At 37.8% G+C, this 59822-nt stretch overlaps 1 protein-coding gene across 1 annotated transcript; it reads left to right on the plus strand.

Annotated features, from left to right (window-relative positions):
• The first annotated feature begins 13815 nt into the window (after window positions 1–13815).
• On the plus strand, window positions 13816–50717 carry cdon (cell adhesion associated, oncogene regulated). The gene is given in 20 exon segments (XM_046864265.1): window positions 13816–14318; window positions 30924–31072; window positions 31395–31673; window positions 34141–34230; window positions 34233–34286; window positions 34399–34542; window positions 34668–34958; window positions 35103–35372; window positions 39111–39382; window positions 40000–40174; window positions 41647–41760; window positions 42280–42483; window positions 43333–43514; window positions 44471–44576; window positions 45535–45657; window positions 46305–46496; window positions 46742–47037; window positions 47425–47504; window positions 48134–48387; window positions 50035–50717. Coding segments are annotated over 19 exon segments (3357 nt in total). The 5' UTR covers window positions 13816–14318; window positions 30924–30990; the 3' UTR covers window positions 50184–50717.
• Window positions 50718–59822: the final 9105 nt, after the last annotated feature.

The raw sequence follows: 59822 nt of genomic DNA on the forward strand, positions 1-59822 counted from the left end.
CATAAATAAAATAAAGTATAAAAGTATATTAAAATATAGTCTGAATATAGAGGATTAAAGGTTAAAGGAGAGAGGGTATTTTAAAGTCCCATTAGGCATCAGATGGTAGAGACGCTGCCAGGCCTTCTTCACCTGGGTGTTGATATGACAGGACCAAGACAGGTCCTGTGTGATGTGAACACCTAGGTACCAGAAACTGTCTCTCCACTCTCTCCACTGGGGTCCTGTTGATGTTTAGCGGTTGGTATAACCGCTCCTGTTTCTTGTTGAAGTCCACTATCAACTCCTTAGCAGTGTTGGGGGTAACACGTTACAAGTAACGTGCGTTACGTAATAATATTACTTTTCTGGAGTAACGAGTAAAGTAGCGCGTTACTTTATAAATGTACACATTAATATCTGAGTTACTTTTTTAAAAAAGTAATGCGAGTTACTTTTCTGTTAAATTATTTTGCATAAAAAAATTAATACTGAATTAAAATGAACGAGTCACGTAGAATTGCGCACTCATACGTGCGAGCCGCGGGAACAGAAGCTGGTCAGAAGCGGAGATGGCAAACCAGAGCATTACATTACTGTGATGGAAGTATTCTTATTATTTTGAAATAGTCGAGGAAAAGGAGAAAGGAATAATGGTTAAGTGTAGATTATGTGTTGGTGAAAAGCTCTTGTCAACTGCAAAAAATACCACTTAAAAAAAAAAAAAAACATCTGCATGCAAAGCACAGCACTACCGTGTGTGTGTGTGTGTGTGTGTGTGTGTGTGTGTGTGTATAATGTTGCATATATGGAAATGGAGACAGAAATATAGAAAACTTTTGCCGACTTTCCACCACTGCAAATCTATTGACTGCTCAGAATAAAAGTTTTCCGTGGGAGACACATGTACGATGCCATCGCAGCGGAAAAAGAGAGCAAATTCACAGCTCATTTGCTCTTTGTGGGAAGATAAACTGCCACGGTCACTGATAATAGCGCGAACTTTGTAAAAGCGTTCAGAATGTTTCAAGCTGATGATGAAGCAGAGAATGATGTAGACGAGGACGAGGTCATATTTACGGAATTGCACGAAGTTTTATGAGATGAAAGCGAAAGGTATGTTCTCCCTCCACATCACCGGTGTGCAGCCCACACATGTCTTTTGCCCTAATATAACTTATTTCTTAATGGCAATTATCTATATTACACCTGTTACACCTGTAAGGCGTGAAAGAGATACAAGTAACGCAAAAGTAACGCAAAAGTAATATAACGCGTTACTTTCCAATAAAAGTAACTAAGTAACGTAATTAGTTATTTTTTGGGGAGTGACTCAATATTGTAATGCGTTACTTTTAAAAGTAACGTTACCCAACACTGCTCCTTAGTCTGGCTGATGTTCAGGAGAAGATTGCTCTCCTGGCACCATCTTTCCAGGTTTTTTATCTCCTGTAAGTAAGCTCACCACAACAGTGTTGTCAGCAAACTTGATGATGGTGGAGTTGAAAGTGGCCACACGGCCATGTGTGTACAGTACAGTACAGCAGGGGGCTCAGAACACCACCCTGATGTTCTAAATAACCTTCAGGACCTCGGCTTGCTGAGAAATCGGCAACAAAGACCAGACCCCTAGTGCCCAGCAATGCTTGATATCGGTGGCCAGGAGAGGGGACATCGGAAGCGGTGCTCGAAGAAGCAGAAGCTGGGCAACTTCGCGGGTGTTCATGCTAGGCTAAAGACTAACCCTAGCTGACCGGCTTCCCATCCATTCTACTTTCAAACGTCTGCTTCCTGGACAATAAATAGAACTACATCTGACTCCAGCCGACCACGCGGCAAGGATTACGAGACTGCTGCGTCTTCTTTTTTACGGAGACGCAGAGTTTTAGATGCCGCCATCCAGCAATACATGTCTAGCTGAGTTTCGTGCCGACAGAAATGCAGCTCTGTGTGGTAAGACTTGCAATGGTGGCGTGTGTGTTTATATCAACACAAGAACTTTGTGCTTGCCCCCGGCTACTACTCATCACAAGTGGAGTTTGTGATTGTAAGATGCAGGCAATTTTATTTACTACGGGAATTCACTACTGCTTTAATTGTCAGAGTGTACATTCCCCCCAGCACAAATGCTAAGAAGAGAGGCGAAGTATGCACACGCCAAGAGAACCCACTTTCAGGACAGTGGAGACACCTGGTGCATGCGGCAGGGAATCTAGGCGATCAGGAACTACAAGACAACTTCACCTGCTGTTTACAGTTATGCCTCCCTCCCAGATGAGCTAATCAACTTTTATAGCAGTTTGAGGTGACCTGGTGGCAAGAAAGACCACCCCTCCTCTCAACGACAAGGTGCTCTGTCTAAAGACTCTATGCAGAGTTAACCCACGGAATTCAGCTGGACCACACAACATACCTGACAGAGTGCAGAACAGTTAGCGGTTGTCTTCACTGATATCTTCAACATCTCTCTAAACTACACCACTGTTCCTACATGCCTCAAGACAACGACCATGTGACAAAAAAGTCTTCAGTCTCCTGCCTCAATAACTATCGTCCCTTTACTCTCACACACATTGTTATGAAGTTCTTCGAGACACATCAAAACCCAGCTACCACCCTTACTGGACCCTATGCAGTTTGTGTTTCGTCCGACACGATTCACAGACGATGCCATCATCATGACACTACATCTGGCCCTGGCCCTGGTGCTGGTCCTCACCCACGTGAAACATAAGGACACATATGTACAAAGCTGAGTTTACTTGGCCTGAACATCTTACTCTGCAACTGAATCCTGGACTTCCTGACTGGGAGACCTCATTCAGTCTGCAACAGCATCTTCAGCACTACCACACTGAGCACTGGAGCCAATGACACGACGGTGGTTGGTTTCATCAGCAAGAACGATGAGTCAGCATACAGAGAGGAGGTGCAACAGCTAACAGCCTGGTGTAGAGCCAACAACCTGTCCCTGAATGTCGAGAAGAGAACAGAGCAGCCATTCTCCACTGAACATTGATGGATCCTTAGTGAAGATAGTCAGGAGCACCAAAATCATTGGTGTTTATCTGGCGGAGAACTTCACCTGGTCACTCAACACCTGCACCATCTGCAAGAAAGCCCAGCAACCTCTACTCAAGAAACCTCTACTTTCTGAGAAGGCTAAGAAAAGCCCATCTTCCTCACTAAACTCAAACACACACTCAATACTCATTTCAATTAATAAACATCCCTGTCCTCAGCACCACCCATATATTATAATCATATTATACTGTTTACATGCTGATTTGTACCTCTTAAATGCTCTTGCTGTTTGCAAAACATTGTGTATATGTACGTGGTTTGAAAGAGGAAGATGTAGAGGACAGGAGGGTATGGAGATTTATGATCCGCTGTGGAGATCCCTAATGGAAGAAGCTGAAAGAAGAAGAAGAAAAAGATTTTGTATATGTCTACAAGTACACTTTTGTTTATAGTTCTCTTTTGCACATTTTACTGTATAACATATACAGTAGGTTGACTGGTTAGTGCTATTATGTGTTTTGTGTATCTGTCCCACACTGTCTTGTGTTGTGTCTTTTGTCATGCACTGTTAGCACTAGGTTGCACACGATGCACTTTATGTTGCTAGGACAACTTACTTTAGTCCTTACCTCTGTGTCCTGTATGTAGCTCTATGTTGTGTTATGTATCACAAGCGTTCTGGAGAAAAGTTGTCTCATTTCTCTGTGTTCTGCGTCAGCTATATATGGTTGAAATTACAATAAAAGCTTCTTGACTCTTGACTTGACTCTTGACTGGGTACATTGCACAAAACCTGCAGTTTTAGAGATGCTTTGACCGAGTCGTCTAGCGATCACAATTGGGCCCTTGTCAAACTCACTCAAATCTTATACCTACCAATTTTTCTTGCTTTTAAAACATCATTTTTGAGGACAAAATGCTTACAATGTAGCACATGATGTGTCTGTCTATTAAATCTTAAAAAAACAACATACTCCATCCAAGAGCTGTGGTTTTCTCTGATTTCTCTTGTTGTCTGACAGGAGTGGAACCCTGATTTGGTCTTTTGCTATTGCAGCCCACAATCTTAAAGGTGTGGTGCACTGTGCATTCCGAAACTTCTTACCACATTTGTTAAGAGTTATTATTTGATTTACCATAGACTTCCTTTTCTATCCTACTTCCTATGGATCAAATCTGTGTGCCCATTCTCTTGACAGCTCCCATCAGAACTGCAGAACTGCCCTTCGCTAGATGTTTTTTTTGCTTTTCACATTTTTCTGTGTAAACTCTGTTGTGTGTGAAAATACCATAAGTTAACATTGTCTTGCAACAAAATGCTATAGTTCAAGTCAGCAGTTGTTAGATATAAACACTAAATGAAGCTCCTAGCCTGTATCTTTGTGAATTTTATGCATTATGGGAAATTGGATCATTTTGTCAATTTAATCAACTGTAGATGTATCAAATCTCACTGGTTCTGTGCTGAAAGATAGACATGCAATAGTTAACCAAGCAGAGCTTTCCTTTTTTTCCTTTTACTTTCACCACTCGCGTGGCTCCGCTTTATTGGAGTCTCCGGACTAAAACAGAGCGCATTGATTAGTTTCATCAGCTACAGGTGTAGTCTAACCACTCGTTTAACACCCAACACCCTAATCAGGCTAGGGAACTGTCCGCCTTGAGCTGACTACCCCAACATGAGAACAACATGGGTGGGTGAGAGGGGAATGTCGGTCTTGAAGGAGAGGGGGAACGAGAGGGAGGGGAGAGCTGCCTGTCTCCGGGTACACCGCCATCTGGACTTCCCTGGAAAGTCATGGCAAAGGGTGGAATGCCCTTTCTGCCACTGGTCCCATCTCGACTCCATGGCGAATTCTCCTTGGCAAACTCCGCTCCCTCCATGGCGAAGTCTCCTTGGCCTCATACCTCTCTTCCAGCACGGGGTTTTGGCACCACTGTAACAAATCTCACTGGTTCCGCACTGGAATAAAGGCAAACTAGCAATAGTTCACCAAGCAGAGCTTTTCTTACTTTAGTTGAATTGTTGTCCCTTCGCTTTCCTTTCCAATATTCACGAGAGAGCTCACCCACACTCTTGCGGACACCTTTATTCAGCTTCTGTCCAAACTCACTTGCGGATCGGCCCGTCGTTCCTTGGTGTATGACCGAGATCCTTCTTGGACAGCCTTGTTCAATTCAATTCAATTCATCTTTATTTGTGTAGCGCTTTTAACAATAAACATTGTCTCAAAGCAGCTGTACACAGATAATGTGGTGATTAAAAAATGAAGTTTGTCCCTGATGAGCGAGCCGGTGGCAACTGTGGCAAGAAAAAACTCCCCAAGATGGCACAAGAAAACCTTGAGAGGAACCAGACTCAAGAGGGAACCCATCCTCATCCTGCACCGAATGTCCATTAATAGCAGACATATCTTGACATCCGCCTGAGTACACAAGCAGCTTGCCTTTCTCTTGCCATCCTCCCGTGCTCAGTCAGCGTTTGGAGACCCTTCCACTCTTCTCTGCTTGGTGTCTCTCCCTCCACAGAGGCTGGTTTCTTTTTCTTCTTGTTGCCAGACTGAAAAGAGCACAATGATTAGTCTCATCAGCTAAAAGTATAGTCTTCCCGCTCATTTTGTCCAGCTCTGCCCTCCACTCGTAATCCGCTGCCACAGTAGGCAATTAAAAATGTTTATTTGAGGGCTTACAAATGTCATTATGGGCAATATTATACTGTTACCAACAGTGCAAAAGCAATGGGCTTCATTGTTAGAATACAATGCCATTACATTTTAAAGGAAATAGTCTAGATTTGAAAAAGCATCAGTCAAGTCAAGTCAAGTCAAGTCAGGTTTATTTGTATAGCGCTTTTCACAACAGACATTGTCTCAAAGCAGCTTTACACAAATCAACAGTTAAGGTGAATGGTGTAAATTTGTCCCTGATGAGCAAGCCGTGGCGACTGTGGCAAGGGAAAACTCCCTTAGATGTTATGAGGAAGAAACCTTGAGAGGAACCAGACTCAAAAGGGGAACCCATCCTCATTTTGGGTGACATCAAGAGTTTGATCATAAATCTTTCAACAATACAGAACACTGGAGAGTGAGAACTAACATGATTACTGGAGTATAAGATTATAAGTGATGTTCTTTCTACAGTCTTATACAGTCTATATGGTTAGTAGCTCCTAGTTTTATAAGCTCAACATTTGTGATCATCACAGATCCAGCATCAGCTTCTCCATGCCAAAGCCTTTAAACACTCCAGGAGGTCCAATGTACACACACATGTAGCGGGATCCAAATGGCACTGGTACGTCTCTAGATGGTTCGGGATGTTTGTGAGTTCGGCATCTACTTCTTCAAAGGTCCGTAATCATCAAGATGGTGGGAGGTGAATGGAGCTGGCCAAACCTCAGGGTGTCTCGGGATGGGGAGAGAAAGAGAAGCAGTGGGGAGGAATTAGCGTAGCTGCTGTTCATGATATTAACAGCACAAGTTGATAATGTGCATGTGATCAGATGTTCTGGAGCACAAGGTTATGATGTGATGTGTGTTATGTGTAGGCTTTGCTAAAAAGATATGTTTTTAATCTACACTTAAACTGGGTGAGTGTGTCTGAGCCCCGAACACTGTCAGGAAGACTATTCCAGAGTTTAGGAGCTAAATGTGAAAATGCTCTACCACCTTTAGTGGACTTTGCTATTCTAGGAACTACTAGAAGCCCAGAGTTTTGAGATCTTAGGGGCGTGGCGGATTGTAGCGAGTTAAAAGACTGGATAGATACATGGGAGCCAAACCATTTAGTGCTTTATAAGTGAGTAGTAGTAGTTTGTAGTCTATTCGAAACTTAACAGGAAGCCAATGTAGGGACGATAGGATTGGGGTTATGTGATCATATTTTCTTGACCTTGTAAGAACTCTGGCTGCTGCATTCTGGACTAACTGAAGCTTGTTTATTAATGACGCAGGACATCCACCTAGTAATGCATTACAGTAGTCTATTCTGGAGGTCATAAACGCATGGACAAGCTTCTCTGCATCGGATATAGACAACATATTTCTTAACTTAGAAATATTTCTAAGGTGAAAGAAGGCTGTTTTTGTAACTTGGTTAATATGATATTTGAAAGATAAGTTGCTGTCTAAAATAACTCCCAGGTCTTTTACTGTTGAACTAGTGGTTACAGAACATACGTCTAAATGCAGGTTGAGATGCTGGAGCTTCTGTATACTAGTTTTTGGGCCGATGAGCAAAATCTCAGTCTTATCGGAATTTAAAAGTAGAAAGTTATGGGTCATCCAATCTCTTATTTCTTTAACACACTGAGTTATCCGAGTTAATTGAGCTATATCGCCTGGTTTAGATGAGATCAGTTTAAAAGGTCAAGCTTGATATTGATTCCCTGTGTTGTACCACCAATGCAGAGCGCTGGCAGGGTGAATCTAAGGCCAGAGAACCCAATAGGAATATAACTGCGAGTATAACTGCTGCTTTTATAGAGTGCTGTGTCTAGTGACAGGAAGGTCTTAAAACAGCAGCAGTTACTATTTATTTAGTCTTATTTTTGGAGTAAATACTTGCTCAGCTTCAATTCTTTACCACCAATATACAGCTCCCCACAGCTTAGGAATGTGCTTCATTATGCTGGTGGCTATCTCAAACACTTGTCTCTTGCTTCATGTTTCTATGACATCCCTGATCCAGCATTTAGGTAGGTGCAAGTGGGAGCTGACAGTGTGTGTAAGTGTGTGTAGGGGACAGAGAGTTTTGTAATCCCTCTCAGTCACCTTATTTTCTACATGCATTCAAGCGTTTGAGAGTGACAGCCACCAAATTCATTTAAATTGTTCAGATTTATTGGTTTTGGCCAAGAACCATTCAAGGCTTGCCCTCCATTCAAGACCTAACAGCAGGTAACTAATGACTTTTTCCCAAATCCACCCATCCCATTTAAACTGTAGTGAACTGTCTGTGAGGTACAAGGTACAAGGTACAAGAATATATTTGCAGGATGCATGGTGCTTGGAACATGTATTGCACGTATTTGTGATGAGCAGCATAGTATCATCACACAGAGAAAGATGAGCAGAAACAGAAGCATTTGTTTCCTGTAGTTGGGGTATGAAGAGGGCAGCTGGGGATTACTGGCTTAATTAGAACTAGGAATGCATGACTTACTTGTAGCACTGTGAAATTGAGTATTGCTCTCTCTCTCTCTCTCTCTCTCTCTCTCTCTCTCTCTCACACACACACACACACACACACACACACACACACACACACACACACATATGCTATATGTCCTATATTTATGAGTTTCTTTTACATGTTCAGAAATCTGAAATTATATGTTAATTAGTCCCATGTCTCATTTGATACAAATGAATATTATTCCATTTCCTCATCCAATAATGCAGTAATAAATAATAAGTAGGCAACTTATCATACAGTACAGCTTAAATTACATTAGTTGCAAACATTAATACTTAATAAAGTCAACACTCAAATTACATAAGGCTACCGGAGCTTAAAAACATTTCTTCTTATAAGTACACTGGTATATTAAACCATGTTCCTACATTCTTCAATAAGATGAAACTGGAACATTACCTCATATCTGGTGTATAGAAGCATTTTGGTATGCAGGTAAGTTGCAACAGTAAAGTAGGGAATGGTGGAACAAATCATAACAGTGTATCAGATACACCAGTGCATTCAGATGGCTTTTCCTTCCAGATTCAATCACAGTGGCTTTCTGAAAATTCATAGGGTTAAAAAAACATCTAGGGCTACAGAAAGCTATGACAACATACCTAACTGCAGAACCTTAGGCATGTTACTAAATTAAATCTAAGTCCCAGTTATTGTACTTTAAAATTGTTTTAATTGTATTGTGATGCCACAGTTGCACCCCTAGTGACCATGGTTATATAAAGGGATGCGTATTATCTCTGTGACCGCTGGGCTTTTACATTATAGATCTAAATCTACATCTGGATTTCTGTAAAATTTCTCATGTTTATTGTTTTAATGTTATGCAGGTAAAATCGAACGAAAATTGAAAACACACGTCATGTCAATGCATTGCTTTGCTTTTTTTCCTTTTTTGTACATTTTCTACACACATAAAGCAATTTCAAACCCCTCTCTTTTTCTTTCTATTTTCTTCTTTCGTTCTCTTTTTTACTCACACCATATTTTTAAAGAACTGCTGCAGCATATAATGAATAATTTTAGAAAATAATATAAAAAATATTTATAAACAAAAAGAAAAGTGATAGTTACCACTAACACAGTTGTAGTGTACATATGGCTTTATTAAATTACAGTAACATAGTCAATGCAAACAACCAATTAAGACTTGATTGTATGAGTGTTTGAGAGCGAGCGAGAGAGAGAGAGAGAGAGAGAGAGAGAGAGAGAGAGAGCGCACAGTAGATGTGTGAATAAGTAAGATGTTACATACTGATGAAATTCCCAGTGAGACCAGGATGGATAATGTGATCTAGCCCTAGTGATGCACAAACCAGATGGGGAGGTGATGTCTCAAATCTCTGTCTTGCTCTTACACACACGCATGCATATGCACACATTCCTGTCTGCATGATATATGCTATATTCTTATAACGTATGCTGTAAAAATTTCCACTGTCTGCTAAAACATCACCATGAACCACTTTCCTTACAATTAAATATAATGCAGAATTTTAACATTATTAGTATCAGTATTTTGTGTTTGGTTTATTAAGGGCCTGGGTATCAAAAATCACTGTTGGCATGGTGCATGTTTTCTTGACAAAAAAAAAAAAAAAAAAAGAATTGAAATTTGAAACCATAAACCGTTTATTTACATGAATAAGATAAAGATATATAAATAAGATGCAAAAACATAAAAACAAATCAAGAGCTGGACAAGAATAAGAGAAGGACAAAGAAGATGGTTTTGAGAGAATTTGGTTTGTCAACTAAGTATTTTGTTTTAATTATCCACAGACAATTTTACATTTTCTTTGTCAAAGGACATGATGTTCAAGAGCTATATTCATTATTTTTTTCTCAGGCTGTCATTTGTAATCTGTCCACAGCACACTGCTCAGCCTAGTGATGAAGCAGCTCTGGGCATCTGGACATTCTTATGCCACGTTTGAACATTCCCTCCCTCATGGTTTGATTCACAAAAGAACCCTGAACTCTGACCCATGAGCCTAACCTGCTGCAACCTTTAATACTGATGGCACTCCTGCTATCTGAAATGACCTTCATTTAGTGGAGAAGACTGTGGTATCATTGGACCTGTTGACAGTAGCAGTTCTGCCTTAGCTCACTGTGCAGCTCTTAAAGCCTTAGATGGCACTACTTGTACAATAAACAATTCAGACAGTTTTAGAATGTGACAGGTGGTTTGAGGCTTTATAGATGGAATGTGGATGATCCCTAAATGTTTATTTTTGGAAAAGGTTAGGATGTATTCTATATTGTCTATTGATACAATAATTGTGTTTCACATAACACTGAGGATGTCATGCTATAGTGGCTGTTTTCCTGATAGTCTCACGTGCAAAGAGAGAGAGAGAGAGAGAGAGAGAGAGAGAGAGAGAGAGAGACAGAGACAGAGACAGAGACAGAGACATAGAGACAGAAACAAAGCCAGAAAGCCAGAGACATACAAAGATCTGTGTGAACAAAAAGTGTCAATGCTCCAGTTCTCAGCATGGTTATGGCATCTGGAACCCCAACCACTCTCTCAACTCTGGACATTATTCCCTTCTTTTATGCACAGTGTAGGCCCCTTCTCACTATGGTTGGCTCAGTTTCTGGCCTTTCATATGTGAATGTGTTTAATTGCCCTCATGTCCCCTACCCAAAATTTTGTCATACACAAAAAAGAGGGGTGCTCTTTTTTCATGGGCATGGTGCCACGGCAGGAGCCAATTCTAGTTTGACTCGTATTTCTAATGATTAATAACCAAACCATTTCATAATAGGATGTGGGATTTCACTGATAAATGTCAAATAATAAAAAGACGTAACAGGGAATATTTCTGGCTATGAAAACACACATTACCATTAATAAGTATAATTAAATCAAAATTAAAATTAAGTTTTAGCAGTTAAAGCATATATTAAAGCTGATCCTATGCATTTTTAAGCAAAATTATCTGAAATGTAGGTTGTTGTGCCATCTTTGGAGCAAATGCAAATTAATCGGCCTATTTCCTTCTCAGACCATTGACGCTACTGTTACATGAATTTTCTTCATTTTAGAACCATTCTCTTCAGTCCATCCCTTTCATTCACATTCAGTATTGTCCACATCTCAATTACTATTGTGGTGAAAAAATATCATTTTATTTTAGATGTTGCAGTTGATAGAAAAGGTACATAGGAACACTTCATACAAATGTTCTTCAAACATTTTAGTTTATTTACTCACACCATCAGTTGAATCTCTGTTGGTTAATTTCTGCAGTTAACCAGTTCTGTTTTGAAAAAGGCTTTTGAACGGCATCATTAGACTTTTCAGACAATCTAAGGTGTTTCAATAGGCTGTTCCGAAGTCAACCTTTTAGTGAAGTTTATTTTCAAACAGAAGTAGTTTTACAAACCATGTTGTGTTGCTAAAACTATGTGGACACCATACATGAGGCTTCCCAGACTGTTGCCACAATGTTTTAAACACATTGTTTAGGATCTTTTTTGCTGTAGCATTCTCCTCTATTGGACCTAAAGGGGCCAGGCCTGTTCCAGAATGACAATGCCCCTGAGCACAAAGTGATATCCATAAAGACACTGTTTGTCAGGTTTGGTGTGCCCTGCACACGTGCCCTGCACAGAGCGCTGACCTCAACCCAACTAAAAACAACATTGAAGAACTGGAATGCTGACTCCATGCCAGGCCTCCTCAACCAATGTCAGATGAATAGTCACAATTTCCAGGTTCACAATTGATCCTACATCACACCTACAAAAGTTCAATCAAATAAATCTGAGAGTAGAATTTTGAATCCTGGACAAATGTCAATACTAAGACACACAACCAGTTATTTTTCTTTCTTTCCTTTCTTTCTTTTCCTAGAGTCAGGATTTACTAGGCATAGATTGCTAAAAAGCAGACCTTGGAGAAAGAGAATGATCTATAAAGTCTCAGATATCACTGAGCTCCACAAAGACTTGTAAACATAAACTCAAACCCAGACACACACATACACACAGAGACCACTGCTGTAGAGGAAATGGTTCCAGCCACTGAATAAGTTCAACCAGAATTTCTAAAGCCAAAAGCAACCTGTTGCCATTAGTTGCACAAATACAGCTTTTACTCAGTCATATCAATAAGGTTTTTATATTGCCTTGCTTCAGCCAGTGTTATGATCAAATAAATATACAGTACATTAATTGATGATAATAATAATTATAATAATTAATTACAGAGAATAATTCATGCCTGTCATTTGTGAGTCATACAATGCTTTTACGAGGCTTTCCAAGAGCTCTGTATAAATAGATCATCATCACCATTCATAACTCTCCTCTGCATCTCCGGATTAAAAATGTGCTGAAATGGTGTACCACCTACCATTGACTATATTTTCTCATGCTCACATTAAGAACGGTTGGGGCAGCACTTTAGTCACATTTATAAGTAGTGCATACAGTGAATTTGTTTTGTGCAAATTTATGTGAATAAAGTATTCACCATTTTAGCTAAACATAGCATTGTATACTATTAATCACTGGTCAGAAGATTGTGTGAAAGTAAAAGTTTAAAAAAGATTTAAAAAATGAAAAGACATCTTCCTTGAATCACATACTGATTTTATTCACTGATGGTATACAAGTATCCCCCTGCACCAAGCTAAGAGACTACAAGTAACAGCTTTATTCCTATTTTTTCTAATGTAATCTAGTGTTATAACAACTGACGATAGAAACTATTTAAAATCTAAACAGGATGTCACAATGCAAAGTGCCTCGATCAATACAAAGCGTAGACAGCAACCATTTACGGAGATGAGCATCAGGTCTGCCTATTGCTGTCACATTCAAAGTTGGATTTCTTAGAAATGTAGGTAGATCTGTCATCTTATGACTTACAATTAGCAATAAACTATAAGAATAAAACTGTTGCAATATAGTGAGCAGAAAATACATATTAATCTTTTGGAATTGTATTCTTCAAGTTTCAAGTTTATTCTTATTCAAGTCAAGGCAGTGGTGGCTCAGTAGTTAAGGTTCTAAGTTGAATCAATAGATTCTGGCCAATGGTTCCAGCTCTAAACACCACCAAACTAACACAGCTGGCTCCTTAACCAAGACCCATAAATATGTTTGCTCCAGGTACCAGTTAATGGTTGGCCCTGGTGCCTTGACCCAAACTTCCTAACAAGCGTAGAAGAAAATGATTCCTCTGTATTATAATATATATTTGCCTAGTCCATCTGTTCTTCGTTCCTTCAATCTATTTTTTTTTCAGAAGTATTTGGTGAAAGATAAAAACTCATGTAAACTATAAAGTGTCTATATCAGACATGTCCATCTAACTATCCACCACTGCTAGTACATTTTGGATCTTTGCAATGTTGCACCTTGTAATTGTGTCTTGTCAGCATGCATGCTTGCTTAAAGAAACCGTGCTCAGCTATGCATTTGCTCCTGGACCACGAATGACAACAGGAATATTTAGTAGAGTCCATTAAAAACACATGGTGTTGTGGTATATCTTTGTGTGTGTAGAAGGGGGGCTAAGAGGCCTGCAATATTGCTTTGCTGCTGAAAGTTTGCTAAGCCAGTGGCTGAAGGGCACCCCTCCTTTCTCCACTCAGGCACTGCCCTGTTGTGGGCTTGCGGGGTTGGAACATTCCTGGTTTGACGACCAGCCTGCGCCTTGACTGCCATGATTTGCTGAGCAATTCGATCCTCGCCTCGAGGATGTGTGTGTGCGCGCGTGCGTGTGTGTGTGAGAGAGAGAGAGAGAGAGAGAGTGTGTACGGGGCAGGAATACGCGAATGAGCAACAAACTAAACTGGAGCGCTGCGTGTAGCTCGTGCTGCGTGTAAGCAACTTTGACGTTGAGTTTTGGTTTTCGGCTTCACTTCGCCTTATAGTTGACTTTTGTACTCCATGAGCTACGCTGCTGATCTCTCAACTTCAGCGTGGCTACCTAGGAGGAGAGAGAAAACTTTTCCTTCTGCTGTTTCTTCTGCTTCTTTTTCCTTCACACGTTGCTTTGCATATCGTCTCTAATGGAGGGACCGGTTCGGATTTGCTGCTTTCAGAATGCTTTTTGCTGCTAGTGTGTTTATCTGGCTTGGTTTTCCCTCCATCGGAAGGTAAGAGTTTGTGGGAAAAAAGCGCAGGGGAAAAAAAGGTTGCCCAGGTTGCATGCCTTGAACACACACACACACACACACACACACACACACACAGACAACGCAATACACATTTCGAGCAGGCTCATGGGCCGCGGTGTTTGCAAACGATTTAATGTAAACGCGCTGCACACTACACTTTAGTAAAAAGGATGATTTATGTAAATGGTTGTAATGTACGGAGTTGAACAGACCCTTTCCTTCGGCTGTAAAGGGGGCGCCATGCGCGCGACCGCGACAACACAGTGTAGCGCGTGATGATCTATAACCAATGCACTTATGCTCAATGAAATAACTTGGACACACACATGTACACACACACACACACACACACACACACACATATATATATATATATATATATATATATATATATATATATATATATATATATATATATATATATATATATATATCTAGTACTGCATGACGTGAGGACGACATCAAAGTCAGTTGTAAACAGTTCAGACTGGATATACACATTTTGAGTTTTCTTGACAAACTCAATTCTAAATTTCTAATGAGTAGATCCTAGAAAATTGTATTTAAATTGTCTTTTTCTTTTTGTGCTGCATTAATTGTAGGCAACACTATAAAAAAATGGGAACCCAAATATTTTTGATTAATGCAAACATTATTACAGATCTATAATAATAATAATAATAATAATAATAAAATAATAATAATAATGACAAAAACAACAACAATAATAATAAATGTTAACATTATTTGACCACATCTGATCACTCAGATCACTAGACTACGAGCAGGATGCCTGGTTTTTATGTTATAGAAACAGTAATTTGAATGAAACATAATGATAGGTGATATGGAAAGCTATGGAGATTTCTCTAAAGCTACCTGCAGGAACTGGTGTCAGTATTATGTGTGTGTGGCAACAATAATAAAAGTGTATCTTTACTGTAAGTACTTTAAGTCAGTGATTGTGCCACTATAGATGTGGTACTGTGGAACTGAAAGTAAGGCTGTTAATATAGTGAGAGTATAATGATAATACATAAAAGCCACAGGAATGCTAAGATGTGTAATTAATCATGTACATACACTATGTTTTTAATATAGTCTGCAAAAACTAATCTACAGGAATAAGGTGTATGTCATACATTAACAAGGTATCTATGTGTTTATTTCTTTTTTGATGAAAACAACTTTTCAATTTTGCTCTGTCTTGACAAGAATACACAAAGATGTTGAAGATATTAGTTGCGATACAATTCAGCCGAATATAAACACAGATATTAAGGACAATTTCAAATGTTTTAGTTATGCTTTAAAAGTCTTTTATGGTTCAGGCAAGGAATCGAACTGCGCTGGGAGCCGTTCGAGCTCTCTAACAGGACTGCTTTTGACACAACTCTCCCAAAGAGATGTAAATGGATGCCTACATGTGGCATGTGAGTGGCTTTTGTCTGATCAGAGAGGTTAAGAAAACATCAGTGGCACACAACAAAGCCCCCTGTGCTTCCTTTACAGAGAGAGAAAACGAGATCCTCTTTTGCTCTATTAACAACACAATATGATTTGGTAAATTCGTGGGGTTAAAAGTTAGAAATCTATACGTGGGAAGATATTTAGACAAAATATATGTTTTGGTGGAATCAATTATATGGGGGAATGATTATTATTTATTATTTATTACTTATTATTTAGCTTTTTTTTTCCTTTTTCATATAAGCCATCATGTTTCAGTAAATAGGTGAAAGTAGGAAGTCAGAAACAGATAATTATTTACAAGTTGTAAAAGTTACAGAATTCAGCTTTTTTCTGTGTCACATTAGTCCACCTGCTAGTGTTCTTTTGAAGCTTCTGTCTCTGTTCTGTCTTCTTTCTTTCTCTTTAAAAAGTACAAAAAGTTTGACTACTTAAACAGGCAATACACTTTTGCTAATGGATTCCCTCACAAGTTAAACTGATAGTTTTCGAAAATGTAGCATTCAATTATAAATAAAAATGAAATGATCGTGAGCAATAGCGATATACTGTGTGTGTGTGTATTGGATGAGTCCATGAAGCCCATTAATTATGGCTTTGATATTCTCAAGCACATAAAGTCACAAGGTAATATCATAAACTTTGGTTTTAAATAAACACAGCATTATTGAGAATATACCTACACAAACTAAAATTTGCATAAAAAATACATACATGAAGGTTAAAGATCTTTAAATTCATTTTTTACAACATTGTAGGTTGTCATATAATCATGCAATCCCTGTGTTATCATTTTGGGTATGACCTTTATTTCCATAATTGGCCATTATAAAAAACACAGGTTAATTTTAACTGTGCATACATTTTGTTTGTATTTCTTGCCATTGATTTTTTAACTTCCTGGCTTAGTCTTTAACAAGCTTTTCACAATCCTGTGCTGGAATTTTTGCTCATTCTTCCTAACAAAGCTGATGTAGCTCACCAGGTCTATGGACCTCGTTGCTCAGATATGTTTTTTTTTTTTCAGTTCAGCCCACAAAATTTCTGTAAGATTTATGCTAGAGCTGTGTGACTTTCAATTTGTTGTCTTTAAAGCATTCTGCTTGTAGGTGTGGTTAGAATCAACGTCTTGTCAGGAGACCCTGTGGTGACTAAGTTTTTATTTAAAGCGTTAGGCTGAGGTCTTGAGTTTTTCCTTTGTTCCAGTGGCCATCATTAATATCTGGAATTAACATGCATCCAATTGGTAAGCACAAGCACAGGTGTTGAGAGATGCTAATTTTGAAGTGGTCTGGGATGTGTATGGCCAAATAACATTTATAGTGTGAACACAATTGCATCCCAGTGCATCCCAGACAGCGATGAAGACTTAGCTCCAGTGAATAGAAATTTCAGTTATACAGCATACAGTGATTATTACAAAAATAATTCCAGTTTCTGTGTGGTCCAAGATTTTGTTTTTGTTTTTCTGTACAATAGTTTTTACAAATGCATGTGGAACCTTTAGTTTAGGGTTGCACACACCTTTTCAGCATGCAAGCTCCTTATAAAATGACCAAGTCAAAATGATCTACCTACTATAAAAATAAATATAAATTTTTTTAATGTCATGCAATCTACCCACACTACCTTCGCAATCGACCGGATCGACGTACTGGGCACCCCTGCTTTAGTTGTTTGGAAATTGCTCCTAATGAGAAACTGAACTTGTGCAGGTCCACAATTTTTTTTTTAATTTCTGAAAATGTTTTTTATTGTTTTTTCATGATATCCAGGGCACAAAGATATGAGCTCTTAGAGCCGACTCTTTTAGAGTCACAAGTGTGCTCCCAATTAATGCCTATTAATGACAATTGTCCATTCAGATGCTTCTAAAATGCATTACTTAGATTTCAAGGGACTGTCAAAATGTTTTATGTAAACTTTTGACCCGCTGGAATTCCGATGAAAATTCCTGATGAATTTAGTGAATTGAAACTGAAATAAATTTGACTCAAAATCTGTGAACAAAGTCCTAATGCTTCAATTGAGTTGCCAAAAGAAATAGATGGTAACGTGAATTGGGACAAAATGAATATGTGATATTATTCATATGTACATCAGTAGTTAAATGAATAGACTTTTAGTATGGGGGGTGGGGGGTGTTATGGTTATCTACTTTTTTAATGTCACAGGTCTATAGCCACTTATTAGAAAAAAGTACCTGATTTTATCCATATTTAAATTTTTTCTTTGAAAACTATTTTGCACATAGACAGAACCACAATATAAAGCGTACTGTTTAGATGGCGATAGTTGGAAACTACTGCATGCTAATACTATATTATATTAATTTATTTTTCTTATTTCTTTTTTAGAAACTTGACAAAAATGATATTATCTGTGTTTCTTTTTCTTTGATCATTCTGCAGATATGTAAACAGGTGAAATAGATACTGTTATATCGAACTCGAACATCTCTTCAATGGTCTTTGTTTATTTTGTTTCTGCCACTGTAGACTAATGGCACCCCTATCGCACTAATGTTCCCTAGTGACTTTTCTTTCATAGGGGATGTATTTGGACTGAAATGTTCAGAGGAATGAGGCTGTGATTAACCAAGTGCTTAAAGATGCACGTAGATGGGTGCTTGGGAAGAAGGCAGCAGCGGGTTCAAAATAGTGGTTAGACATTTATTTAAACATTGTATATGATGTGTTGTTCAGTATGCATGGATTGTTTTGATCTTTTCAGATGCACCTAACTCATAAAGAACCTGGTGTGTTTTGATTTTTGTAAAGTAAGGTTACTGAAACCTGGAACCATTAATCAGATAACTGGGCTACATCCTGTGATTTCAAAGGCATCGTCCATCAGTGGCCCCAAGTATAGGCATTAACAAATCATTAGCATACCAGAGCTTATCATACAGCCTGATTCTAAACACTGCTGTGCCATTACAAGGGCTAGAATAATGTTTGGCCGATTAGAGTGTTCTGGCTAATGCTAAACACATGTGGCTGCTGGGGAGGTATGTAATGTGGACAATTTGAATGTGTGCTTGTGTAGTGCGCTCACAGAGGACTTTTTACTCCTAAGAATACCCTTGTTTTGCACATTATTTAATGTAAAGCATTGTCATTTTGTGTGCTAGGGTATGGCAGACAAGAGCAGGACAGGGATGCCAGCATTGCAGTGGATTCAGGGGATGGTTTTGGTTCTATGTTTGGGCTGTAGTCAGGACAAAAAATGCATAGTAAAATTGAATGATAAATATGTTGCGGTGTAATGATGGGAGGCAGACCGGGTGTGTCCGCCAGAGAAAGAGAGAGACGGCGCGGTCTAAGTTTATTTTGGAGCTCCTTGGCTCAAACTTCATTGCAACACGGATGTTATGCAGTTTGTTAATCCTGTATCTGGCCTTGGAGGGATAAAAGCGAGTTTGAACGGCTAAATCAGTTTGTGCTTGTGCTGTTTATCTGAGGCTGTGAAAGTTTTTCCCCTTTTAGTCAAAGAATCAGCTGAAGCATACAGTGACAAATTTACAGAGCAGCGCAATACATGTTCATGTGTGCATTTAGCCAAGCAATAATTTTGCTTCCTTACCTGTGTATTGCAAAATGTTAAGATGATAATAATAATAATAATAATAATAATAATAATGAGAACCTAGGTTTTGGAGTTTTGAGTCCTCTGCTTACCTTATCTGTGATTAACAAAATACATGCACAATATAGTCCATGTTTAAAAAACACTGGAAATGATCATGTGGTATAATTTAGTTTTGTACACTCTTTTAACTAAAAGAAAGTTCCTTTAGCAAAAGCACCTGTCATTCATCCTTTAGTCAGCATGCTGGAAGATTTCAGTTGGGTTAGCCATTTACCTTTCCTTTTGCTAGTGCACAATAACTGTGTCAGTCACAACCATGTGCAAAATAAAGTTATTTACACTTCTGTAACACTGAGCAATCTCGAGTCACTAATACTAGTGTCCTCACTTTTCTAAATTGAATCCAAATTGTGAAGAATACCACAGTACAAATTTCTTAGGTGATTACTAGAATTACATAGTATAGAGCACTCTTTAAGCTTTAATGACAGATACAGGGATTAGCAGATCAATTTAAAACTGCGGCTGTGTGTTTCCGGTTTGCTATAATTAGGAGGCCTAAGGTACATAATGACTTCCATAACCACGCTGTCAGCGCATAGAGACATTTGGGGTTGTTTCCGACTTTTGAAGGCCCATGGCAATATAATGTGTTTTAAAAGGCAGACGTGATATTTCAGAAATTTCTATTTTAATGCTAGTCAAAATTTAGAATTAATGATATTGCTGTAGATCCAAAAAGCTGTATATTAGAGCTTTATGATTTTTAGTTTGCATATAATTTTTTGTGAATTTATTTTCATTTAATTATTAAAATATGGGAGATTACATATGTTAATTGTAATGTCAAAGAAAACCATATATATATATATATATATATATATATATATATATATATATATATATATATATATAATATAAATATTTAAAACAAATTAAATAAAACAATTGAGTTTATAGAACTGCCTGTTATCTATCTTTTTATGTCATTAATCTATTACTTTGTGTTCTTAGATTTGATTAATTTCCATTTTAGGTTTATATCGGTCCTTTTTGGGAAAGTTATACAACACTCAAATACTGTAAATTAGTTTCCATGGTCATTTTTGTAGGTGTGGCAAACATTGTGTAACCTGGTATTTCAGATGGAAATACTGTTCTGGAATTATGGAAACAGTTCTTAACCCTGAGTTGAGCATTTGAATTTATGTCAACATGAATGCTTACACTTTTTACTAATTTGAAATAAGACTACAGTAGTTAGAGTAGCTACAGACACAGTAGCTCTAAAACTGGTCATAGGCTTCACACTTTTAGAAAATCTATAGCACTGTCACATTATAAAGTTCAATAAGTTTAGCTGGCTAGTTATCTATGTTTGTTTCTCAACTTTGTAGGTTAAATTTGCCATGGTAAAGATTTTTGTAACTTCAGCTTTCCCCTTCAGGGTTAAGTTGAATTGCGCTTGGCCTCATTTATCCCTCAGGAAACAGTGGAAGGATGACTAGAGATGACTGGGCACATTGCCGCCAAAACAACCATTTTATTTTCTTCTCAGTGCTAATATTGTTGCATTTTTTTTCTATGGAGAATTGTCGTTTGGATGAAACATTTTTGAAGTTATAGACTGTTATTTTTGCTCTCAGTTCCACAAGTGAATATAAAAATGGATAGACCTATGTAGAATGATGTCTTTGTCTCTAGCAACTTCCTAATTGCAAGATTATTTTCTTTAGCCTTTTCCTGTACACAACCCTACCCACTTTTTTTGAGAATAAACCACTTCTGTGCCACCAACAGTTTTTTCTTCCATTTTAACTAATAATCATATATTACAATTTTCGTCGTCTAAATACCCCCACCTATGAATCCAATAATGAGTGGTTAATTACTCGATCTTAGTCACTCTGCTATTTGGAAACGAGTGAAGAACACTATAAATTAAGTCAGCAGCTGCTTTTGGACCTTGTAGGCTAGCTCAATAATATCCTCTCTTTATTGAACTGTGTTAATGTTAGTAATTAATATTGTGTATGAATCTTCCAAATACTTCCAAATAAATGTCTTGTATATTAATATTTTATCAGGAGGTCAAAGACACTCTTGACTAAGTATGGCAGAACTGTTTGACTAAGGTGTTTGAAAGCTTTGTTCATTATTTTTCATGGTTTTGCTGTTGTCATATAGTGGTGTTGGAGTGAAAGCTATTAAAAATAATGCCAATGTCCATATTTTGCCCACACATCAAGCACTACTCCAGTGAATATACAATAAACTATAGATTTTTGATTTCAGCATGAGTATGGAAAGGCTTATATGTTATTATGATATGATATTTTAGACTTACTGAAATCACACTGACCAATTTGCTTTATAAGACCTTTACACTTCCAGGGAGTCAGAAGTTTAAACAGATAAACATTTTGACAGCCTGAGCAGCTTGAGTGAGGCCCCTCACAGGCATGATTTTTTATTGTGAGCTGAAGAAGAGCAGTTTGTTCTTCTCAACCTCTTTAACTATGTTTGTTTTTATTTCAGACTTTTTTCCTACTGTTGGATGAAGATAAAAAATAATCAGACCTTAAGGCGAGGGTACATTTAATTCTCTCTTTGTAGCATTGTGGTTCTCTTTGCTAATTTTATCTCATGGGCTTCTGTAGTAACAATCTGTAGTTATATGCTCTGCACAAGAAAGCTCAACAGATAATTCACAGTTACCTGTGTGAGTGTGAGCATTTCTAGCTTTTGTTTCTTGGAACTATCTGTTTGGAGACTCACTGTCAACTTGTTGTTGCTTTCCACATGTTTCAAGGCACAGTTTTTAATATATGTCTCTACCCTTGGAGTGCTTTTGGTCTGGGGCCAGGGACCTATCGGCAGGAGACTGAGCAGAGCCTGTTGTGTAGCTGTATGGTCGACTTGGTTACTATAGAGACAAAAGAGGTGATGGAGTCCAGGAAGATTGGGAAGAGCTGGGGCCTGGAGTGAGAGAGAGAGAAGGAGAACTGGGACAGGGAGGTTGAATCTAAAGCCTTGGACTGGATCCAACTTTTAATCATTGTAACTGCCATCCTGTCATAATCAACAATTCATGTCAAATACAGTAATGGAAGAGGATTGGCCTGATAATTGAATTTTGGAATGATGTTTTAAGAGAGGACGACATTAAGAGTAAAAAAAAAAAAAAACATGGTTTCTTTAATGTGAGTTTTTTATTCTTGCTAACTGCTCACATAGCCCATGGAATGTCAGTAATCAGACTCCCCCTGGCAACTCAAACATGCAAACACTCGCACACATTTGTTATTCCATAGCCTATGAACTATGAATCAGATGCGTTTGACATTGCCAACCTTAGACTAGTCCTTTATAGCCCATCTGGGCTTGCACAGCCTCTGATTTTTGCTGTCTTCCACATTCCTGTTCTCTGTCAAAATTACCACCCCTACGAATCCCCAGTTCTCTAAACGATGTGAACTCGGCTAGAGGGCTAGACTGTGGCCCTGTTGATTTTTAGCATTGCTATTAATTTGAGTTGTGGAAACATTTCGGATTCACTTCACTTATCTCTTCACCATCGTCTTCCTTTTTCAGCATTTACCTCAAACACCATAATTTCTGTTTTTATGTCTGTGGTTAAGCAAGATATATCAGGAGTTACTATTACACTATAGTGCATTTTAGATCCATGCACTAGTACTAGAGGATAGAAAGGTGGGGGAGGAAAGGTCTGGGCTGGAAAGCTCTGGGAAGGGAAAGCAGTGTGTTTGTACTTGGTAAACACTGCTTTGTTGAATCTTAACCTCTGCATCTAGGGGCCACTTTTGGCTTTTTTTCCCAGCAATAGTCGTGTCTTCCATCTTCATGCTATGCACACTGGAACTTGGATCACCTGCAACTCAGATATAAGGCTGTGCTTTGTCAGAGAGATAAAAGACCTTAAATACCTTTTTTTAGATTGTTTTTTAGACTTTTTCTTTGGTTCAACTCCATACACTGCTTATGGATTATGATGGAAGGTTATTTCAGTGTGACTGATCCGAGCAACTGAGTGTTCCATTGTGTGTACTTACAGCTATAATTCGCTTGAGAATTAGACTTGTGTTCCCACTAGTGCTTTGGTTTGGACAGAGCTGTGAAGTATGAAAGATGCATCCTGCCCACACTAGAGCATACATATATATATATATATATATATATATATATATATATATATATATATATATATATATATATATATAAAAATATCCAAGACTTTCTGGAGCCAGTGAATTCTCCACCCTAGATGTTTCATGCAGATTTTAAAACATTTCAATAGATCCACCAGTCAGAAACTAGCCATGTTTTTCACACCAATGGCAGGATTTTGCGGTAATGAACACCTGAACAAGGGGTTGGGATTGAAATTTAAACAGAGCAAAATATTTTGGCCACAATTTCAATAAAGGTTTTAATAAGCCTATTAAAATGAGGAGAAATTATCTCAAGTTTGAGGAGGTTTGTCAGGTACTTGGTTTTACACTGTACAAGAACAATCTCATGACAGCACCAGCATGTGCATATTATGATGCAAACCACAGACCGCAAGCCATTATGGTCTTAGTGTAGCATTGGTTGAAGATAATTTTGCAAAAAATTAGCATCTGATAGAAGTTTGGGCATGATAGTTAATTGGCTATATCTAGGATGTGTTAGACTTCAGACTGACTATAAACCCTTAGTGTCTTTGGAAAATAAACCTGACCTTAACTAAGCTTCCCTAAAGTATCAGAAACTGTTCATTTGTTTTTAAAGTTCATTGTGACAGCTCAGTACATCCAAGGCAAAAACCAAAAATCTTTTGCAGTACACAGTAAGTACAAGCTTATATAGAGTCAGTACCTACAAAGTATGAAAGACTCAAAATGACCTATGTGGTAGTTTTAGTAGCTCAGTAAGCCCCCAATTATATTGCCAATTGTTAGATATGGCAAGGTATTTAAAGTAACTGCTTCATGCTTTTAACATTTAGAACAGGTGATGCAGTATAAAACTCACGACACTAGACGCAATTCTGCTACACAATTCTACACTACATGTAGTACTAATAAACTAGTAAAGTGGTATACTTGATCTGATTGTTCATAAAATGATTGCTGTTGTTTAGGGAAGTGCTGCAGTGCTATGATTGTTAGGAGAAACTTTTTTGGTGCTGAAGAGCAGGGAGCCAAAGCAGGTGATTTGCAACAATACTATGATGAGTGATGTACATTTATATTGTGAGCAGCCATGTTGATTTGATGTCCCACATTAGAATTCCGAGTTGAGGGGTTGTGTTCTTCTCTCTCTTTTTTTTTTTTTTTTTTACATAGTCATAGGTAGGAATTACCGAGTGATGACCTTTAGCCAAACACGCATAATGTTAATGAACTAACTAACTATGGACTACAGCTGTCATTTCAGTCTATTTGGTCAAAACACTTTGCATTGGTTTCCTTTTTTATTCCTAAAGATGGGATTTTTATCATTCCTAATTGTGGCTAGACTTACACCTATGCCTTTCTTCAAGCCATGTCAAACTTTTCCCTTCATTTAAAAAAATCTGCCTGCACACTTTAATCAGAGAGGGGTTGCCCAGCAGAGGCCAAGCATTTCCATTCATTAGCATCCCGTGCTTGGCCTAAGGCAGCCTTCATTCCTCAAACTTCAACCAATAGTAGCCAATTATAGGCTTGTTCTGGTGGTGCCTCAACAAGCCTACTGTCTGTCCCCCACTCTGTCTACTTTAGTCTCTCTCTCTCTCTCTCTCTCTCTCTCTCTCTCTCTCTTTACTCTTGATTGCTTATTAAGTCACTAAGTTCTACTATTATATAAATGTACCATCAGTAGACTGAACTTCCAGTTCACACCGCATTAGTTTGTTATTAACAGGGGAAATGAGATGAGGCTTGGCAAGTGTTTACATCCTGATTAATCCTCTCTTTTCTACTGCGCCTTCCTTCCCCATGAGCCATTTCTCTCCCGACTGGTTTTATGTTACACTTTTTTTGTAGTGTTCTTGTGATATCAGCTCTAGTCTAGTGACCTTTTGGTTTTCCATTTTCTTTCTCAGCCTTGTTGCCCTCCTTTGCTTTCTCTTAGGAATGTGTGTAGCAGCTCCTCTGTCAGCAGCTGGGAGGACGAGTGCAGACAGGTTCAGTGTATAGTATGAGAGACATCTTCAGCATGTCAGATCAGACTGTCAAAACTCATAGCTTGTTCTTTCTTTCTTTCTTTCTTTCTTTCTTTCTTTCTTTCTTTCTTTCTTTCTTTCTTTCTTTCTTTCTTTCTTTCTTTCTTTCTTTCTTTCTTTCTTTCTTTCTTTCTTTGCAGCTGATGTCTCTTTTGCACACGTCTGTTTAAATTGCAAAGCTTTTGGACATCTGCAAATTTATTTATATCATACTTTTCCCTAGGAATATTAAGTTAGTATTTCTTTCTGTTTCTCTTTCTTACTCTTTTAATCTCTATTTAATGTTCCCTTTAGAGTCTGATGCTCCCTGTTGTTTTCATTTGTCCATGTTTATCCAGGATGGATCTGTTGTGTTGCTCTTCTTCTTTAGAAGGATGCAGGTGTCTTCAGATGCCACTAACCCACAGGGGCCTTTTCCAATGTTTATCTTTCCTGGTGTCACCCTGGTAGGCGCTTTCACTCAGGCAATAATGCTCATCTTGTTGCAGCAGAGATTTTTGAGGTCGTGGAGTGTGTTATTCTAGCATCATTCGGGATATACGAAGATAGAGGAAGTTTTCATCATTTGCTCTCCAGCAGTTATGTTCTAGAGGAAGCAAATCAGTAGCATGTAGTTAGAGTGCTTCAAATTGTGCTTTTATTACTGTTTTTTCCCAGTATAATTTAGAGTTTTCTTGGCTTACTGAGAAAGTCAAATGCAGTTTTTGTGCTTTATACTAGAGATATAATGTGGTAGATTTGCATAATCTGTTTTAAGGAATTGGTGTGTAGTATTGTATAATACAGGCTGGCAGTAATACAAATAAAATACATATATATTTGTTTTTATCTTGTATTGTGTCTAAAACTTCGTCGCAAAGGCAAAAACTAGCATTTAATTGGATTATGTGCAATAACTGAAACAGATGTTGCTAGATCCAGTTATTGTTAGATCATTGGGAATTGCCTTTAAACTTTGTTTCCAAGACCCATCCTTTTAAAAAGTCATAAATAATAATACACAAAAATATAACTGCTATAAAGTCACAGCTAAATGTAGCAGTGAATGTTTTTTTATCATCATGAATTTCTATAGTTTGATAATGTCAATAATGCACAGCTTATCAATACCTGGCTGTGGCCATCTTTGATTTATTCTAATATTTTCTTTTTTATAGGGGATAAATAAGTTTGATCATAAGATTAAAAAAAGTCATGTTACTGTTATCTAACATTTAAAAAGGATTATATCACAGCTTAGGTATTAAGTCTAAGACCACACATGCTGGGAAAGCATCACCTTTCACCTTAAACAACAGATTGCGCATTGTTCATAGAAGGCCATCCGAGCTGTCTCAGCACACAAGTGCATTTATAAATGATGAGCATTTTATTATAGTGTATTCTTTTTTATTTATTTCCAAATAATGGCTAATTATGACTAAATAATGCATAGTTAATATACATGGAAAACAATGAAAAAAATAGCATAACATTAATATCTGCATTTCTGATTAATCTGTGGCTATGAACAAAGTAGCCTGTAGAAAATTAAATTAATTAAACATAAACATACATTTAATTTGTATATGCTTGTGTAAATGCAGTTGCAAAGAAACTATACTAGCTTCCAAATAGATTAATAAGTAATATAAGAATAGATTAATATATTAATAATAAAACATATATTAGTATAATTAGTAATAAAAGTACCGTTACATACTTATTAAGGGCAATTTAGAATGATCTAATTCATCCAACTGAGCTTTTGAAAGTTTATGAAAGAAAGAAAAAGCAGCTTTGATGTGCTGGGATTGAATTTATAACCTACTTATTAGACCTACAAAATCTTAATCTACTGTTTTATCATGTATTTGGTGCAGAAAATTTTTTGTTTTATTTAAATGTCATTTACCAATGTTTTATTATTTACATAGAAAAGGATCATTTTATTGCCAGCCAGGCTAAACCTTCTTTACTTTACTGTAAAAAAAGATATTTTTGCTATTCAAAAACCTTATAGTGAGGGGCCTGATTATTGACCATGTTTCAGCCATCTACCACCTCCTGTGATAAGCAGTACAGTTTAGGCCTTAAATTTAGGTTGGATTATACATTTACTGGTTGTGGAATGCTATCAACAGTCAGATGTTGGTCTTTTTGTGTCTTAAAGAGCAGGGTTGGCAATACAGGCAATAGTTTAATGGTAGCATAATGGTCTATCCATGTCCAGGTATTGCTACACTTTGCACTTTGCACTTTTGTTACTAATAGGCTTTTTTATTTTTTGATGGATGTAAGATTATCATCAAAACAGAAACACGAGAATGGGCATGTGACAGACCCCTATAATCTATCTTTCTCTGTTTTCTCTCTCTCTCTCTCTCTCTCTCTCTCTCTCTCTCTCTCTCTCTCTTTCCTTATCTTTTCCCCTGACATCCATGTGTTAAGGCTCCAGAAAGCATCTCCTACCAGCATCCAGCTCCCCTTGCTTTCCCTCTCTCTTTTCCTCTTTGCCTATGAAGAATGACACCAGATATCCTGTGCTGCATCAGCCTACCCTGAGCCCACTGCCTACAGGCGGATGTCAGTAGAAAGGCAGGGAGATAAGAGGCAGGAATGATGCCTCTGTGTTTCCTCGTCTCGCCAGATTGCCAGGAGAGATTGCAAGAGCCACTACTTTCTGTACCCACTCCTTACTGTATACAGTGTACACACAGGTGGCATTAGTCCACTGTAAAGTGCATTTGTTTGCATAGCAGTTACATCCATGTGAGATGTCAGAATGCATAATATTGGCTAGGGTTTTAAATAACAGGTTTTTGTTATGATTGAAATTATATATGATTATTCTGGAGGTAAGGAGCAGATTCCACTGATGGGATAGGGGCAATGCTTAAAGCTTGTCAGGACATGCAGCAGAGCAGAAATACTGCCCTTAGATTCATAGGATGGAGGAGATACAGCACAGCTACATGTGCTTCTTACAGGTTTTACACACACATTCTTTTAAAACATTTTGTGTGAGAACTAACACAGGTTGCTCATTTATTCTGATTAATATTTTTGATGCTAGTGTCACCTGTATTCCAAAGTAGTATTCCAAACCAGTTTGCTTTAGCAGGTCTTAGTGGTGAGAACATGATATCGTTTCTTACCCACACTTTCTTCCACACCCATTTTTTCCGGAGCGTGACCTCATAGGGCTGGACCACTCCTAGCAGGCACCCACTGACACTTCATGCTCTGATGACCTTTTGACCCTCTACTTGACAGTGGGCGTGAGCAAGAGGCTAAAATATTTATTTTTTCCTGTGTCTGTTAATTTGTGGTTGATGTGTTTGTCTGTGTGTGCATTTGACTTAAAGAGTGCATTTGGACTTGCACTGTAGTAGACTAACTTCCGCAGGGTTCACTGAAATGATTATTGCTCCAAACAAATTTAATGAAATAATTTATGTAGAAGACAAAGAGGAACAACGTGTAGAGGTTTTGCTGTTACAAGAACGTGTGTGTGTGTGTGTGTGTGTGTGTGTGTGTGTGTGTGTGTGTGTGTGTGTGTATTTCTGATTGTCTGAATTGTATGCAAGTCGGCATGTGTGCTTATTCATCTCTTTCTATGCTTGTATAGCTCTGATGATGATTCCTCCTACAGTCCCTTTAGAAAAGCACTATAGAAAGGGACTGTAGACTTTAGAATACACTGAAGACGTTTGTATTTGAGACCAGAAGATGAATATCAGAAGACAGATAAAAATTCTAGATCAACTTGCTTCTTTCAGTTGTTTGTTTGAGGTAGTTTCTCTTCAGTTTCTTCTTCAGCAGGTGAAATGCACTCCTAAATTTGCCCTCAGTTTCAAAATGACTTGCTTATTATACATATATATAATTCTTTTTTTTTCTGCAACAAGTGCAGTCTTCACAGTTGAAACCCAGGACTTAAAACAGGAATAGATATTTGGAGCTATTAATTATTTTAACAATTAGTCTAACAGGGTGCATGTAGGCACCAAGAAACACCTGCCACATGTTCTAATGTCCGCTTAGAAAAATTGGTGTTTTTAAACAAAAGGGGTCATGTTTTAAGTTGTTTAACCCATCTAGATGTAAATATAAGGAAATGGAAGCCGAAATTATTAAGTCATTTCATGTTCATCGTTTGACAGCAAAACCCAAAGTTCTTCAGTGTATAGCAAAAAAAAAAAGGTATTTGCTTTGCCCTTCCAATACTTTCAGATGAAACTATATGTGTCACTTTTTTAATTTGTCAGAGCTGAGCAACCTGCCCTGTGTATCAAGCTCCATGGCATCCACATTGTGAATGTCTCAGCTGGAAGGCTATTGTCCTCAGCCCCCTAGCCAAACCACGCTTACAAACCAGGAGAGGGTGATCAAAGAGCCGTCAGATTAGCTTGGGCCTGACACAGAAGGTGGAGCCCGGAATGGGGGTGGGTGGCTGCTAGTTCAAAAGGAAAGAGGAATGCCTCTCATTACGTTCCTTCCACTTCTTTTCTTGTCTGTCTGTTTGGGTTCTCTGCATCAGTGTGTTAATGCGTGTCTGTGTGAGCGTGTGAGAGCGTGAGCCAGCACCCCATGTCTGCACTTCAGGCTACATTGAGCCTGTAAGGAAGCAACACACTGCGAGAGGAGAGTGATATTAAGAGTGGATGATGGCATATATCCCAGGCAGAGAGTCCCTGAGAGGAACACAGAGAGGGTGTTAGGAGAGGGAGACAGCAAGTGAAGTTGTGTGAGACAAAGGGGCAGGGAAGAGACTAAGTGGAAATTCCAGAGTGTGAATGTGGAGAGTCTCTCAGTGGGAGACAGGAGTAGCAGATTTCTCATGGGGGAAGGCTAGCCAAGATGAAGGAATGCATAGAAGGATGTGTCACGATGCGTATTGTGAGTGTTGTCGGGGATTAATAGCTAAATCTAAAGTACTACTGGTCTCTTGAGTTTCCAAATTCAGTATAGAATACAAGTCAGTTTGTTGTTTCGTGTCTTTTTTAATTATTTTATGTATGTACATACACACAAACACACTATTATTGGGTCACTTTGGGGCAGGATGGTGTAAATTCAATTTGTGGCTAATATCTATTTGCTGCAGCCAGGGCTAGCGCACACAGACATCGGTATAAAGAAATTCAAGCGAATGTGTATGTAGAAAAACAAATATTGTTTGTTCTATACAGCGCAGTGTTTTAATGTGACTCATTCGAGGAAAGTGTTTGTAGTTGGTATGCCACAGCTGCAATGATGTCATTTATTACATTATAAATAAAAAAAATGAAGATGGGTTGAACATGGTCTAATAAACTTTTTTTTTTCAGGGCAGGTGTGCATGTGAAGGGTGTGTGAGTGAGACCCCTGGTTAGCATCCTGAGGTGAAGCAGCATCATGGAAGACAAAGGCCTAAGAGGCCTGAAGGTTCTGTCTGTTGTGCTGTGCATTTGCCAAACCCTTCTTCTTAACTGCCCTTGTGAGTATAGACGCAAACACACACACACACACACACACACACACACACACACACACACACACACACACACACACACACACACACACACACTTAGCTTTACAGTCAGTACACAGTCAGCTTTAGATAGCAGAGGCTCTATATTTATTGTTATCCTGGATATCCCCATCTGGAATTGTGGTTTATATTTTCTCTGTCTATCTTAGTCCATGTATACACCAAAGCATCAAACTTTGCTTCTTTCTGAGCAATGGTGAAATTGCTGATATATGTTATGTTTGTTCTCTCTATTTTTTTGTCCCCCAACCCCCTTCCTACTATTCAGTTGCATTATCACTTTTGTTCCACACACAACCTGCCTCTGTGGTTCAGAAGCAGGGTAGCACTGTTCACCTGCACTGTTCGGTGCATGCTGCCTCAGCCACAGTCACCTGGTTGTTCCAAGGTCATGCCCTGGAGCCGGGGTTGTTACCTGGGGTAGAGGTGCAGCCTGACAGAATCACCCTCTCTTCTCTCCAGCCCCAAAACACTGGCACTTACCAGTGCGTGGCACACTCAGACACAGGTTCCATCATCAGCCAATGGGCACGGGTAACCATCGCAGGTATGTACACAGTTTACTCCCACTCTGACACACTCACAGGGGGGGTGTAAACAGAACTGGCGAAATATATGTCAAAATATGGTTTCGATTTCAAATGACTCTGGAATCATTGTTATATTGTTGTGATGATCAGGTTAGATATTTAAGTGTGTGTTGGAAAAGTGTGTGATGTCTGCAGCTTTAAGATTGACAGATAAATTGTTGTGTCTCATAACTTGTTTCCTTCAAGCCTCTCTTATAGTCTTATACAAAGTTTAATAGTGAATGCTGTCTGATTAAAGAGCATAACATTTTTTTTTTTCCTGATGGATCTTAGTTTCCCTTGTCCGTGCTTGCCGAACAGATAAAGCTGTTGTTTTTAAATGTGATGTTTATAAGGGGTACGAGAATTCAACAAGTATCTCCTTTTGCTGTTCACAATAAGTACATAAACATGTACTGTAAAAAATACATTTTGTACTGTAAAATTATATATATATATTTTTCATTTTTAACACTGGCATATAAACATTTCATTAGTTGTTATTAGTTATGAATTTTATATGTGAATTTTACTTTTAACTCTTAATTACTTTATTTAGTTTTACAGCTTTCAGCTGACATCCTTTTCCAAGTGACTTATAGAAATGATTTGTAGTGTCTTGACAGAAACATGTCTTCATGCTCGTTCACTAGTTCAGGAACCAAGACTTTCACAGAGAATATTTAAAATTCCAAAAATAACGACTATAAAGAAGTAGGGATTTAATTATGACGAATAAAGCGCTGTATAAACGGAGGATGATGTCTGTGCATATGTGTTAGGAATAAACAAATGCTGAAAAACAACGCTGTATTACACTGTGCGACATTCCAGGACATCAGCTGAGACACTGAATACAATTTAACCCCTTATACTTAAGTGGCTTTTTCTATGGACACCCATTAATCTGCATAAGAAATTTGATCTGGACTATACAATACATAAAACAAATCAGAGCAATTCTTATTAACTAAAGTTTGCTTTGTCAAAAAATAAGGGTAAAAAAACCTAAGCTTCTATTTAAAAAATACTCCAACATATGGCATACATCAAATTCTTCACAATCTAGTTCACCACTTTTTTCTGCAGAGCCCATGCACTTAAATTAAAGCCCAAGAAGTTTGTCTCTTATACTTGTACAATTGTGACAAAACTCACAATAAACTGGCCATTTCTTCATGCATTCAACATTCTGTCTATAAGAATCAATATATTGGTTATTGTCTAATACATTTCATGTCTTGACATGCACTGTAATATTCTTAGCATTATTTACTTTCACTGTGAGTGGCCATAAGGTATAGGTCATTGTTTTGACTTGTTATATAGGTTTGAAATTAAATTTTTGAAAAGTGACCTCATACTGCAGACTTTCAGCTTCATTTTAATAAATAACTAAGTTACATTTTTAAATCCTTTGATGTCGATGATTGAAGTCAGCCTATAGACATCACCAGATGCTTGGCTTATACCTTGCTGTTTTTTCCAGACTTGGCCTTTGCAGAGCATTCCATTGTGTTACCTCAAAAAGGGTCTTTGATTTATTTTGTAGTATGCTTCGGGCATGCACTGTCCATCAGTGTGACTTGCTATTGGCCTTTTTTTTTCTAATCATCTTTGCTCCAGATCTATCATATTCCAGGGGATTCTTCTGTCCACAGCCATCTAAATGTCACTCCACAGCTTTTCAATAGGATTTAGATCTTGACTCTGATTGGGTCATTCCAAAACATTGATCATTTTCTAAAGGCATTCCTTTGTTAATTTGTGCCATTATTATCATGCTGGAAGGTGAAATTTCTTTTTCATTTTTAGCTATCCAACAGAGGTTTGCATTGTTTGGTTTTGTGCCAAAATAGATATTAGTATTAGTAGATATCCATGATTCCTCCATCTTTATTAGACCCCCAGTCCCATCTGAAGAAAATCATTATTTAACATAAAAAAAGTGCAAAACCATTTTCAACCCATTTTTTATATCCACTGTATATCACACCACCAACCAATGAAATAATTTTTATATCATATCATAGACCACCACTCGATCATGGATGTATAATAAGAAAAACAAGAAAATGCTACCAAACCAGTTGCTTGTGTTTGAGCTGCTAGCACTTTGGCCAAAAACACTTCAAATCAAGTGCCACAAAAGGAAGGAAGTTTTTTTTAGTTCATGTGCCTCTTTAGCAGTATCCTTTATTAGTCTGGAGGTTTCCTCTGTAGTGGCATGGGCTGATGTCGGGAAGTGAACATTATCAGAAGCAGCACTTGCCTGATTGGTCATGCAGATAACAATGTATTATTATTCAGTAGAGTGGACATGTTACCAGTTGGCCACACTCCAATATAATTATTGAACTAACATTTTTAAGACCCAAAGGTTAATATGATGATCATGTTTTATTTTATCATTTTGCATTGACCTGTGTTTCACTGTACATTTAGATATTACGGAGTTCGGCCAGACTAATCGGCGGTCTTTAGTAGAAAAAGAAGGGAACACTGCTGTTATAGAGTGCCAGCTACCTCGGAGCATTCCCCAGCTTTGCCACGTTACAGAATACGGGGAAATTGGATAGAGGAGTCTACAGGTATACCACAATATTCTAGGGTTTAAAAAAAAGAAAATAACTCGGATGTCTATATATATATATATATATATATATATATATACTTTAATATGTTTTTCATATTATCTTTCAGATGAATATTTAATCCTTCCTTCTGGGAACCTTCAGATAGTCTCTGTTTCTCCAGAGCACAAGGGCATGTATAAATGTGGAGCTTATAATCCTGTTACCAGAGAGGTCAAGGTCGAGCCCTATGGCACTAAGCTCTTTGTGAAAAGTAAGCTGTATAAAAAAAAAAAAAAAAATATTACTGCAAAGGCACTTTGTAGAAAACACGAATACGTTTTTTGTTTTTTGCTGTGTATGGATTGCATTTAGCTAACCCCGCTCTCCCTTTTGCAGATTCTGATGGTCCTTCCCCTGTGGGGATAGTATATCCAGTCAACTCTGTCAACCTGACAGTGGAACAGTCTATGTCCTTGGTTCTGGAATGTGTAGTATCAGGAAATCCCTCTCCTGTTGTTAAATGGTTGAAGAATGGCCAAGAGCTGCTTCTTACTTCCAGAATGAGACTTCTACATAGTAATCTGGTGCTGAGTGATGTTCAGATAAGTGATGGAGGAAATTACACTTGTTTTGTTCAAGCAGAGGAAGGTGCTTTGGCCAGTGCCAACTATACTGTGGATGTACTTGGTAAGCTCAGTCATGTGGAATATTACATGTCATATTTGCCCCAATCACGTAAACAAAAATACAGGTTAATAAAATAAATACATTTAGGCTTTTTGCCATGTAATGAGATATCATAGATATTTTTTTTCTCTTTTTCTCCCATAGGTCCTCCTATTATACTAAGAGGTCTGAGTGACACGGTTGTGAAATCTGGTTCATTAGTGAAGTTCAGTTGTGCCATCTCAGGAAATCCTGTTCCTAACATCACCTGGCTCTTCAACTCTTCCCCAGTTTTATCTTCAATACGACTCCAGATATCCCACTCCACCCTGCACATTTTTTCAGTCACTACTCAGGACCAGGGCATGTACCAGTGTGTGCTAGACAACAGGATTGGCTCGGCACAGTCAGCTGCCAGACTTAGCATTCAGCTTGGTAAGAATGTCTTATTTTTCGGCAGTATAAAGAAAAGTTTCTTATTGTGCCATTCTATCAAGTCTTATTTTATAGAAGAATTGTTCTAAAGTTCATTAAACAACATTCTTCAATTTATATTTAAGTAGTGATGTCAGGAGGGACATAGGGAAGGATATATGAGACTAGTGTTTGAGGGGTGTGGGAGTACGCCAGGCCCTGTTGAGGAGCTGGAAGGAGGATTATGGGATGCAGACAGGCCTTTTTGGCTACAGTAGTGCTGGGGGAGGGTTGCAGGAGCAGAGAGGTCTTTGGCGGGCAGCACCAGAGCCATGAGAGTGAGCTTTGTATGTACTGTCGTGGATAAGCTCTTGAACAGCGGAATGTAAGGAGTAACTGCACAAGGTTATGATGAGAAGCAGACCACCCAGCTGTCAACCTTACATACAACTGGCCTTCCACTTATTAACACACACCTATGTGCACACAAACACACATACACACACAATTTCTAACCTCCCCCATTCTGCTCCAGCACTGTTTATCAGCATTTCTGAGCGTGATTGATAAAGGCAGAGATTTGCAAGCTTTATGTTAGAAAAAAATACATCTGAGGTCAGTTCCAAATGCTGTTTTTCCCTAGGTTGTATGACAGAGAGAATATGGTTTTGATAAAATGCAGGTCGGCTTAAAATCACGACTGTTTATGTAAAGTTGTTCATCTCAGATACTGGAGGAGTGTATTATGGAAAAATGTTTCAGGGTAAGTTGTCTGCTAAATCTATCACTGCAGCCCCCCAAAAAATGTGCCTTTAAGTAATAAGTCTTCTCATAGCATATATGCTCTGCTATTTAAAAAACTGCTCTGCCTTTTTTCCCCCCACTAAAACTGGACCAATTCCGAAAAAATTGTTTTACAGCCTGTGTCAAAAGTTAAATAACATAACGTACATTTCACTTGTTTCAAAATATACAGACAATAACCTGCATCACTGAGATATTCTTAAGTAGTGAACATTTAGACATTCATCCATCCAAGGTCAAAGTTGGGGTAGACCAAGAAATCTTGGAAACACTGGGCATGTGTAGAGGCTACACATTCCAGTTTATTAGTACACTTATTCATTCACTTATTTAGACCTAGCAACAATTGCATATTTATTACATCTAATTGCGTGTTTGGGAGGTGAGAGGAAACCAGAGAATCAGGAATTACATCATGCACAGCTGAGGTGAGGATCGAATAGAGGACTCTGAAGCTGTGAGGTGACAACACTAATGACTGTGCCACTATGGGTAACACACAGTACCTGAGACTTCCTCATAAAACTTCAGAAAGGCCAGCCTACTCATTATATTCATGCATTGAGCACAGTGCATGCTGAGAAGTATGTCTGTCAAGCCTTTGACTAACACGGGTCCGAATACTGGTTGTTCTCTGTGCTTGAACGGAAATGATTTAAGAATCCTTTCACTGTACACACTGGTTTCTCTCTTTCCACTCCCTTATATATTCGCTCCCCCTTTTTTTCCCTGCCAGATGTCATGGCAGTCTCTCATTGGTAATGTTTACGGAACACCCAACTTTCCCCTATTAATGCACATAAGAATGACCTGAGTCAGAATGAAGGTGAGAGAGATGTGTTATAATAAGTGTACAATGTGTACTAATGCATTCATATTCGGTTACATCACTAGTGTACAAGGTAGATGAATTAAAGATTAGTCTCAGAAATTTTCACTGCTTGTCTTTCTGCTTCTCTCATGTTCCAGGTCAGTTTAACCCCTCAGAAAATGTCAGGTGGCAATACTGAAATTATAATATTATTACATTTATTTAGAGTTATGAAAAATGCATTTAAATGGATTTCAGTGTCATTAACATTGCAATTGCATGAATAAATGCATAAATAGCTAAACAAAAATAAATAAACACAAATGACAATAATTATGCAATTATATTATTATAAATATAAATATTCTGTATTAACTAATCTAATATTTTAATTCAGATTGTCATGTTAAAATTTGTTTAATTAGTCTTCATGAAAACTGATAAAATGCATTGCATATGGTGTTTCAGCTACATGTCTCTCCTGTACTTGTTTCAATGTGTTTTCTCTGGTTGCACTGTTGGACTTTGATGTTGCTCCCTGACATTTCAGACACTTTTAAAAAGACATCTTGACGATGGCTCAAATAACAACTTCATTGTATGATTGGGGACTTCTATAGGGTCTTCGTTATAATGCATGCCAAAACATTTTATGAATGTAAACGTTTTAAACATAAAATCATACAAAAATATTTAAATTAATCTTTTATTAGACTAAAATGGCTATAATGATAGACACCCACCTGGTGATTTTAGACTTAAGGAGGCATGGATGTTATTGATATGCACTAAAAATAAATATGAGGTTCTTATTTGATCATGGATCTTTAAAGCCAGTATGTCATGTTCATGTTGAGGGTTTCCATATGTCAGCAAAATTCTTAGACTAAAATTCTTGACTATTGCTTAGTCACAGCTATGTTATATAAAATATCGACTACTTGAAATAAAGTTTGCCAGGACAGCTGTTCAAGAAGTTGAAAAACTTTCTACAATTAAAATTTTCAGCAGTAATTTTTTTTCTCTCAGTATTTTCCAGTGCTGTCAGGGCATAGGTTATGCTTTACATATAAAAGAAAAATCTAACTTTTGCGTACAGACAACACTGACTTCTGTTTTTACGATACAATAGCATTGTAATGCATCCCTATTTTGTACTCACTATGTATTCACCATGCATCTTCATGCATTGGAATGTAAACTACAGAGTAAGAGAGGTAAAAAAGGGAGGGAATGTGGACCATATTATGGAGGGTGAGAGTACAGAGCAAGCTTAGAGCTTGGATTGTGTCTGGTATTTTACAGGTGCAGTGTGGAATGCAAGTTCACTTGTTTTAAGCCCAGGCTTTTGCTCTACAGTCAGAAGCCCTGAAGTTGTTTGTTTTGTAGAGTAAACCAGTGCCATGCCCCCCAGAATTAGGACAGAGAAGCGATACAGAGATATCACATTCTAGTCTAGCTCTACATCAACTGTGTACAATCAAAACTCTTTTTGAAAATAATTTTTGCTTACCCAGATACAGCTGTCTTTTAGGTTTGGCTTGTGGATACATAACTAGACAAAATTTATTCATCTAACTAAATAGCAAGACACTGAGACACACACTGTTTAAAGGCATCACTGGTCTCCATTACATTACATCTTTTTGCTGCCAAGCCTGTATAAGATGTCATGTTTCCAGTATTTGTTATTTCCCAGGTGGACCACTTTGGCTGCAGATAGTATTCGGTTAAGCAAGAAATAATAAACAAAGCATTATTGGGCAGTGCCGTTTAAGTCCTGGCCACTGTGTTTTACAATGAAGATTGAAAGAGCTCCATATTGGTACTGAAGCATTTACTCCTGCTGTACTGACGTTTTCTAGGTTGCACCGTTGCTCAACAGATTACTTACATTCTTTCAGGGAAAGACTTGGATCGCCATGTAGGAACTATTGTCCTCAACACAGTGCTCTATTTAAGATCTAGTTGTACTGTTTAAATGTGTGATATTAAGGAAAACTGCTGATAAATGTTTTTTCTTTGTGTAAAAATGAGATTATTTGTACAGGGTTACTAAAAACATTAATGCTCTCAGTATTAGATATTAAACACATTAAACACAGACAATGTAAAAATGTATTCCAAAACAACTGTTTCAACAGATCCGCAGACCACGTCAACCACTGCTGCTACAATAGATATGCAACCGACTGTCCAACAAGTCCAGAGTGATGAGGGAGAGGGGCTGTTCCTACCATCGGATGGTGATGTCAAAGGTTCATTCACAGAGAGGACCAGTGACAAGCCAACTCCAGAGGCCCCAATCATTATCAGTCCACCACAAACACATAGACCTAATGCTTATGAACTGGAGTGGCGGCCAGGGCGAGACTGGGGGAAACCAATCAACGCCTACTTTGTTAAATATCGCAAGGTGATTAAAGTTTTCACTTTATTTGGAAGTGCTTCTTTGAAGCCATTTTCTAGAGATGTTTGTCTTTGCATATTCATGCCTAATAACAATTTATTTACTTTTCAGAGAATGGCTAAATGAAGACCTAAATGTACTTGGTAAAACTGCAATGTGTTGATCTGGTTTAGGAATACCTGTTTTGATTTGTGATTTAATGTAGAGCATTACCATCAAATATACATCTAGTTCATTTAAATTTTTTTGTTTGCTTTTGTTTTAAATCTGTGTGATTCCAACAGATTTCTTCTTTTTATGCTAAACTGCTCAATAAGGATCTTTATCACAATAAATTAAATTTGATATAAATTATTTTGTCACTAAAGTAAAAAATCTATTAACGAAAAGCTTTTATAATGGTAAAATAATCAAAATGGCAACAAACAAAAAACAATCCTCAGAGACCTGTACAGGCACTACCATACGTTTTCTTAATTTTGAGAAACCATTGGGTAAAATAAAAGTAAGATAAGGACAGAGACTTGATATAAATCCAACAGCAGCAGTTCTTCTATGTGATATCTGCTGATTCATGTTGATGTATAAGCACCAGCTCCTGTTTTTTTGCCATGCTGCTATAGGTGGATGAAATGGGCAATGTGGTGGGGAGTTGGCACACAGTACGAGTTCCCGGTAGTGAAAGGAGCCTCCCCTTGTCGGACCTGGAGCCTTCTAGTCTGTATGAGGTGCTGATGGTGGCACGTAGCAATGCTGGCGAGGGCCAACCCGCCATGCTTACCTTTCGAACCGGAAAGGGTGAGGATTACATTCACATATTCATCCACTCACTCTCTTTGGTGTTTGGTGGACTGTGTTGTTAATTCCAGCAATAGTGTGTTATCTAATAAAAAAACTCCACTACCACAAGAGTGGTACTGCTGTAGTGATAATGTCCACTATCTAAATCATATAGTTCAGTTCAGTTCAATTTCCCTTAATCACCATTACAACACTAATTAACATGTTAAACGTGTAATTCATGTTAACAGATTTATTAACTGATATATTTAAATGAATAACTAAACAAACCTGCATTGACTAATGTTTATTAAACAGTTTCTTGTGTTTGTTACTTGTGTATATTTACATTATTGTGTAGTTTTACTATAATACTGGAGTATTATAGAGAGTGTAATGTAGTATTGATGTCATTGTATATGCTTCTTTTTAGTGCTCAAAATATTTGTTTTATCAGTTTTTCGTATTTGAATTTTAACTGGAAGTGGTTGTTCTATTTTATTCATTTATTTTTGAAAATTTACAACAGTAAATATTAATTTTCATAACTTATTCCACTCCTAAATTGCATGTCTTGTTGATATTTTTGGAAAGTTGTTATTCTTGCTAATGTCAACTCAGTAAATAAGCCATCTAGGTTTCAGACCAATTTAATTTAATTTTTTTCCAAAACAAGAAACCTTTAATTACACTACAGTTGGCAGTATTAGCCATTTAGTATTTCATAAGTTAACTTTAGTTTGGGGAGAAAGTTTGGTTTACTGGATACACTACCAGTATAAATTATAAAAGTTACAAATGGTTTTCTTTTTAAATATAACACACAATGATAGTTTAACAATCAAGAAAACTTTGTGCAATAAATGTACAGAATTTTTCTGAACTTAATTTATTTTTAAAGTCACCATATATATGTTGCTGAGTGAGTTATATGACGCAGTAGCCCTTTTTTTGGTTTTGTTTAGTTTCGTTTAGTTTCGTTTTGTTTTGAGACCTCACAATCTTCCTTATAGGCTTCATATAAACTTTTGCATTGTTATATTATTCCACAAACTTATTGTTTTACACACTTTTTAATACAGCATACAATGCATGAATATATTTATGAACCAAACAAACCAATCCAAAATGGGATATTATTATATCACAGCATCCATTATCATGTTTGTATATTCATAAACCTGTAAAACACAGTTGAACTGCCCTGTATAATCCAGCTGGACACACAGAGCAGAGATTATTAGAGTCGCGTCACTTCCATTTGAGAACATGCAACTGTGTGCAGTAACGCATAGCCAGTCAGTAAGGCTAAATGAGGCATACAGACCTCCACACTGCATTGGCACAGTGCAGCCGCTGTTCACAGAGGGAATAACAGAGCTGTAAATCACTGCCAATCTCTTCCCAGCACTTCTCTCAGGTTTTTTCCCCCTCGTCCTCTCGTCTTTCTCATTCTCTTTTCTCATTTTTTCCCCTTTGTGATTTTTTAGAGAAGAGCTCCTCCTCCAATAAGAATCCCTCGAAGGCCCCATTTGTGTCTTTGCCTGAGAAAGCCCCCGAAGATAAAATCAATACGCACTATGGAGTGGTCATCCATGACAGAGGTACACCTTCTATGATGAATAAATCACAAATTATTAATTTGACAGAGTAAAATCAAACAATTCAAATACTTTGGCAATGGCTGTAATTGAGAGTGCATGTTATAAATATTTATTATAGTGTCTAAGCATGTATGGGTTATGAAGATTTGTGTCTTTGTGAATGAGAGTGAGTTTCTTTGATTGAACATTAATTTAGCCTTATCTTTTTTTTACACTAACCCCCTCTCTTCTCTATGACCTTCTCTCTTTCTCAATTTGCCTCTTTCTGTCTATGGCCCAGAGCCCGTTCAGTAAGTACATGCTCCACTCTGGCATGTGGTTTGTCTATGTTGTGTGTGTTTCTGTTTATTTTACTTTAGCTGCTCTTTTTCTCTGTGTGCGTGTTTGATCCTTTTCACATGATTGATGGTCAACTGTTTCCACTTCACAGGAAACATGGCCATTTTTCATGTTCATTCTAGTAACTCGAATAATCATGTTTATGGTTTCAGATTTACTTAGCCTTGTTTTGTCTTGCAGTTCCTGAGGCCCCAGATAGGCCAACCATCTCTATGGCATCCGAGAATTCAGTTTACGTCACATGGATTCCACGGGCCAATGGTGGTTCTCCAATCACAGCTTTTCGCGTAGAGTACAGGAAGGGCCGCAGTGTGGATTGGATCATAGCCGATGACAACATCTCACCTCTCAAGCTGTCTGTGGAAATACGCAACTTAGAAGCAGGTAGATTTGCACACACCCACTTGTATTAAACAAAAACAGTGGCGTGCCTGCATCTAAAACGAAGCTTCTAAATCTAACCATAACATTTTAAATCAAAAGATAATAGATCTTTATCCTCAATAATAATGTTTTAGTTTTAGCAAGATTCAATTGACCAAAATGTGCTTATAGTATTAGAGTTTATTTCAAAACAAAGACAATATGCTGCATGCATAGTGTGCATTACTTTAACATAAAATGTATTAATGTTTTATCACAGACACTGAAATTGGACACATAAAATGCACCATCACTGAACTACAACTTTTAATCTGACTGAGAACAATCTAACTTTTCTTCTTAGCTGTAGTTTTCCTCTTGACAACATTTTTTTCCAGGCTATTTTACCATTGTGTATTTCATTAGCCATATGAGATTGCAACACATACTAGAAGGCTTCGAACCTTAAGCAGCCACAAAGTAGCCCATTCATGTTCAAATACATTATGCACACATCAGATTTTCCTTTTAAAGTTTGTTTAACTGTGTACAATAATATTCTTTTTCTGTTTTGTTAAAGCCAAATAATTTTCATTCCGCATTACATTTATTTTTTTAGGCCAACTTTTTTTTTAGTTTTTTATATTAAACCCGTTCTGTTTAAGAGACTACTAAAACACGTTAATAATTATCTAAACTTAATAATTGATGTATGGTATGTTTGTGGTTTCCACTGCTGTAGCTAAATTACAAGTCATTCAGCCCAATCAGTTGCTGGATATTCTTCATGGGCCCCTGCATCATTCCAAGGCACAGTTGATGATTATTCGAAGTAGGTATTTTAAATGTGTTTTACTGTTTCATTTCCAGGTTCCACGTACCGTTTCCGCGTCATTGCCATGAACATCTATGGTGAGAGTCCTCATAGTGCCACCTCCAGGCCATACCAGATAGCAATGACAAGTTCACCTGTGTCCAACCGACCCGTGGCTGGTCCTCACATCTCTTCTACTGATGCTGTCAGTGACACTCAGATCATGGTGCGATGGACTGTGAGTAATACATTGGCATAAACAAATAGAGAGAAACATAATTTTTTCCACACACTTTTCATGTACTTGAGTTTAATATTAAATAAACAAGTAAATTTTTGTCAGATTTATCCCCTTTATTTGTGGGTACAGTGCAATTGGTGTCTTAGTTTCTTTATAGTATCATTTTTATAGAACCAGCTGTACTGTTTTCGCACCTGGCATGTCTTGGCACAGAAAGCTTAAAACTAGGGCCGACATGAGTTCATTATAATGGCTGTAAAACTGCTCAGTACCTTACCTTAACTTTGAGTGGACTTATTATATATTAGTATTCTTGACTTTGGAATTGTATGAAATAGTTTGAAAACACTCATCCAGATTACTTTAAATTATTTAGACTGTATTGACAGTGAACACAAATGACAATGACAAAAACGGATTATTTTTGTTCTCAAAAGGAATCACTGACACTTTTTTTTTTAAGTCTTAATTTAACAGCATAGTAGTTCCTGGTCATGCAAGTCTCTGCTGGTATGAAACAATATATTTAAGAACAGACTTTTCATTTTTTTTTCCAAATGCCATTGGGTATACAAGAGACATTTTCTTATTATCCATCATTTTCAAAAAAAGGTTTGTTTTAATAATACTGGACTTCTTTAACAGGGTGTGGGTATGTTTGCCAAACAAAGTTAAGTGCTATGTCAAAAGAGCAGAGGAAAATGATGGCTATTTATAGATTCTTGGCAGTGGGAGAGTATGTGTTCTGTTTTATGAAAATGAAGGATAAAACTAATTAACTAAGAATGCAAGTTTGATTCTGGGTCTTGAATGCGACTTTCTTTGTGCATATTTGATCATCTTTGTGAATATTAGTTTCTTCAGACTCAGTGTGCTAGTGTTTGGCAGGGTGAACTTGGATATTTCAGTGTTTTGGTAACTAGTGTGTCTGTCTTTCTGGTTCTCTTCCATAGTACACTACATCTAGTAACAACAACACTCCCATCCAGGGCTTCTACATCTACTATCGGCCTACGGACAGTGACAATGATGGTGATTATAAGAGGGATGTGATTGAAGGTATGAAAGATTCATGCGTTGTGCTGCTCATTTTTCTTACACTCAGCTATTTTCTAATGTTTATCCAGTACACCAGCTATTCCATTCTTCATGCTGATTCATGCTCCCATGTGGATCGATTACCTTTTGATTTCTTTTAAGTTGCATTGTGTTCCATATTCCATGCTAAATTGGGTGTGGCTTTGAAGTGGACATTAAGGCACAGATATTGTGTGTGTGTGTGTGTGTGTGTGTGTGTGTGTGTGCAAAGGAAATGAATATCCCCGTAAATGTCTGCTTATTGACATGCAGTGAACCTGTAGCATGGTGTAATAAGCCAGGCTAAAAAAATGTGTTTTAAATAAGTGGCTGCCTCTAATGGGCCCAAACTGAAACACTACACTCAAGACAGTGAGAGAGGCCTTTCACAGCTGGAAGAATGTTAACAATGATTCAGACCCTTTTTTTTTGTATTTCTCTCTGGCCTGAGAACTGTCGTTCTGTTTTATAACTGACAGGCTGGCGAAAATATACTTTTAGTCAGATAATTTAGCCACACAGGGCACCAACCTCAACGGCTATTCATGCTTTTTGTGTACTGTTGTATGTTGTTTGTGTATGTCTGTAGGTTATATCTAATTCCAAGCTTTGGCTGTATGCTCATGGAACTCTGTCCCACAATCTTTGATTAAAGAGCTGACTCAGAGTGGCTGTATGTGTTCATCTCTGAGATCAGAGTGTGTGCACAGTGCTGTGGGTATACTGAAGCCAAGCCAGAGCAAACATTAAGTTGCCTTATAAGGACTCTGTCTGGAATAAAGCATGTGTCTGAAGTATTATGGGACTAGGGAGAAAGAGGGAGAAAAAGAAAGAGTGGAAATGGCTAGAAAGAGACAATCAAAGGGAGGGGACTGTAGGGAGACAGCCATGTGTAATTATGTCACAGTAACCTGGCTCTTTTCAATTTACGCTCCTGCAGGTATCAAGCGCTGGCACATGATTGGTCAGCTCCAACCTGAGACATCCTATGACATCAAGATGCAGTGCTACAATGATGCTGGAGAGAGTGATTATAGTAACGTGATGATATGTGAAACTAAAGGTGAGAGAAAAAAGGAAATGAGAGGGGGAGAGAGTAGAGAGCATACATTTATGGGAATGCAATACTTGAACAGACTAAAGTAGGCTATAAAAGCCACTGCTGTAATTACAGACCTGAACACAGCAATGGATTATTAGAGTCTGGGACAATGGGACACATTGTGATTCATCTCCTTTACGTCATGTTTTAATGACTGTTATTAATACTGGCCTGGGGAAATCAAAACAAGGCCCAATGCTGCAACGGCCTGTTATTAGCACAAAGCTTTAAACCTGTAAAGAGCTTGCTGCACAGTTTTGTTTAGTAGATGCTTGTTTGTTTTCTTTCATCTTTCATTTTATTTCACAGCTGTGAATATATAAAGAAATGCATAAATATACACAGTATATGACAATGTCATGTTTATGAGAATGTCTAATACATTCACTTTAAGTGGAACAATAGTACACCTGCAACTTAATGCAATTATCCAGTCATGTAGCAGCTGCATTTAAAAGCAGAACATCAAAAAGGTGTAGCAGTTAGTGTTCACATCAAACATCTGGATTTGAAAAAATTTAACCTTTGTGACTTTGACCTTGTCATGGTTGTTGTTGCCAGACAAGCTTGTGTCTTATTCTTTTCTCTCTCTGTTTCGATCTGTACAGCACGCCAGCTGCCAGGTGTTCCCAGTCAGAGGCCCATCACTCCACCAGTTGTGTACCCACCCAGTTCAAATTATTCAGCAGGTGGTGTCTTGTACCTGATTGTGGGCTGCATATTAGGAGTCATGGTGCTTATCCTTCTTATCTTTATCATCATGTGTTTGTGGAGAAACCGTCAGCAACACAGCATGCACAGTGAGTCCCAAATCCAGGCCTATGGAGTGATCCACTACCATGTTTTTTTACAGTGAAGCTCTGAATGGGGTTAAGTAACAGAGTAAATACGTTGGGCTGTGCATGTTAAAGTAGTAGCCCACATATCCCATAGATAGAAATAGGTTTGCAAACAAGTCATGTGTTTACAGGGGCCTGAATATTTATAATTATAAATTAGTTTAGATTCTCTCTATCTTTCTTTTACCTTCTGTTGTTCTCTACAGAGTACAACCCTCCTGGTTACCTGTACCAGCCTGCTGAGATGAATGGTCATATTATGGAGTACACAACACTATCTGGCTCCAGCCAGCTCAATGGCAACCTGCATGGCAGTCATGGGAACAGTGGGTCTGTCATGTCTCAGGGTTGCCATCACCTCCACCATAAATTCCCCAATGGTCAGACACTGCTAAATGGCTCAGGTCCTGTCTACAGTCTGGGACATTCCCACACCCATGACACATCTCTGCCCCACAGCACTGTGGACTTTGAGCATACACACCCTCACCATTTGCACAGTGTGAGTAGAATGGCGACACCCTCTCTGTCTGTAACCAATGTATAAATTTTATGGGTCTATAATGATTGTACACATTATTTCATCTGATTTAAATATAAGAGGCTTTCCAGAAGGATTTGTAAAGGTCTAGCTACAATCCCCATTATAGCATTTTAGATATGTCCATTGTTTGAGCATTAATGATTACTTTTAATTATTTGAAATAATATAAAGCATTTTTTACTTTATGTTGCTTTGGTGCTTAAACATTGTAAACATGTGAAAGTGTTTGGTTAAAAATAACTGAATTAATGAACAAAACCGAACTATAGCAATTTTCCCATATGTTGTGATGTGACGTAACATCAAAGTGAAGTTTTCTAACTATTTGTGTTTCTGTTGTGGCAGCGAGGAAGCATGTACACATCTGTTACCCAGACAGACTCTTCTGACTGCATGAACTGCCAGAACTTCTGTAACAACAACAGGTGAGAGAAAAACAGCTAGAGAGAAAGGGCTCTTTCTGTCTACATGCCAGTCATCTGGGTCTCAAGAGTTCTGTCTGGTCCAGACATGCACACGCACACTGTGGCATAGGTCCATCAGTGTGGCTTGTTTATCTGTTCTAGTGTGTGTAGCACTAACAGTTTATTCGGCATGCAGCCATGCAACTCTTAATGGCAGCACTGTTTACTTCTCAGCTTCCCACAAGTCAGTGGGGAGTGCCGGAGTGAATGGAACCGATAAGAGCAGAAGTCATTCAGAGTTGGCTGTGTGTGTGTGCATGTGTGATTTTGTTTATTTACAACAGTTTTTGTAAGTGTGTGTGTTGCTGAGTGTATATTTATATTTTTGGGTTTGAACACTTGCATGTATTAGTGAGTGTATGAGAAAGAAGGTGAATACAGATTTATCATTTAGCATACAGGTCTTGTGTTTCATAAAAATACATACAGGGGCTGAGTCAGACTGGAGGCTGATAGGATTAAGGAAATGATTTTTACAGGACTTCTGCAGATTATGACACACCAATTTGCTCTGAACTTTGACTCCCTGATAGTTGAACAGTGTGGATGATTAAAATAAACCTCACATGCATCTTTATGTTTATGACCAGGTGTTACACAAAAGCCAATGGCAATTTCCCAGGTGGCCTAAAGCACCACCTGGTACCTTGCCAACCTAATGGTCTCGAGATGGTGCCTTTAAACCATGGCTCACACCTGCACCATAGTAAAGACAGCCCAGTGCAACAGGGTACTTGCGAGAGGGTGGATGTGATCAGAGAACAGATGCAAGTGAACTCAGACTCGACATCATCCCAGAGTTTTGAGAGTAAAACCGAAGTGGCAGGCACCAACTACAGCAGAGGTGGGTCAGAAGCACAAAAGTAGTGTTCCTGGTCATAACACTCTCTCTCTCTCTCTCTCTCTCTCTCTCTCTCTCTCTCTCTCTCTATATATATATATATATATATATATATAATTATATAAAAAACCTAATTCCAAAAAAGGTGTACAAATTGTGAAAAAAAAAAAACTATGCAATAATTTACAAATCTCATAAACTTCTATTTTATTCACAGTAGAATATAGATAACATATCAAATGTTGAAAGTGACACATTTTGAAATGTCATGCCAAATATATTACTCATTTTGGATTTCATGAGAGCTACACATTCCAAAAAAGTTGGGACAGGTAGCAAATAAGAGGCCGGAAAAGTTAAATGTACATATAAGGAACAGCTGGAGGACCAATTTGCAACTTATTAGGTCAATTGGCAACATGATTGGGTATAAAAGAGCCTCTCAGAGTGGCAGTGTCTCTCAGAAGTCAAGATGGGCAGAGGATCACCAATTCCCCCAATGCTGCGGCAAGAAATAGTGGAGCAATATCAGGAAGAAGTTTCTCAGAGAAAAATTGCAAAGAGATTGAAGTTATCATCATCTACAGTGCATAATATCATCCAAAGATTCAGAGAATCTGGAACAATCTCTGTGCGTAAGGGTCAAGGCCGGAAAACCATACTGGATGCCCGTGATCTTCGGGCCCTTAGACGGCACTGCATCACATACAGGAATGCTACTGTAATGGAAATCACAACATGGGCTCAGTAATACTTTCAGAAAACATTGTCGGTGAACACAATCCACCGTGCCATGGCTAAAACTCTATAGGTCAAAAAAGAAGCCATATCTAAACATGATCCGGAAGCGCAGGCGTTTTCTCTGGGCCAAGGCTCATTTAAAATGGACTGTGGCAAAGTGGAAAACTGTTCTGTGGTCAGGCGAATCAAAATTTGAAGTTCTTTTTGGAAAACTGGGATGCCATGTCATCCGGACTAAAGAGGATAAGGACAACCCAAATTATTATCAGCGCTAAGTTCAGAAGCCTGTATCTCTGATGGTATGGGGTTACATGAGTGCGTGTGGCATGGGCAGCTAACACATCTGGAAAGGCACCATCAATGCTGAAAGGTATATCCAAGTTCTAGAACAACATATGCTCCCATATAGATGTTGTCTCTTTGAGGGAAGACCTTGCATTTCCCAACATGACAATCTCAGACCGCATACTGCATCAATTACAACATCATGGCTGCGTAGAAGAAGGATCCGGGTACTGAAATGTCCAGCCTGCAGTCCAGATCTTTCACCCATAGAAAACATTTGGCGCATCATAAAGAGGGAGATGCGACAAAGAAGACCTAAGACAGTTGGAGCTAGCTTTGTGTACATGGGTATTTTCATGCTGGAACATGTTTTGGCCTCTTAGTTCTTTTTTGTAATGCAACAGCAAAACAATTGTGCAATTGTGTGCCTATACAATTGTGTGCAATCAATAAATTATTTGTTTAGGGTATGATGGTCAGGTGTCCGCATATGTATAGTGGTATACTGTGTAGAGATATTTTAGATTATTTGATAGGCTTGCTGCCTTTGACGCAGACTAAGCATAGATTTCTTTTATTTTCTGTAGCACTAATTGACTTCATCTGTTGTTTATGGTCATACAGATTCAATACAGTGTTTGAACTCAGACGAGCCATTGATGTGTTTGGAGAGGCTGGACCTATCTAATTTGGACTGTAAAGAGAAACCCACCTGGATTTCCACTGCAAGTCTAAATGGGGACCTTATTCACCCAACAGCACATGAGATCTGAACTTTCTCTCTCATACAAACACACACATACACACAAACATACCTTTTCACGTATTCACTTCCTAAACATGCATATCGACACAAGAACTGCAGACAATGAAGAAACATGAAAATGTATTCAGAGAAAAAAATACGCCAGCACTGTAATGCTCAGACTTTACCTGAAGGACACTATATTGACCTACTGTGCTGGATGTGAATGAGGGAGCAATGGAGGGAAAAGTAGGCACAGAAGAATGGATTTTGGAAGTGCTGTCCCTCTTTTTCATCTGTGCGAAGGACTTAAAAAAAAAAAGGAAAAGATGGCTTTTCCTTTAGATGGCTTATTTATTTTTTTTATTAGTAAAATATTATTTCGTATGAATGTATCTGTTTTAAGAAAAAAAGTTAGTCTTTTATATTATTTATGCTTTTTGGATGAAATACTTTTTTATTTTTATTTTTGTCATTTTTAGTTTTCCCACATTCCACACAGTGTGGAGTTCAACCATTGTATGTGTAAAGTTGTGTAATAATATAAAAAAGTTATGGAAGAGAGTGTATCCTGCTTCTCTTTATGTGTGTGTGTGTGTGTGTGTGTGTGTGTGTGTGTGTGTGTGTATACTTTTTAGTCATCTTGAAGGAGTGAGATAAGCCTCCTCAGATTTATAACTGAAGAACATTTTCCTAATCACTAATTCTTAAGTATATTTTTAAAAACTGATATCTGATGTCCATATTTTAAGGAAGTAAAACTAATCCCCGACCAGCACAGCAGGACACCATCTATCAGACCTGCTGTGTTTTTAAGCAGTTTACCCACCTCTTACTAGTCAGCGACACTTATGTTGATTGATCACTTCTAAGTCTTTCTGAATGCTTTATTTACACATCAGCTCCTCCTCTCAGTTCTTTCTAGTTCTTTGTTTTTCCTAAACCAATGGAGAGCCTGGATGACCTTTCGACTTTTTTGTCCCATTGTTGCAAAATCACTGCTGTTTGTGTGTAGTTGGAGATGCTTTCTTTTTGTAGTTAGAAGCTCTGCAGAGATATACAGGAATTTTACTTGATTTACAGACAGCTAATATTGTGTTTATTATTGCTTAATTGCACATTGTTGCATTCAAATCTATTATCATAAAAAAGAAGTATTACAAAAGGTAAGTTTATGGAGCATTTTCTTTCATTTTGGGAGGAAACTGGAACATTCATTATGAATATGTATACTGCTATAGTTCCACGTTCCTGTAATGAAGCCCACACTGAGATTATATGAGCAGACTCAAAATCTAATTGGACACTGGTCACCACTTACTAGCGACTTGTGTGTTGGTTAAAATATTAAGAGTTTTTGTGATAGAATGTTGTACATTTTAACTGTTCTGAAAAGACTGAAAAATTATTTAGCATGTAGGCTTTGTAGATTTTGAAATATGTTTCTGCAAAACACTACTTCATCTCATAAAGAGCTTTATTAATGCTAGCTGCAGGGCCACATAGTGGGGTTTATTACCTACCTGCATATCTGACTACCATTGGCCAGTTGATTTGCATTCTTACAGCCTAAAAACACCCCTGATGATCACTTCCTTCTACTATATTTGGTTTTAGAGAGAAAGCCTGAGGTAGTAAGCTTGCAACTGCCACTTTGTGGTCATGTGTAATTTCTGCCAAGCCCCTCTAAGGTGGTTTCTGGCTTGAGGTTACACCGTCCGGATTGTAGAGGAACTTCTGTTGAAGAACAGGAGCCAGGATCCAAAAAGGCAAGCAAGTTCATAACAGTAGTTCAAAGTCATGTGTTTCTACAGATGTGTTTATTTCGTAAGCTGCATGCTCATGCCATTGTCTACTTCTTTGTATACAGATCTTATAAATGAATTAATCATAAAATAATTGTTGTAGCTGGATGGTGAGTAATCATTATTTGTTTATGGTTAGAAATGTGACTGCTGAAAGCATTACTTCTCGCTTGGGAATAATGTTTGTGTAAATGGGCTAAAAGAGATAAACAAAAAACTAACAATACACAGGAAGGAAGGCCAAAGTAGAATTAGACACTTGTGATGAAGTATGACTGATTATGAGTTTGAGAGAAGAGTGAAGATGGGACACAAACAGGATCCTTGCGATAATGGTTTAGATTAATTATACACAGGGGCAGCTCATATCAATGGATAAGCAGGGGAAATTCAACATATGGTTTAGTTTTCAGTAGCAACATAATGTTATTTATGAATAACAAATTATTTAAAGAGGATTATTTAGTTTTTTGTAAAATGGAGTACAGTACCATCACCACTTGTGGTTGTAAGAAAAACAGAATATGATTACATGGTGATTTAACTATAACAAGCCCAGCACTTTAGCTAATCATTAAAAGTTGTGTCATTTAATTACACAGTGACATACCCTGTACATTTAATTTCCACACTGGGTGACATATTCTATTGGATTTCAGTTATGCCAGATGTCCAGAATACATCATTAGTGGTCGCTTCAAGGCGCTGTCTGGGGTGTATTAAACATGAGCAAGTGGATTATTTATTCTGACATTTTTTTTCCCCCAAAAGTGTACTTGGAGGACATACTAAAGCTATATAGACAGAGTGGACAATAGTTAATCAAAATACAAAGCATATGAAAGGACAGAAACTTGAGTTGTGACCCCAGTGGAGCACTGTGGAAACACAAAAAGAAGTAAATAAATCAGTAATGCTGGGAATGTGCTATTTTTATTATCATTGAGACCTTGAGATATTTTGTACTGGTCAACCACAATATTTCAATTGTCAGCTGCATATATTAAATTGTATGGTACTCATCCCCTCCCATTACCACCAGCTGACACTGATTATATGGCTTATCTTTTTCAATAAGACATTTTTTGCTTCTCTGCCTCAATCGGTCTCTCAACTCTGTTTAACTCTCTCCTGGCCTGAGCACCCATCTCTTATTAAGGGCATCATAGGAACAAGTGTACCCATTGTCAATCCCCCAAATTCTTCTCTTGCTTTTTGACAGGACCTGTTAGCACCCTCTCCTGTTTTCCTCTTGCGCACCATTCTTCTGCAAGCTCTATAAGAATGCTCTAATATAGTCTCTGGGAACAGCTTGATTTGAATCAGCTTTTCAAACTGTTTATCTATAATAAGTCATTCTACCACATGTATCCTTTCAATGTTGGCCCCAGTCCAAAGCTGTATTATTTTCTACAGCCAAAAGAAAATCCGCAGTTTTTGTTCTCTGTATAAAAGTCAAAAGTAGCAGACAGATGATAAAGAATGAGTTTATGTTTTCTGGTTTTGTCGTTATTTGATGAGCATACACTGTATAATTGAGAAAGTGTGTATATGTTTTCCATAGAACCTTTAACAGCATAAAGATTCTTTGTGCAGGACATATGTAACTTGGCAGCTCTGCCATTCTTTCACTTTTGTCAGATTTATAAATCATAATTAGACAAAAGATGAAAAGCTTCTGACATGTACTAACAGGCCAGGTGCAACAAATTTGCAGTTCTGATTTTCTGTGTCTTTGCATGTTGGCATTAGGTTCTCAGGTTTCCTCTCACCTTCGAAAAAACATGTGGGTTGGTGGACTGGTGTACATTTTGCCCCTATGTCTAAATAGGAAGAAGTGTCCCATATATTGTGATATATGTGTGTATATCTCTTTTGTATATATTTGTATGTATGTATTTGTGGACACTGTTACAAAGAAGGTTTACAGAAATCCGAAAAAAAAAAAGTTTTACTTCAAATGATCCTTAGCCAAGCCAGAAGCAACAGCAGCAAGGAAAATCTCCCTAAGAAGCAACACGCGGAAAAAAATCCTTGAGAGGAAACAGACTCCAAAGGGAACCCATCATCTTCTGGGAGACACTGGATAGTGTGAATATAAATCATTCCACTTTTATAACTGTATACTATAGTGTCAAGCAGAGCTAAGTGTGTTAAAAGGAACTTGAGTATGAGCATCATTAGAATAATATTCAATAATGGAGACTTGAGTGTAAACTGTTATTAGCAATTGCTGCCTTAAGGCTATCCAAGAAAGAACATATTCAAGAACATCAAATTAAATTTTGGACACAAATCTAAAATCTTCACTTCACAGCATAGAGCAAGGAGCTTATGCTTTCCTTAAACAGCCATAGGAAGTTTCACATGTCTGAAATAGATGGAAATTGGCAGTATTGGATCAACAAGTAAACTAATGCTGAGGAGAATGGTGAAGAAATGGGGAAAAGAGAGCAGTACAATTGTTTTTGAAACACAGGGCTTATTGGTGAAGTTTCTCAATCAACTGTTAAAAACCACTTTAAAAACAATCTATTTAAAGTGCTGCAAGAAATAATCCTTTCATGAGACAAGATCTCAAAGAAACACTGCTGAACTTTGCCAACTTTTTGGCCATTCAAATCACAGCAATGTTTTGGCAAGAAACAGTGATTTCACTCAAGGAAACGTATAAGATACCTATTTTTAAAACGGTGGCAAAAACTATGCATGTGTTATTCTTGATTGACTATCACTTAAACTACACATCTACAATCAACAGAACAGCACTGCAAAGTCATGATCACGGTCACCCATGTTCACAAACTTGTTTCCAATTACAGTCACAGCCTTTATACAAAAACCCATTGTAGCCATCTGTAATGATCAGTTTGCTTACACATAAACTTACCAAGCCATTCAGTTTGTCACTCATAGCTCTGTTTTTTATCTTGTTTCACTCTTTGTTTTTTGGGTTTGCCCTCAGACTATTGTTTGTCCCTCATCTGACTTCAAGCCTGTCTCAGTTTATTATTTCTCTTTATATCTTGGATCTATTGCCAGTGTTTTACCAAAATCTCTAAACTGCATTTGCATGTGACTTCAACTTTGTTGCGATTTATTCAGCAGGATCAAAATGACAAAATGCAGCCCAATGGAAGCAGGAAAATAGTGTCAACAACATCTGGATGAGCTGAATGGTAAGATATACATGCTCACAAACCCTCCCTTCTTCAGCTTTATTTGACACTAAGGCTGGTTTTATTCTTTAGATCACGTCTCTCATGTCCGAATTAATAATCCAGAAAGAAAGTTTTTTTTTTTTTTTTTTTTTTTGCAGTGCTCACTATATATCGGTCCATAAAAAAAAAAAAATCATAATTCCTCAGACATGCATACATTTATTTTGTCATGCACAACAACATGCACACAAAAAAGGTAACACAAACAAAGACCAATTAGTTAACAAATTCTTAATGCCACTGTGCCATAAATCCTTGGTTGAGCGATGGTTGATCTCACATTTCTTACCAAAGCCCTTCTCACTAATTGCTCAGTTTGGTCAGAAGGCTTGCTATACAAAGAGTCCTAGTTGTCAAACATCTTCCATTTAAGTATTAAATTGTGCACAAAACCTTACATTTCTTTTAGCTTTATAAAGATCTTTGTCCCAACACAGTCCTGTCTCTGTGCTCTGCAGGCAGTTTCTTTGTATTCATGGCTTGACTTTTGTTCTGATATGCATTTTCAGCTCTTAGAACATATATAGACAGATGTCCAATTAATTACATTTTCCTCAGGTAGACTGCAATCAAGAACCATCCCAAAGATAATTCAGAGAAAGATATTTAACTAGTGTTTAATGGTAAAGGACTTAAATACTTATAGTATGTAATGTTTCATTTATTTTTTTTAAGAATTTTTTGCTTTGTCGTTATAGGGTATGTCGATAGAGTGTCGATTGAAAGATTTCTTTTATGAAGCTGGAGCATAACAAACTGTGTGAATACTCTCTAAAAGCACTGAATCTTGTAAATAGCAAACACAAATATACACTTATCAGTAGTACATGGTAAACGTTGGTTTGTAGGAAGTCAGCAGTATTTACGGTAAATACTTTTTCTCCCGGGTTTGGGTTAGCCAAGTAGTAAAGTAAGAGTTTTTTAAAGCCTGGGTTGCTTCTGAAGCTTTATTCAGTATTTAAAAAATAAAATAAATTTACGAGTCAATTACGAGGCAAATATTGTCTTGCCACAGGTTTATTTTGTTGTTTGTTGTGGTCTGACCTAGATCATAACAGACACCGACCAATAAAGGCAAAATATAACACGTGTTTCCTCCTCAGAGAACGCAGTGCGATCACTCCCATCCAAAAACTCCTGTATTGCTGGCAACAGATGACTATGGTATCTACAAGGTTAAATTGTTTAATGCCCTGGTGACACACTACATTTATACATAATTTTATAATATAATGTATATGTATAATATGCTTCCTAATATATTTGTATATATAATATTATACATAAATAGGAGACAATGTTAAAAAGTTGACACACAGTTATACACACTTTGCAACCATCTATTAGTGAAACATCAGAGTAAAAGAGCTAGCATATGATATAATAATGACATATTGCTGGTTGCTTTTTTTTCCACACTTTAAATAGGCATGTGAAATTCCTCACACACTTCCTGACCCCTTCGCTGTGTTTTGCTGACCTTGAAGACTTAAATGAGTATAGTAGAATGTTACTCGTGGCCCTTTATCTGTGTCATAAAGAGCCTGGCATGTGTAAATCCCTTCTGCTTCAGCTTGTATCTGCATTATCTGAAGACTAGATGTGTTGACAGCCAGAAAGGGGTCACCCAGAGTGTTGGCCAGTGGAAGGGTCTTGGGTCCAAGGCCATAGTTGTAGGCAAGGGCCTCACTGCTATCAAACTCTGTTTTTGAGAATACCCAAATAAAGAGAGTTGGCATGGAGGACCCACATTTCAGTGACACAGTTGTGTTTATCACAGCCTTTGCTTGTTGTCTGATGTAGTCGATGTGGTCCGGGTCAGGGATCTCCAAGCCTAATGAGCCATTTCCATGTTCATGTGCATCACATGTGTTAGAAAAGGAAAGACAGGTTGAAAGTTTGTCAGCAGCATGGAAATCAAAGTGCTATCTCCTAGACTGAGAAATCTACTACAATTAAAAGTTTAAATTGCTATTGTTTGATGTCAGTTAACTAAGATCAAAGATATTTTCCATCATCTGCTTTAATGATATTTTGAAAGTATTTAAGCATCATTATCATTAACTAGTTCCTTTTAGAGCTTAATCTTTGATGATTTAAATGTATAAGTAGTTACGTTTTAGGCTAAATTAAATGAGAAAATAGCTTTCTTTAAAAATATATCTCAACTTAATGAAGCATTCTCTGGCCAACAAAGATAGAATACGGATAGAGCTTTCTGTTCCAGCAGAACATCTGAGGTTCGCCTCTTGCCATGTCACTGAATGTAAAATGTATTTGACTCTATGCCTATAATAAAACAGGCCATGATACATCACAGTTTGTTCCTTACCGTGTGTCAGAACTAGCAGTGTGCAAAAAAGCAGAGCTCTTTCCAGGTGAATCCCCATAGTGCCACAAACCACGGGAAATAGTAATAGCAGATCTTCAGACAACAGATGCTTGGAGAATAGCTGAAGATCAGTCTACATATACCACTCAAAACACCTGCAGCTATGCTTATTCGCTCTCTCTCTCTCTCTCTCTCTCTCTCTCTCTCTCTCTCTCTCTCTCTCTCTCTCTCTCTCTCTCTGTGTGTGTAGAGTGTCAGGATTATCATGCATTATTGAAAGAGGGACAGTCTACTGAAATTCCATCTGGCTATAACAAACCTGAAAGTAAACTAGATTCTATATACACAAACATTATTGAAGCCACATTATTTACCCACTGAAGTTTTTCCATATTATTGTCAACATCAAATTTGGCTAAAAAGTCAATTTGGGACTGATTTCCCAGTCAAAGAGATTCATAATTTTTTTTTCATCGAAAATTTGTTTTTTTTTACAATTCACTAACTCAATAGTTAGGGTGCAGTGCAAAGTAAATAAAAGATTAATTTCTTTCCAGAAATTCACCCCGATTCTGCCAAACACAGGGATTGAGAATTTACTCAATCATGCTGACTGGGCATATAGATAAGATGGTCTCACAGGTGGTGTTAATTATGTTAATCACGTAACGTGACTTGTGTATAATTATAACTAGAACAGGCGCAATGTATCAGATATCATTAGTCTTTAGAGTATTATTAAATAGTACTATTAAGTGCTTTCATGGGCATAAACACAAAGTGTACACACAATCATATGTATTTCAAAAGAGGCTAAGAGCTGATGCAAGTGACAATATTTTTATTGTGCCAACCTAGAATATCAACACTATAATCAAAACACAAATAACAATAAAAAATAAACCTGTGCATATGCAAAACCAAAAGCATGAAACAAGAAGAAGCATGAAAACACAAACGTTAGACAAACAGTTCTGTGAAAGGTGAGACACATACAAGTGCTAATGACAGACAATGGGATTGTGGTAAGTGATCACAGACATGAAACCAAGTAATCTGAGGGTGCATCAGATGCTTGGAAATGAAGTCTCTGTCCATAACTCTGACAGAGCACTCAGGTGGGCAAGTAGGTGAACTGATGACCGCAGGAGGGTAAATAGGTGAAGCAATGTCCTCCAATGGGCAATGAAAGGAGGTGAAGTGACATCCTCAGACATACAGAAAGGTATAGCAATATTCTTACTCAGAAAGGAATCCTCGGGTGATGTCCTCAGGTGTTCAGGGAAATAAAGTTAATCAGTCACACCAAGAGTAGTGGAAGCCAGGCTGAGAGATGTGGTGACGATGTGTGACAGTGTGACAGCAGTGAAGTGTGCAGTAGGAACGACTTCAAGGACGGTTTAAGGTGGAGGTTGGATTGCATCAAGGATCGGCTCTGAGCCCTTTCCTGTTTGCAGTTGACGGACAAGGTCATACAGGAGAAAGTTTCTAGGAAAAGTTTCTAGGACTGTGGGTGAGACCTGCGATGTTGTATGGTTTAGAGACAGTGGCATTGAGTAAAAGACAGGAAGTGGAGTTGGAGGTAGCAGAGCTGAAGATGTTGAGATTTTAGACAGGATTAGAAATTAGGTTATTAGAAGGACAGTGCATATAGGACATTTTGGGGACAAAGTGAGAGAGGCCCGATTGAGATGGTTTGGAAATGTGCATAGGAGGAACTTTGGGTATATTGTTAGGAGAACGCTGAGGATGGAGCCACCAGGAAGGAGGAAAAGAGGAAGGCCAAGGAGGAGGTTTATGGATGTGGTGAGGGAAGACATGCAGGTTTTTGGTTTGACAGAAGCAGATGTAGAGGACAAAGTGATATGGAGACGGATGATCCACTGTGGGGACCCCTATATTTCAAGTACCCATCCCATTTGACACAGGATCCTCCTGGAATCAAATAGTTATGGTACAAGAAAATTTGTCACAAATTTTCATATACACACACAGACATGGGTTTTCACAGTGGAGGGAAAACAACAAATAAAATCAAACCAGTTTCACAAAAAATATCAGAAAATGAAATGTATGCTCTGAATGAGATTTGCATGGAGTTGCACATCAAACATAGGGTTTAACCTTTAGGAACAAACTTATAGGTAGCAATTCATGAATTTATAATCGGTGTATTCCCATAAAGCTGTTAATAATAAAAAGCACTATACAAATAAAAACAATTAATTAAATTCAACTTAGATGTATCAAATACAGAACACATTGTATACACATTTTATATTCACAGTTATAAAAAGTCTTCCACGTCT

This window comes from Silurus meridionalis, chromosome 13 (assembly GCF_014805685.1).
Source record: "Silurus meridionalis isolate SWU-2019-XX chromosome 13, ASM1480568v1, whole genome shotgun sequence".
Taxonomy (NCBI): domain Eukaryota; kingdom Metazoa; phylum Chordata; class Actinopteri; order Siluriformes; family Siluridae; genus Silurus; species Silurus meridionalis.